We start from the raw sequence: 69,767 nt of genomic DNA on the forward strand, positions 1-69,767 counted from the left end.
AGCCCAGGAGATGGACATGGGGCGGAGGGGCGTGGGAGGGGTCGCTGGCCCCCAGGGGAAACAGAGTCTCTAAGGTGAGCCTCTCTAAGGAGAGGATGTGCCTCCCTTGGGGCTTCAGGGACACCTGTCGGGTGGTCGTGGCTAAATGATAACCATCTGTCTTTGGAAATTCGCTTTTTCTTCTCTTCCTCACTCTCTCCTGGGTAGCAAACGTGGTAGCATTCAGGGGGAGAAGGGGCACTCTGACCTTATCAGGACCCTAACACAGGCCCCCAAGAGGGCCTTAGAGATCAGCTCGCTGCCCCTTCGATGCGCAGGTGAGTGAGGAAGCCCAGGGAGACGGGCCTCCTTCCTTCTCCTCCCAGCCTGCAGCCTTTCAGGGCCCAGAAGGGGTCCTGCCCCACAGGGGAGGGCAAGGGCAGCTGCACACAGCCCCTGCCACTGCCCTCACCTCTGCCTATTACCTGCCCTGAGCAGCCCCACCCCAACTGCTGAGGCCTGCAGGGCCCCACTCCTGAACCCTGACACCCCTCCCCGCAGCCAGCCCTCCCCAGGGTCTGGTGAGGGAGCAAGTGGGCAGAACAGCAAGCCTGGGCTGCAGATCCTGCAAAAGGCCTCTTCCTGCCTGGGCATGGCCTTCAGTCCCGGCCCAGGCTGCAGGTGGTGAATGTGAGTTTCAGGGCTTGAAGCACAAGCCTGGCCTTTTGTCCCCCGTTCCTGGCCACTCCTGGTTCAGGCCAGCTGTTGGCCCAGAAGCGACAGAGAGAAGGGACTCTGTATCAGCCAAGCCTTGTGCTGATCCTGGTTCTACCCCTTCCTAGCTGTGCGACCTGGGCAGGCCACTTTACCTCTCTGTGCCTCACCTTCCCAAAGATCTCGGGCCCTGGAAAAGGCAGTAGAGCATGGGGGTTAGTGACAGTCCTTCATCTGGCTGAGGCAGGAGCTTCTGCTTCTGACCACGATGGAGTGACGGGATCTGGAGTTCCCCTCCTGCTGAAACCCAAAGCCAGACATGATATTCAAACTAACAGTTTCCAAGACACTGAGCCTGAGTCAAGGAAGGACAGCCAGCGGTCCTGATCGTGGGGAAACAGGGCGCAGCCCAGGGTGCAGGCAGGCGGGGAGCCAGGCAGGTCCGGAAGGTCTCTCCCAGTCAAAGGGACGAAACTGGGAGTCCAGAGAGGCCAAAGTGGCTAAGTTTGCAGAGCAGCGTCCCGGACAGGAGAGAGCTGCACCCAGAGAGCTCCGGGGAAACTCAGAGCGTCCCCCCACGTGCTTGGCTGAGTGCTGCCCCGTGCACCCAAGAGAGGAAACGGTCTGAGCTGGGGAGAGAACTGCGTGAGGAGGTTAGACGGAGCTGTGCCAGGTGCTCCCACGGCCAGACCGGAGCCCCTCGGGACTCGCAGAGCACCAGGTAGGACTCCCAGAGAGGGGCTCACCTCCGGGGCGAATCACTAAGCGCTACTGAAAGCAAGACTTGAAATAAGTAAACTGTTTCTGAGTAATTTAATTTCATCCTAGAACACAGGAATGCGAAAAATATCCAGTTCACAACAAGGTAAAATTCACGATGTCTGGCATCTAATCAAAACTTTCCAGGCAGCCCTGGCCGGTGCGGCTCGGTTGGATGGAGTGTCGTCCTGTAATGGAAAGGTTGTGGGTTCGATTCCCGGTTAGGGCACATATAATTCCTGGGCTGGGCAGTTATGGTCCCCCATCTGAGCATGTACGGGAGGCAGCCGATTGAGGCTTCTCTCTCACCTTAATGTCTCTCTCTCTCCCTCCCTGTCTGCCTTCCTCTCTCCCTAAAAGCAATGAAAAAGTATCCTTGGGTGAGAATTAAAAAAAAAAAAAAAAATCCAAAATTCCAGGCATGCAAACAGGCAGGAAAATATAACCCATCATAAGCAGAAAAATCAATCAATGAAAACTGACCGAGAACTGACATGAATGTTAGTATTAGCGGACAAGAACGTTCAAACAGTTATTGTAACTGCATTCCATATGTTTAAGAAGTTAAATAGAGACGTGGAAGACATCTAGAGTTGAAAACTACAGCGTGTGAGAAACGACACATCGGGAATAGTGGTAGAAGGTTAGTGAAGGGGGGCATAGCCACAGAACCTTTCCAAAAGGAAACACAAAGAGAAAAGAGATTTTGAAAGCTGCAGGACGGCTTCAGGTGGCTTACTGCATGTGCCGCGAGGGGAGTGGAGACCAGGGAGAGTACCTGAAGAGATGCTGGCCCCTGTTTCCGAACCCACCAATCGAACAATGCTTTCAGGTCATTCGTTATGTGCCAGCTGCTATCTCCAGGGCTCCTGCGTATTCACTCATCTACCTCTCGCTGCTTACAGAAGCTCTCTAGTTCTTCATTTACCCCCATTTAAAAATAAACAAACAGGCACGGAGAGTTTGTCTATGGCCCAAGTCCCACAGACAGTGAGGTGCTGAGCCAGGATGAGAGTCCCGGGACCCCACAGACTGCTCAGGTCTTGGCTCCACCCTCTGTAAACGTTTTCAACACCAGCAAATATAGCGGCCATGCATTATTTTTAATGGCTGCATAGTATTCCACGGCTAGAGTTTGCTTAACCAATTCCCTGTGGTTGAAATGCAGCTTCTAGCTTTTCACCCTGACGAAGGATGTGCCCAGGGTGTGCCCAGTGCTGAGCTGTTGAGGCTCTTGCCTGATGATATAGTCCTGTTTCTAAACGCGTAGCAACGGGGTCAAAAGCAGGCACATTCTGAGGGCTCTTGCTGCTGTTGTCAAGTTGTCCGAGGAAGTCTGGACGGGCCCCAGGGGCCTCACACGGACTCCCTGTGCTGCCCCGGGCAACTGACTTAACCTCTCTGAGCCTCTGTGTCTTTCTCTGTCCCCTTCCCACCGCTCAGGGCTGTAGTGAGGATTAACGAGACACCGGGTGCCAAGTGAGTGTCACATCGCCCTGTGTGGCATGGAGTAGGTGATCCCTTTTGTGTGATGTGAACAGCGTAGCGGGAGGGGGTCGGCACTTCCCGGAGGGCTGAGTCGTGCTGGGGCCGTGGGAGCAACCCAGAGGGGGCCTTGCAGCGCCGAGGCCGGCCCATGCGTCTCCCTGAGAGAACCGTGGGCTGCTTGAGCGTCTCCAGCTGGAACCTTCCCCCCCGCCGATCCGCCCGCTGACTCACGGTCTCGCCCAGGCTGTGGAAAAACAAACGCTCACTTGTTTCTTTGTGCTGTGAGTCCCTCCCCCTTTTCTACCAGCTGCTTGCAGGTACAGGAGGTTTACCCTTGACAGGTATACACACAATCCCCCCACTCCACACGCGCGCGCACACACACACACACACACAGTGTCTCCCCACCCTCAGCCTTGCCCTCCCCGACCCCACCCCACCCCACGGATCCATTAGGACCACAGAGCTTTTTTTATGGAGACTTCTGGAAGGCCCAGTTAATAAATATAAAGAGGGGATGCGAATGGGGGAGCCGTCGGTGTGGGGATGCTCTGGCCGCACCCACACTCTGCTGCACGGGCAGGCCCTGGGCCACCGGCTGTTCCTGCCACGCCTCTCCACAGTTCACGGCACTGGACCCCAAACAAGGATTCCCTAACCCAAACATTGTTTTCCACTCGACCAAGTTCACAAAGCAATGTCTTCGCTTCCGTTTCCCATGGACACAGCTCTTACAAATGTGGCATTTTAGTGTGGTTTTTCAAGCCTGCTCACTAATACAGAGACCAAAATCCGGCGAGGACCCGGTCCTCCTGGCGAGCTAAATGACGGGCTCCTTCGCCACCGAGAGGACGGAATGAATGTTCACTGAGCGCCTCCCGGGTGCCAGGTGCGGGGCCTGCCACGCCGCCGCCCGCTGCTCCCCTCACCCTCCCCCCAAGCAGGGGCAGCTGTGGCCATTTCCCAGGTGAGGGACCTGAGGCCCGGAGAGGCTAAGGGACTTGCCCTGGTCACACCACAAGTTGTTCATGGGCCAAGCAAGTGGGTCCGGGCCTCTCGGACGCAGACCAGGGGTAGGAGTGCCCCTGTCTCGGGGCTTTGAGGGTCGAATGAGGTCTTTGTGGACGCAGCTAGCCCAGGGAGCCAATGCCGGTCTCTCCCCACCCTCACCTCGCCCATCCGGGTCCCGCTGCTTGACCTAGCTCGGCACACACAGTAGGTCCTTCTTCCCCAAGGGTTTCTGTGCTTCGTTCATCCGTCCTTCTGTTCACTCAGCCAGCATTTGTTGAGCACCTACTACATGCTGGTCCCATGCGAGAAGCCAGCGATGTAGAAGTGAACAGGTGGCTGTGGTAGCCGTGCGTGTGAGCTCACAGGCCAGGGGAAGAGAAATGACCCAATGACCTCAGGAACAAATGCACACTTGGGCCCAGGAGAGGTGCCACAAAGGAAAAGCGGGGGGACCCGTGATCTCACAGCAAGGGGAAAGGGAAGAGGGTAGGGGCAAGGCCTCCCTGTGGTCTGAAGGATGTTCCTCGTGGGGGGAGTCCACCCACTTGCAAGACTCTTACACCCATTGAGGCCTGAGAGTCTCTGATAGGGAGGAAGGGAGCCCCTCGGGTGACACTGTCCCTGTCGCTGCTGACAGTTGGAGGGAACAAGACCCTGTCACGGCTCTGGCCAAACTGGGGAACCCCTTTCCAGGCCGGAGGCTGTCCACAGAGCGCAGAGGCCAGGGAGAGCTGGAGAGGGGGCCAGTGGTGTCTAGGCAGGTGAGGGAAGGTGGACGGCAGCCCCCGGGCTGGAGCGAGCCGGGCGACCCAGCAGGGCAGCAGCAGAGGGAACTGTGTGCAGGACGGCCTGGAGGCGGGAAGCACCCTGGAGAGGGTGGGGATCTCAGCCAAGCAGTTTGGGGGACCCCCACCACGGGTCGCCGACGGTCCTCTCTGAGCCCACGGCCTTCGTTCGGAAGACAAGGGGTACAGGTGTCATCAGTTGCACAAGGCTCCGTTGCTCACATTTCCGCGTGGCTGACGTCAGGAGGCTTTTATGCAGCCGGCACCTTCCGTGGGCCGGCCGCAGTGCGCCTCCCACGGGCCCTGGGGGGTTGGATGGGAGAGCTCGAGGAAAGCACCTAGTGTGGCATTTGACGCACAGTAGGAGCCTAGGAAATGAGAGCTCTCCCCTCTCTGAGCTGGGCAGAGAATTTGGAAGTTGGCTTGAAAATTGCCGAAAAGGCTCCCCTCCTCCCCACCATTATTCCAGGGCACTCGGTGGCACCAGTCGTGCCCTGTAATGGCCTGACTGTGTGACAACAAGCTCGGGTGAGCTGCTTGTCAGAGCCGCTGGCCTGAATGATACAGGTGTCTCGGTGGGTGGAGCGCCTGCCCTGTCACTGTGGGCTGTGATCAAAGGCCCGTGCTCTCTGCCCGGCACCCCTGCACAGGTTAATTAGGCGAAGTTTGCCCAGCCTTTCGCCGCAGGCCCTGTGAGGCTAATTTGCAGAGGAGTGGAGGGGGGCTGTGTTCAGTGCCGGATTCCCAACCCCAGACCCACTGTGGGGCTCGTGGGGCCGAGAAGGGTCCCCACAAACAGGCTGTAGGATGTTGGGCGACTCGCTTAACTTCTTTGGGTCTGTGTCTCCACTTGTAAAAGAGGAAAACTCGCAAGAGCGTTGCCGAGGGTGGTTGTGAGAAGTCATTCATTCGTTTGACAGATACACACTGAGCAGCTCCCACATAGGTGCTGACGATGCAGCGGTGAACGGGGAAGACAAGGCTCCTGTTCTCACGCTGCTGACCTTCCAGGGGGAAGGAAGACGGCAAATGAGTCATCCTACCAGTATAGTTTCAGAAGCTCTTTGAAGGAAATCAAAGGAAAAGTGGAGATAGCCCACCCCTGAGGGAGGAGGAGCAGGAAGGTTAAGCACAACTAGTCGGCGTGATCAGGATGCAGGGAGCCTCTCTGAGGGGATAACACTGGAGCTGGCGCCCGGGTGATGAGACGGAGCCACTTCGGAGACCTGGGGAAAGAACCTTCAGGGTGAACAGATGGTGCAAAGGCCCTGGGGCTAGCAGAAGGCTGGTGCGGCCGGGACCACGGGTAAGCCCTGGCCGGCCTGGCAGGAGAGGTCCATAGGAGCCAGATCAGGGAGGGCCTTAAGAGCAGGTCAGGAAGTGGGCTCTTACCCACGGCGGGGAGGGGGCACCCTGGGAGGGGTTCAGCCAGGGGCATGTCACAGAATGAGGGCTCTGGCTGCTGTGAGTGGAGTGGATACGGGAAGCCCAGCTCAGCAGCTGGTAGGTCTCACCATGATTACTGTCCCTTCCCTGGGGGGGGGGGGGGGTGGTCAGGACAACCCAGATTGCTCACACAGACCACCAGGATTGAGTCCGGGAACACCCCCCGCATCCACTGAGCCCGCCAATTTGTTCCCGTTCCCTGACACCCCAAACAGTGACTCACGTACTAAGGCGGTCCACGGCTGATGCACTCGGGTTAAAATCATGCAGGCTGCACGTGGTATTAAACCCAAGGAGCGCGTATTTCGAGCGCAGGGCAGACCAAAATGTAGCTGCTTTATTTAAAGCATTATTTGGCTGGTGCAAACGGGCGTTTAGCCGAGCTTTGGCTCCTAGTGGGAGGGAAACAGGTACACTGGGCCCAGTTACTAAAAATAGGGGGATCCTCAGTCTGTTTTCATGGATGGGTCCTGAAATATTGGCCCCCGCCTTTCCTACCCCCACCTTGGGCTGTGGGTCGGGGTAGCTTCACAGACACCCGGCTGTGGACGAGCTTTGCCTGGGGAAGGACCTGTGGCCCGGGGCCTCTGGGGTCCAAATCCGGACTTTGTTCTGGCTCTGGCTCCTGTGACATCAGGTCCCAGTGGCTGCTTGTGCCCCTTGGAGACAGGGACAGTACCGCCCATGGTGAGGGCTGCTGAGAGGCTCTGACTTGCATTGGGCTTCCCTCGGGTGGGTGTGTGGGTTGGAGTCGGGGCTAGGACCCTCCGGGCCTGGCTGCATTTGACCCAAGGCCGGAGCTGAGCTGGGCGGGGGAGAGGTGACCACTGCCTGCAGAATCCACGATGGGCCCATTTCACAGGTGGGCACATCAGCCCATGAGGTGGGGACATAGGAAGCTCAGCTGAGTCTGGCTTCTCCCCCGAGCCTTCTGTCAGAGTGGCTGGGGTGTTAGAGGGCCAGGTGAGAGTCTTCCACCTCCTTCCCCTGCAACCCCCACCTGGTGAGGACAGGGCCAGCATTGTAGGGAGACCCTGGCAATAGTGGGTACGAGAGCTGGTGGCAGATGGGTGGGCACGCGGCCTTTTCAAGGCAGCTGCCAGAATATAGGGCCTGCGTGGTTGGGTCTTTTCAAGAGCTGTGGCCACACACCGCAGGGGGGCCAGGGATGCCCTCTTTCCATGCCTTCTTCTTTTACACCTGCTCAACCACCTGTCCCTCAGAAGGCTCTCAGCCCCTTGCCTTTTCTACCTGCTCCCCCCTTGGGGTGGCTCTTCAGGGCTCCCTGTAGGCCAGACACCCACTCTCCCTCCTCCCCCACGTGCTTCCTAGGACAGCCGAGTGCTGGCCTTAGCCTCTGCTCCTCCCTGCCAGGGCCCTCCTGGCCTCTCTCCCCCTGCCCGTCTACTCACTCACAACACCTGGGAAGACAGGGCTCTGCAAATGTGGGCCTTACAGAGCCCCTAAAAGAATTTCGAAAACTACAGACGATGCACAAACATTTTTAGTTGGCATCTAAATGTTTCCATCGTAAATATAAACAGTTGCAAAGGGAGTAATTTCCAGCCATCCCTACACGTAACAAGTGCTTTAAATAAAATCTCATCATCGCGTTAGAGCTATAGAGTCTGCTCATTCATTTTCCTGAAAAAGTCCACCATGCAAACCGAATGGCAAAGCCAACCCTCCCTGCCAAACTGCAGAGCCAGGTCTGCTGGCCTTTCAGCCAGGAAACAACGTATATGGGTTTATTTTTCCAGTTGTAAACCTGCTACCTTGCCCCTCTGCATCTACGCACGCTCTCTGAATTCTATTCTAGGCCGGGGGCAGCTTGCCTGGATGCAGTAAGGCTTCGGTGCCTCTGTGTTTCTAACTGGCACCGTCTTGCTTTTCCTGCCTAAAGGTGCTCCCTGTGGTGCCCGGGAAGTGTTTTGGTTTTTTCTTTCATCTTTTCAGTGTTTTATTGTGAAAGAGAACACAGAGAGAGAAGCCCATTGTGTGTGGGTAAAGCTTGCACCAAAACTAAAATGTTCAGCTCAATAATGTATCGCAAAGCAAACATCCAGGTCAAAAATGAGAACACGGCCTTGGCTGGTGTGGCTCAGTGGATTGAGTGCGGGCCTGCGAACCAAAAGGTCGCTGGTTCGCTTCCAGATCAGGGCACAGGCCTGGGTTGCAGGCCAGGTCCCCAGTGGGGGACTCATGAGAGGCAACCACACATTGATGTTTCTCTCTTTCTCTTTCTCCTTCCCCTCCCCTCTCTCTAAAAATGAATAAAGTCTTTAAAAATTAAAAAAAAATGAGAACATGTTCTCAGGAACCCCGTCTGGGCCCCTCCCAATCGATACCCGGCCCCGGCCGGCCTGTTCAAAAGTGACCACTACCCTGCATTGTATCATGGTCATTTCTCGCTTTGCTCTGCAGTCTTACCACCGACCCCTGCTTGGTTCTGAACGTCGAGTAGGCGGAGTCCCCTGAGCTTGCGTCCTCTGGCCCCTGGGGAGTCAGCCGGTTGGTGCCAGCCGCAGTGCTCGTTACTGCTCATTCCTGAACGGTCTCCGATTGCACAAGGATGTCCCAGTTTACCCACCCATTCTGCTGGGACGCACGTTTGGCTTGTCCTCAGTTTGGGGCTCTTCTGAATACACCCGCTGTGAGCATTCACAAGCAGGACTCTAGGCTCACATAGGTGCGCCTTTCTTTGGGTGCATGTCTGGGAGGTTTTGCTGGATCGTGGAGGTAGCTCTATGTTTAACTCTAAAAGATGCTGCCCAATCATTTTCCAGCGCGGCTGGACCACTCTGTATTCCCATGGGCACGGCGGGAGGCTTCCCACTGCTCCACATCCTTGCTGATCCTTGGGATTGTCAAAATTCAAAGTTTTAGCCAATCTGGCTGGGGAGCCATTCTTATCGCATTGTGACTTTAAATTTCCACTTCCCTGACTACTGATGAGACTTGTGCTATTCTATATGTTTATCGGCCATTGGAATATTCTTGTTGTGAAGTGCCTATTTTTTGCCCGTTTTTATATGGAGCTGTTGGCCTTTTTTACATCAACTTGCCATTGTGGGAACAATTAAGTTCTTTGTTGGTTGTATATTTGCGATGTATCTTTTCCCACTCTGGAACTCGTCTTTTAATGTTCTCATCAATATCGTTAACAAAAAGGAGCGTTAAATTTTAATGAAGTTAGTTTTATCAATTTTATCTTTATGGTCGACACTTCCTGTGTCTTGTTAAAGAATCTTCCTACCACTCCGAGGCCATGAGGACATTGTCTTGCGTGACTTCCCAGAAGTTAAACTGTTTTGCCTTTCACATTTAAATCTGCAGTTTCCCTGAAATTGATGGTGCAAATGGTGCAAGGTGAGGATCGCGTTTCTTTCTCTTTTCTCTATGTAAATATCCAATTGGCCCAGCACTAGTCATCGAAAAGATCGTCCTCTGCCCCCCAGCTCGGTAGTGTCACATCTGTCCCCAGACACACTTCCATCTGGGTCTGGCATCTCTCCTCCGTCCCACTGGTCTTTGCGCTCACCTTTGTACCAAGGCCACAGCCTGACTTACTGATCTGTACAATAATAGTATTGGTGTCTAGCAGAGGAAATCCTTCCACCTTGCTCTTCTTTAAAAAACCAAAAAGTCATTTTCAAAACATGGCTATCCTTCACCTTCTGTGTTTCCACACATATTTTATAATCTGTTTTCCAAGTTACGCACGTACAGACCTGTTAGAGTTTTGGTTAGGGCTGTATGCACTGAGTCTATAAATCAGTTTGCAGAAAACTGACTTCTTTAAAATACTGAGTCTTCCGATCCATGAATATGGTATGTCTCCCATTTAGGTTTTGGATTCCTCTCAATAATGTTTTATCGTTTCCTGGGTATTTTTTAGGTTAAGCCATTTTTTGAAGTGACAGTACAGGCAACATTTGGACACAGCCAACTCACAACAACGGTAATATTCCCAGAACGTTTCTCTGGAGCCCCAGCAGGCAGCGTGGTGTCAAAGGGATTTTAAGCTCTGCCTACTCCTAGGCCCGCCCTCTATACCCACGTGCCCTGTGCACTGGAAAGCTGGTTCAGAGCTGGGACCTAATACCTATTGACCTAGCGAACACTCCTTGTCACACTGTCATGCCACACCGCGCTCAACCCCTTGCTGGAAAATTGGCGACCCTATTGATGCCCCCGTGCCCAGGACAGATCAGGCAACAAGGCAGCTCCCAAATAAAACTCTATTTCTGCAAAGTACTTTCCTGAGTTCTTTCCCATTAGAAAAATTTCATACCTGCTCATTACAGAATATTTGCAAATTGCCAGCACATAGAAAAAAGGAAAAAAAACCCCACCCCTCTTCTTCTTATTCAAAGATAACTGTTAGTCATGTCTTGACATGTTTTCTTTCATCTCATTTCCATACACATTTTGTGTTTGTTTGTTTTGTTTTGGTAAGCCTGGCATCGTTCTGAATTTACAGTTCTGCGTTCAGCCCGTCTCGCTTCACATTAAACGTAAGCCTTCTCTCCTGTTAGTCTGAAACCTTTGGCAAGAGCAGCCCGAGTTCTGTGAGGTGCTGTTGCGTGTCACCTGTTTACTGAACATCCCCCTGTTGTGGGGGGTGGTGACAGCAGGTGGGGGCCGGAAATTGTTGGTCGGGATGCGGGGGGGTGGAGAAGAGGACACTTATCTTTCTACACCTGAGACCGCATTAATGGCCCTCATTTATAGAGAGTCCAGAACCTTCTGAGTTCTGCCCCTTCCTTGGCCATGAACTTGGAAGTTCCTTCCTCTCTCTGCGTTTTGGTTTCTTCCCCTGCAGAATGGGAGTTGTGTTAATAACCAGGCCGCTAGATTGTGAGGAAGATCAGCCAAAAAGCCTGGTGCCCACCACGTGGTTGGCGCTTTGTAACCAGGAACCCAAGCATATGGCCTCGGGGGGTGAAGACCTGCAGGGTGCGGCAGTCGAAGGTTTGCTGGGCAGGGTTTGCAAAAAGAAGGGCCTTCCTGTGGCAATCGTGAGACCGAGCTTTGCGGTCCGACTGCAGTCTGGATTCGTAGTTCTCCGGTTACAGGGAGGGGTCTGAGCTCACGAGCCGGGGTTCCGGAGGAAGGGGTCTTTTCCCCCAGGTGTCCACGGTGGGCCCACCCCCGGTCAGTGTGCGCCCTCCCTCCGAGGTGCACCTGACTGCCTGCTACTGCCTGGGGCAGGGCCTGCCAGGGCACGCCCCAAGAGAGCCAGGCCAGGGAGCCCCGCCAGGGCCCTCCCTCTACCCACTGCCCTGGAGGCTGCGCCAATTCTGTGCAATCGAGAGTCAGCCCCACCCAGGGGCCCCTTCGATCCAAGCGTGAGTCGTTGTTCCGAGGAAGGGTGGCATAGTCTCTGCAGTTCTGGATGTGGTTAAGGGGAGTGGGGTGGAAGTGAATGCCAGGAGAGGTTATGGCTGGAGGCTGCTGCCCAGGCCCAGCGTGTCCCTGTCCCCTGCTTCCGTTTACACACCTCCTGTGACAGGGATCTCCCTCTCTCCCAAAGCCACCTGCCTGACTTTTGTTCTAGAGACTATACTTCTGCGAATGCATCCCTATGCTGTTGTTTTGTTTGCTTGCTTGTCCCAGCACATGTCCCCATTGATGACACTGGAGTCCAGGGCCACTATCAACACAAACTCATTCCTTTACAGCCCTTTCCTAGCCCTTTCTTCTTCCCTCTCTCCCTGCCTCCCTCCTTCTTTCCATTCTTCTCCCAGTTCAGAGCAATCCATCGCTGCGGTCACTCTGTTCAAATGTCTGTTGTGTACCGGTGTGTGCCAGTCCTGTGCTGGGCACTGGGGATTCGCCGGCAAACACGGCCTGGGTCCTGCCCTCGGAGGCTTCCAGTGGGGAGCACAGAGGGGTAACAGCCACAGCACCTGCCCCAAGGGTGCAACGGAGGAAAAGGCCACAGTGCGGTGGGCCCTCCGGGGGAAAGCAGCTCCGGTATATGCCCAGCATTAGGAAATCCCAGTAAAGGTTAAGGGCAAACCCTTAACCTTTGAGAAGATGCACAATAAGGTTGAATACTATAAGCTGTAAGGGGTGGCGATGAGTGAGACATCGGTTTGCAATACCTAATTTATTTCTTGACCAGGACATACATATTTTAAACCTTTTTTGGATAGAAAATGATTGATTTGGAAAGACTGCTTTTGTCTGGTCTCAAATTACAAGAAATGATTTGGTTCAAATTCTTTGAATGTGGCTTTGACACCAGAGTCACCACCATCCGGTGGTGGGTGGGGGAGGGGTTGTAATTTTCCAGAGCAGGTCTTATTCACAGAGACCGACATGCTAAAACACAGGCAGCTTTTATTTATGTATTTAGGAGGGGAGGAGGGAGAAAGAGAGGGAGAGAAACATGTGCAAGAGAAACGGATGGGTTGCCTCTCGCACATCCCCAACTGGGGACCTGACCCGAAACCCAGGCATGTGGCCTGACTGGGAATCGAACCTGCGACTTTTCAATCCACGGAGCCATACCAGCCAGGGCAAAACCAGAGCCCTTTTGGATCCATGTGTCAGGTGACCACTGGACACTGTGTCCCATCCCTTGCAGTCACAAAGGCCCAGTGCTTCCTGAGAGTGAACGTTCCCCCACTCCTTTTACAAGGGTGCTGTCCTCTGTGTACATCCTCAACTCAACTGGACTGAGGGCGGCTCAAACTCCCACGCCCCCCCCAAACAGAACTTTGTGTTTAAAAAGAAATTGACTGAGACAACACCCTCAACACAAGTTAGTAATACAAAGACAACCTCATGTTCAGACACATAGGATGACTCAGGGCCTGGTGGGGAATACAGAAGGCTTCCTGTAGGTGGAGGCTTTGAGCTGATCTTGAAGAATGAGAACCTCCCAGGCTAGGTCAGGCTCTCCAGGCAGAAGACAGGAGACAAACTGAGTTGAAGGAAGAAGGGTGTCTCTCCCAGATACCCCTCTTTCATTCACACAGCTCCCGGCCAGCCTTGCCCCTTCCTGGCTGGGGAATCTTGGGCATCTCTTTTCCACTCTGTGAGGCTTATCATCTATCTGTGAAGTGGGGGTGATGGCAGATTTCATAGGGTCTTAACGGATACGAGAGCGTAGAAAGGAGAGTCAGAAAAAAACTGATTTGGAATTGGGTCGCCTGTGTTCTGTTCTGCAAAATAGAGCCCAGTGAGGGTGGTGGCTAGCAGACTTCACTGCCCGCGGAGGGTGGTGTGGGCTCCTTCGCAGACAGGAAAGGTGCTCTCAGAAAGATACCTGTGGGGTCAATGAATGAATGAATGAATGAGGGATGCTTGTCACTCCCTCTGCCCCACACACTCTCCCTAGCTCTTCCCATAGCCGATTCCTTCTTGTCCATCAGATGGAGCTGACGTGCCCCCAGTTCTCCCAGAGCCCCTCAAAGTCACCCCATCACTCTTGCTTTATTTTCTTCCTGGCTTTGATCATTGTATTGCATGATCTTAATTGCTTGCTATTTCTGTCTTCACCCTGAGCATGCTTTGTCGGTATCTGTAGTGCCCAGCCTGGCACATAAGATGTGCTTAATAAATGAGTGAGTGAATTCATGAATATGGGGTCCCTCCTCCCAACCTTTGGACTTTGCCCAAGTGTATCCTAATTGTAGGTGCGTAATCCCACTCCGCAGTCACCTGGCTGGACTGTCTTCCTCAGGCCCTTCAGCATATTGCCCGTAGTGGCCTTCTGCCTGTGTTTATGTCCTGTCTAGGACCTGGGCTAAGACTTGGCCCCCTGTGGCCCAGCGCCTGGAAGAGGGACTGGCACACATAGAAGGGCTTCTCAAAATGTTGGATTAAATAAGGGAAAGGCCAGCAGGCTGACGAGCCTGGCACACAGAGGGCACCCAGCTGCCTGTCCCGGGCGCGGGAACGGCGAGGGCGGGAGTCTCCGCGGTTCTGCTCCCGCCACCGGGTGCAAACTTTCAAAAGATGCGGCGGCCGCGGCCCCGCCCCCGCCCCTCCCTGCGCGGTTGGTGGCGGAGGGAGGCGGGGGCGGAGCCGCGGGCCCAAACCGGTGGCTCCGCCTTCTCCGGCCGCCACCGCCTCCCTCCCGGCGCCCGCCCCAGCTGCCGCCCGCAGGCTCGCTTGTGCAGCCGCGATGCCCCGCGGCCGGACCCCGGCCCGGGTCGCCGGCCCACCGGGTAATTAGCATTCGTGCGTCCTAAGCGAGCTGCCGCCAACGCCGCGCCCCGAAGCAGCGATGGGCAACACCGTGCACAGGACCCTGCCAGGTACGCTGGGGAGCCCTGCCCGGGAGGCGGGCGTTGGGGTCCTCCTCTCCCTGGAGGACCCGCTGGATGGCTTCCGGAGAGCCGTCCCCCGCTTTGGAGCCCTCGGCGACCAGCGGGCTGGAGTCTACAATGCTTCTCGGACCCTGGATCCGCGTGCGCCTGGCGGCTAGGCTTTGCGCTCCGGGAGGGCGGGTACCGCGTCCTGGTTACCTTGGGGACCCCCGTTCTTATTCTCCCGGCTTTGCCAAGGTGAACGAAGGAGCTTCTTGGGCGATGCTGTGCGCCCCCTTGCCTTTGTTCCAGCCTGAGGGCGCTGATGAGGAAGCTCGGGGCGCCCTGGGTATGGGGAGGGGGGGACGGTTACTGGAGCGGTCTCCCAAGAGCTTCCGACGGCCAGAGCCGCCCTGGTGTGGAGACTGCTGCAGCTGAGAGTGGTGGGGGTGGGGTGTGCTCTCAGGGGTACCCCACTTCACAGCCGCCCCGCGCCCCCGCGGCACAAGCTGCCTCGGTTTGGCCAGGTTCCCACGCGCACCCCGGCTGCGCCCCCCTCTGGCGTCCGCTCTACTAGGGACGCTAGCCCCTCGGAGTCACCGCTCCAGAGCGCATCGCCCCCTAGTTAAAACTGCCGCAGAACTGCCGGAGCCAGGGTGAGGGGATTCAAAGGGTGGGAGCTGGGAAACCGTGGAGGTCTTACTGCAATATACCTGATAATGACGGGAACGGAGCAGCGGGCGGATGCTCTGTGTCCCTCATTCTGCATACCCCAGACACTTTCCACACCCAGCACTTTGCATATACCCCGGCGCCTTTGCAAAGGAGATATGCAAAGAAGCTTCGTGGGAAATATGTGTATTCCAGTTTTACAAATGAAGAAATTGAGGCTCAGAGGAAGAAAAATGACTCACCCAAGGTCACATCACTAAGAGGGGAAGACTCCGGGTGGGAACCCCAGTCTGTCCTTCCGACCTCTTCCCATCTCCCAAGTCTTTCGAGTGGAGCTTTATTGGGGTTGAAGGCTGGGCATTGGTAGCATCCTTTATGCAGAAGGTGACAGATGTGTGCGTGTGGAGTACAAAAGCACAGCTCAGTGGGGAAGCCAGTCAGCTGTGGGTAAATTTAGTGTGATGTGTTGGGAGGAGAGGGGCACACAGCCCCCTCTCCGCTCTAACACTCCCACAGAGCCCCACCTTTTAAGCCTTTGGGCAGCTTTAGGGCCACTCAAAACTCCAAATTCTCAGTTAGTAGCAGAGTTGGGATTTGAACCCTGGTCCGCTTCCCAGGGAGGGTGTCCTCCACCTCCTACTGATAGGGCTGTGGCCCCCTGGGGGAGAGCCCACCCACTCAGTCAGGAGGTGTCCAGGGATGTTGGCAAATATGGCAGCATTTCCCAGCCAAAAAGGCACCATGTGGAGGCACGGGCCCCTTTTTAGAATTTCTTAATTAAGAAACGCTTACACTGTTCTAGTAAAAAAGCCATTCTGCCACCTGTGGGTCGGGTTTGTGTGGGTGAAAGCACAGACACCAGGTGAGCTAAATATAGCTCGAAATTTCTGTAGTCTCCATCCCACTGGGCCTTGGCTCTGGCCTGGACCGCCCTGCGTGGGGAGCCTGGGGTTAGGTTGTGTACCTGCTGCAGGAGCTAAGGGTGGACAGTTCTAGCGCTCCACTGGGGCTGAGGAAGGGGCCAGAACTGGAATTCCTGAGCCACACTGGGTGGCAGCTGCCGAGAATATGAAGGGCCGTTTATTGTTTTCCAACCTGCCTGAGATTTGTTTCTCACACACACTATGCCGTTTTTCACACCTCTGAGCTCAGTCTGCGGTGCTCCCCACACCTGGAATATCCTTCCTTGTCTAGTCCAACTTTCCAAATCCAACTTAGTTGTCACCTCCTCCAGGAAGCCTTTCCTGACCACCCACACCTGATCCCATCTTTTGCTCTGCAACCCAGATCCCTTCTTAGGTCTCTGCTTGTTCATCTGACCGCAGCCCACTGTGGTCACCCATCTCCGCCACTTGCCGTGGGGCTGCGTGGGGACAGAGACCATGTCTTAACCATCTTGTACCATCGCTGGTTGCCCAGCCCAGAACCTGGTGCCGGGCCAAACCTGGCTGCGGAGCCCTGTTGCCGGCATCTCGGGCTAAAAGGACACTGGGCTCCATCTCGCCCTGTAGAAATCCTTGTGTTTCATTCCCAGGAAAAGGACACAGGCGTGAGGATTCTTCTACAGGATGGAAATAGAGAGCTGGCATTTGCTGAGCACCTGGATTCTGTGCCAGGCTCGCTGCATATGTGGCTTCTTTTACATGCCAAGCATGCTTCTTCTTAAGGCTCCTGCACTTGCCGAACCCTCTGCCTGCAACCTTCTTCCCCCACGTGGCTTTCCCCCTTGCTTCTTCCAGGTCTCTGCTCCAAGGCGGGTCCTGCCATTGTCCCTGTCCCCAGCACTCCCCTCTCCCTCCACCCTGCTTCTTGTTTCCCCTTTGCCTGGGTCCCTACGCTCCATGCGTGTCGTTAGCTGTTTATTGTCTAAAGAGGGAGGATTCTGTCTCTTTTTTTTCACTGCTGTATGGTCAGCACCTGGAGCGGCGGCTCATACATAGTAGGTGCTCAGTAAATATTTGTTGAGTGAATGAATGCATTTCATTCTTGCAACAGCCCTGCAAAGGAGGGATTGCCATCTCCTCTGACAGGCAAGAAACTACAGCTTGCATGGCTCATCCAGTTGACAGAACCAGATTGAAATCCAAGTTTATTTGGCTCCAAAGTTCTGCATTCCTCCTCCACCATGCGGCACCCTCCCGATCCATGGTTCAGATAACATTTATGGGCACCCCAAAGTCCACCCGGCATGCTATGGTGTATAATAAAAAGACGCCAAAGAAAGGGAATGTCCTTTATGATGGATGGTGGGGATGCCCCTTGGCAGCCCTTGCAGAGGGCGTCAGCAATTCAGGTGAATGCCCTGTGAAAAGAAGCGGGTGGGGCTCCCCGTGGAAATCAGCATGTGCTAGACTCCTGCATGATTCACTCTCTTTCTAGCTGCCATCCTGCCAAGTAAGGTGCCGGCCCCATTTTACAGATGAAGAGACTGAGGCACAGAGAGGTTAAGACACTTGCCCCAACTCACACAGCTAGGCAGTGGTGAAGCTGGGCTTGGAAGACCCAGGTCTGTCTTATTGCTAATACCACATGAGCCTTTTCTCTGGACTCCCTTAGCCTTCCTCTGGGTTTCGAAAGGAGGAAAAAAAGTGTAAACACGAGAGGCTAGGGGAGGGTGGAATTCCTGGGGGGAGAAGTTCTTCCCCTTTTTCTTTCTCTTTCGTTTCAGACCCTTCCCTCAGCGTGCCTCTGGGGTTCACTGTGGTTCTGGCTGGAGAAGAGGCTGAATTCAAACTATCCGTTGGGTTGGTTAATCATTAAGTCGGTCCATGCTCGGGCAAGACAACCACTTCTTTAGTGTTAGTTCCATCGCTGGGCAACCTGGAGATTTGCAGCGAGGCAGGTGTGTGGGCACTGCTCTGTGCCAAGCCCTGAGTGTCTGTTTTAAATCCTCATAACCGCCTTTGCGAGGGGTCTATTTATCCCCATTTTCTAAGGAGGCAAGTGGAGGCGCAGAGATGGAAAGGACAAAGGCACTCCATCTGGAGTAAGGGGGAACCGGTCTTCCTAATCTAGACGGACAGCCTGCAAATGCTGTGTCCAGAACGGAAGCACCTGCACCCACCCCGGCCCCTCGGACGCGTCCCCGCAGGGCTCCTGAAGAAGGAGAGTGTGGGTGCGGGGCTTTTGTGGGGTAGGTCTGCTGCTCCCTGGCAGGGGGGCGATACTCTGAGGGCCTGAGGACCATTTTTCGGCCTGGATCTGGGCTTTCTCGGCCCGTGGGAGAACAGAGGCCTTTGTCACTCTCTTTACAGCCATCACAGTGGCTGTGTGGCTGATCCATCCAGGGTCGTTCTTCTCTCGACACCTCTCTTCCTCCTCTACCCTGTCACAGCGTAAAGCTTAGCTAGGCTTGCCCGCCTTATCCCGCCCATCTGCCTCCCTTCCACTCAGCTGGGCAAGAGGCCTGAGCAGAGCCTCTCAAAGTGTTAGGGCCCCCTCGGGCGGCCCCGAAACCCACAACACTGTCAACACCTCGTCAGGGGCCCGGTGAGTCAAGGCCTCTGGGGGACAGCCCATGAGGATGCTGGGACTGGAGGGAAGCTATAAGGGGGAGTGGTCCTGCCCATCAGGGGAAGTGAGGAAGAAGGAATGGGCCTGTCAGTGTTTGGGACAAATGGCAAAGCTGCCCAAGGAGAGTCTGGAACTGGAAAAACTAGGGCAGTCCTCTGTCTGCATCCTCTTCCTGCTCCCCACTCTGCTCCCTTCACTCTCTCTCTCCCCTGGCAGGGAAGGAGGAAGCTCTGGGGCTATGGCAGTAGGGGAAGGCTTCCTGGAGGAGGTGACTTCTGAAGTAAAGTTCAATTGGACGTCTGCTTCGCCCCTCGAAGGTCATCTTTTTCTGTCTGCCTTTAGGGTCTTCTGTGGCTCTGTCACCCTAAGGTCACCCTGATCTCCACTTAAGTGCCACATGCTTAGGCTGGGGTGGCCCTGTATCTTCCGGAGTGTGCACACCTTCATTCCTTTAGCTGACATCTGTGGGCACCTGTCATGTGCCAGGCACAGGAGGGTCAGCCGTGAATGAGACCGCCAGCCGCAGGCGGCGCTCGTGGAACTGGCCGCCGTGCAAGGGGAAGAGAGTGCTCTAGTCCAACAGGACAGGCGGCTGACTAGGTCACCAGGGGGTACAGGTGCCGCTGCCCTGCGCCTCAGAGAGGGCGGGGTCGGTGTCCAATGCCCCAGACAAGGCCTGGCCGCCAGACCAAGTGACCTGTCTACCGTGGGTCATGCGCAACCAGCTATTTAAAAATGTGATGCCGTAGAATAGAATAAAAAATGAAATGTCGAGGGCATCCCTGTAGTGAGAGTATTTTCGCTTCACGCACTTCTGCTCCAGGCGGGTGTTGTGTGTGTGCCACAACGTGAAATGCACTCTCTCCGCGGGTCGCAGTGAGGAGGGGTTCTGATGAGGCCGCTCGCGGGCCAGCGGCAGCCGGAGGTCTGGAGTCCTGGTCTAGAACGTGGATCTCGGAGTCAGGCCGCCTGGGTTCAAATCTCAGCTCAGCCATTCGCAGTGGAGTGACTGGCCGAAGTACTTCCCGCTGTGCCTCAGTTTCCCCACTGTGAAATGGGGAGCAGGGGGCGGCTCCCCCATGGGTGGCGGTGGGGAGGATGAGCTGGAATGGAGCAGGCAGTCTTCAGCACAGTGCCCAGGGCGCTGGCTGTCGCCATGGGCAGGAGAGGCCTGCCCCCGGGGGCTTGGACAGGCCTGGCTGACAGGAGCCCTCACTTCCTGCCTTGAAAGCCCGAGTGACCAGGAACCTGCGGCCAAGGGCTGGACTGCGGGGGGTGTCCCTTCCGTGCGAGCTGACAGCAACCCTCAAGGGATCCTTGAGCTCTTTCCGAGACACCTGATGTCTGATGAGGAGAATCTCCTTGACAGGTTGAATTTTCCAGTTTTTCTTTGTCCACCAGACTTCCAGGCCTGGCTCTGTGCTGGTCCCCGAGTCACAGCCTGGGTTGAGGGACTCAAGGTCTAGTGGGAGAGGCCTCAAGGACGGGCAGAACCCAGGGTGGTTGTGAGAGCCTAGAGAATGCAGGAAGGCTTCCTGGAGGAGGTGCTGTCCAGCTGAGACCAGAAAGTAGAGAAGTTAGCCAAGAGAAGGTACCAAGAATGGCTGTTCAAGGCAGAGGTGCAAGATGCGCCTGAGGGGAGAGAGCATGCTATATATGGGGAGCTGTGGCATTCTGGGGGTCTCAGTACAAGTGGGGGTGGCGTGTGGGGTCAGAGGCCAGGTCAGGGCATGGGGCAGGCTGTCTTGCAGGCCAGTGGCCACAGTCCCTTCCTGGATGACATGCCGCATTTGCCAGCAAGGACGTAGCATTGGCACGGGGCTGGGCCATGAGGACCGCTCAGAACAGGCTGTTTAATCTTCCCCACGGACAAGAAGAGTCAGCTCTGCCCTCTTTTGGACCAAAGGCTTTCTGTACTCAGAGGTGCTCTGTGCTGGCTTAAAATAGAAGCCCAGAAGGCAGGTGTGCACTTAGAGTGGGGAGCAGAGAGGAGAAAGGGCACAGGCCTGGTGCAGCCCCACAGGCAGGCAGCGCTCACCGGGCAGGGGGCAAGTGGTCAGAGCCTCGGCACGCTTGCCCCATGCCAGACCCTGTGTCTGGTTCACCCCGTTTAAACCATCGGGACCAGCCTTCCAGAAGCAGCCACCCATTTCACGGATGAGGAGACTGAGCTCCGGGAGGTGAGGAGAGCTGCCTTGGGTCAGGTGGCCAGGAAGTGGCAGAGCAGAATTTGACCCCAGGCCTGCCAGGCTCCAGGCTCCATCATCAGGGGGCACTGCCCCTCCCTTCCTCCTGAGTCCTGCCCCCCTCAGGCAGGTGCAATCTTCTTGTCTTCCCTGTCCTGGGAAGAGGAATGACTTCCGTCCACAGCAGCCAGAGTGCAACTGCCCTGTCGAAAATGCCAGTCCCCCACCCCACCTCACCCCAGGCCTCCCCCTTAATCCATACCTCAAAAGGTGGAGGTGGCCCTGGGAATCCCGCCCTGGAGGAAGAATGATCCCTTCCTCCTGCCCAACAAGGGCTCGTCCTTCTGACCTGTCTGCCTGGTGGAAGCTGACCTGTGGCCGGCCACCCACACTCGCCATGGCTGGGTGTTGCACCCAGTGCATCCACGCCCTTTCCCCTGAGCTCGGAGGTCCTTCCACCCAGAGCTCCAGGCAGCACCCACCGGTCAGTCGGCACGGCAGCAGGCCGGGGAGAGCCACTGGCATCCCGCATACGGCTGTCCTGCAGATGAGGAGCATGCTGTCCCCCCACAACCCCCCCGCCCCTCACTGTCCTTATCAGCAGAGTCGGTGACAGCACAGGCTGAGCTCCTGGATCCCCGGATCTGAGTCTCGGCCCTGCCCCTTCGTTAGCTAGATAAGCTGCTGGACCACGCTCTCAGCTTGGATTCCCTTTTCTGCAGAAAGGGGACAATGATGTTGTCTCTGAGGCATGCGCAGCGTCTGACAGAGTGAATGCTCACACAGGGCACCTGCTAGGACTTTGCGTTCCCTGGGCAAACAAGCCCCCGATCCTGCGGAGTCCCGGGCTCCGAGGGAGACACGTGCAAGAGAAACGTGATCACTGCTAAGCTGTATCAGGCGGTCAGTCTGTGCCAGGCCCTGGTCCCAGCAGGTACCCGCGTGTAACGCTCAGGACAAGCCCTGTGAGACAGCTGAGGTCATTAGTCCCGTATGATGTTGACAGAACGGAGAGAGAGGCACAGAGAGGGAAAGTCACTTCCCAAGGGCACACAGCTCGGCAGTCCACTGGAAGGAAGGGATGTTGGTGTGGGATGGATGACGGCCAGGCGGGGGGCGGGGGTCAGACTGGGGGCATTTCGCATTTGCCCTGGAAGCCTTCATCGTATTGAGCAGGAATCTGTAAGCACTTGGAAATCCTGGAGATTTGCTGTTAGCTGCTCACCTGCTTTAGTACTTTGTCTCACACGCCGCCCGCCTCTAGGCACGAAAGGATAGGGCCAGTCTCCAGGTGGCTGTGGGGACCCCGGCGGGCATTCCCCAGGGTCTGGTGCGTAGCTCTCACACCACCTTTCCAAGCTGGCCTGTTGATGTTCTGAGGTCTTTCTGGACAGCAAAGCGAGGGCCTTGTTATCCCCAGGGGAGTGGCAAATCCCCAGCAGCATGGCCTGGGGACCCCTGGAGCCAAGAGCTCCCTGCCGATCCCACAGGCCAGCAAGCCACCTTGATGGGGAAGGGCACTGGGGATTTGTGACCAGTGTGTGGGCATTGCGTGGAGGCAAATTTCAGCTTAGTCAAAGCAAGAACTTCCTGACTGTGGGGGCCGTTGGGAGTGAAAAGAGGGCAGGGGGAGGACACACCCTTGGCTGGGGCCGGACTGGGACATTGTAGAGGCAACGAGAGCAGGGGATGGTTCTGGGATGAATTGCCCATGAAGGTGCCTTTGACCCTGAGGTTCACAAAGAGTGCCGTTCAGCGCTCACCTGCTGAACTCCTGCAGGGCCCTTCACACTCTTCCGCTCACGTAATCTTCCTGCCAGTTCTGCGTGTTGGGAGGTTTTAGCCTCGTGGTTAGAGATCAAGAGACTGAGGCACGGGAAGACGAAGCCACCTGCCCGGGCCTGTTCCCGCCCCCCAACCCCCCAGCCTCAGCGACAGGTTTTTCTGCCTGGGGTTTAGGAGAGCCATCCTTGGACGGCAGTCCCAGCTCACCCTCCTCTCTTCCCCTCCCTTCACCCTTATAACCAGCCCAGCGCGGCTCAGCCTCACCTCTGGATGTTTGGGGAGGAAAGTTCTTTAATGAGTAAGCCATTTGGGGGAAATGGTAGGGTGGGGGTGTCTGGCACTCCGAACTGGCAGAGCGCCCATCGCTATTAACAAGTGTATTTTGTTTACATCCTCAACATCGCACATTGTTTATATCACAATTATATCCCCGGGGCATGCGTTCTCTTTCCTCTTCCCCCAAGGACGATGGATTTATGGGATGGGTGGGCACAGGCATACTCTGTGTCTCCAAAGCCTGTTCGGCTGGGTAACTTTCCACTGCAGAGGAGAGCGGCCCTCCTCTCTGAGGCCCGGGTGATTCCAGGGCAGAAGGTGGGAGAACGGGGCCCCCATGTCCCTGGAGATGGCGTGGACCCTCATCCCTGCACTCAGGCCATCCGGGGCTCTGCTCCCAGGACCAGGGAGGGCGTGGACTCACCATGTCCCACCTCCCACTCCGGATGGGGACTCTGAGGACCAGAGCCGTGTGCAGGGTCACACGGTGATGACAGAGGGCATCTTTGGCTGGAATCCCAAGAGAGGTGGTTAGAAAAGGGGCCCTGGCTTTGGCGGCGGTCTCGATGTCCAATCTCAGTCCTGTGTCTATGCTGTGTGACCCTAGGCAAGTCTCTTCCCCTCTCTGAGCTTCCATCACCTCATCTCAGGACGGGGATGGTGACAGTCCCTCCCTCACGGGGGTGTGATGAGGACTAAATAGGAGGCTCCACGAGAAGTCACAGCCCAGCACGAGGCAAGGAGTCCGTACGTGGCCACTGAAGGCTAGGCACCTGCACTCCTGAAATGGGTGTGGGGAGGGGACCGCTGGGACCAAGTACTCCTGCCGAGTGGTCGCCCCTCTCCAGGCCCTGCTGGCTGGAGACCCATTCTGCATTCAGGCCCCCTCACTTCATCGCGCTTCGCTCTGTTGCAGTGGTTTGGACCGGACCTGTGGGAGGTCCAACATGTGCCTGTAAGGGTCCAGAGCCCACACAGGCGTTGGCTTCGGATCTGAGTCGAATCTGACCCAGCTGGTGACCTGCATCGTGGTCTTGGACCAGCCCCTCCCCTCGTCGGTGCCGCGGGTCCATAGGGCTACAGAGAAACACTGGTATTCCATCTCTCGGGTCATCAGAGCTTAGGAGATGCGGATGGAGATGCTTGTCGGCCTTCAGAGCTTGCATTTCCAACACATGTCCTTTCCTCCTTAGGTAAGGGGGCCGGGGTCTGCGCAGACCCCCTGCAAGCCTCCTCAGCCCACACCCACGGCCTCCCATGAACCCTTAGGCATTTGGAGGAAGGCCAGCGAGATGGGGCGGGGGGACAGAAAAGAGGAAGCTGGATCTGCAGAGAAGGAAGCACAGTGGGAGAGGCAGCCTTCAGAGTCATTTCTCAGTGGGGCTCAGGGCCAGATGTGGCAGGGGAGAAATGGACATTAGTTGAGGACCTACTGTGTGCCAGGCACTATGCCCTCCTTGTTCCCTACAGGGGTGACTTCTCCACTTTGCCTGAGACAGCCATAGCCTCTTCTTCCCCACTGTGGGAGCCGGGCTGATATGGGTTCAAATGCCAGCTCCACCACTTCTGGGCTGTGTGACCTGGGGTAGCTCTCGTAACCTCTCTGAGCCTCCCTCCCTTCCTCACCAGCAGTGGGTCTGCGGGAGGATCACAGGAGGTCTCTGCTTCGCCCCCTGGGAGGTCTGCCTCTCAGACCAGGCCCCACACCCAATTGCAGTCCTTTTTCAGACCTCAGGCACTAGGGCTCCATTCCCCCGCCCCCATAATCAGTCACCCACTTTCCTTTTTTAGATGCTTTGTTTATTGTTCATCCCAAGTTCCTCCAAACCAAGGCCTCTGAGCAGCTCCAAACAAGCTGACTGACGACATCCCCCAGCCCCTCTGCACCTCCCTGAGACCAAGCCAGGGCACAGCTCTCCCCCTCAGCCAGAAGGAGGCTGAAGCTACTTGTATGTCGTCTTGGCTTTTTCCTTGCAGGTCAGGGGGTGGGTGAAGGGCCTTGGGGAGGAGACAGGACCGGACTCAAACAGGCACCGCCTTCACGGGCTGGGAAGATTCCGCAAGGACCTCCGCCTCTCCGGGCCTCGGTTTCCTCATCTGGAAGCCACCTGGCAGGAGTGTTGATGCGTGCATGGGCTGCGTGGCGGGCGCCTGGCACACGCTGGGAGTGCCACGGGGGTGGGCTGGCTGCCCCTTGGGGCCAGCACGCACTGCCCAGCGTGGGGCCTGGGAAACACTCCTTCGGCCCCAGGAGTGAGAACTGGCATGTTCGAGGGAGCTTTCCCCTGCTCCTGTGCTGCTTCAGACCCTGGAAAGCAGGGGCGGTGGACCTAGTGTTCCAAAAAGTCAGGATGGGGGCCCTGCGGGTGCTTCCCTGGGGCTGAGGTGAGTGAGCAGCCGGGCTTCTGCTGGGCAGCACCACTGAGGGGAGTGGCTGCCCTCCCGGCAAAGAGAAGGAGAAAGCTGGCAGCCTGGGCCCTTTATCAGCAGGCAGGTGCCAGGGCTGCCTGGGGGAGAAGGGGGGCAGGGCTGGGCCAGCCGTTGGAAGCAACATTTAAAACCCTGGCTGCTTTTCTCACCCCCACTGTGCCGGGTCATTCTGATAGGCAGGGGGAGAGGAAGGGACAGTTTCTGTGGGAACACCCAGGGCCGGGATCTCAGCCTTCAAAAAGGCGGATCCTCGAGGGTCCCTCCCCTGCTCCAAACAGTGCAGGGACCCCCAGAGCCGGCCTGAGGACCCCGACCGCCTCTGCATCGCCTCCAAGGTCCTTCGTGACACATCTCCTGCTCCCCCTCCAGATCTCCCCTCTCCCTTCTGCCCTGAACCCCTTGCGGTTCCCCAAGTGCCCTCAGCTGGTCCCCACCCTGACCTGTGCTGTTCCCTCTGCCTGAAACACACCTTTGCATCGTTTACCATCTCCCAGCCCTTCGTCCTCTGTCTGCACAGTAGCTTCTCTGAGAAGCGTCCCCTTGGCTGGGGGACCACCCTGTGCCGTCATGGTGCCTGTACTGTCCCGCTGCTCCAGGTGGGGGAGGTGGGGGAGAGGAGGTGGGGACTGTGTGCAATGTATCGGGCCCCGCGTCCCTGCAGCCAGCTAGCATAGGCCCTGGCGTGGAGGGGATGTTCCCTAAACTCCAGATGAAGGAGGCAGTGATGTACTCACGAAAGAATGAGGGCACATTGCCACCCCTACCCCCCACCCTTGGTGGGGCCCCGAGCCTAGGAGCTGGCGCCTCTGAGGATGGAGTTTCCTGGACCTGTTTATCAGGAGACCTCTGCTGAGGGGCCCAGCAGGGGGTCTGGACAGGCCCGGGAATCCCGGTGCCACTGAGCACGCTTTGAGGGGGCGCTGGGATGACCTCACCCCCTGGGCACTCAGCACACCCAGCCCACTTGAGCGAAGAGGGCTGCCACTCCGGCCTGGAAGGAGCCGGCTTTTCTCCCAACAAGCAGGGCCGCGTGACCTCTGGCCTCCTGCCAGGCCTCCTTGTAGCTGGTGACAGGAGTGTCACTGGCTGCACTGAGGTGACCCGATACTGTTTGCAAAGAAACGGGGAGGGGAGCAGGGTGGCGGTTTCCAGTGCGGGCTGGCCCCTTTCCACTCCGGGTGCTGGCTGAGCAGGCCTCTGAAACAGAGAACAAAGTCCCATTAAGCTGGCGTCTGTCCCCTGGACGCATGTCGCTGTCCCACTTGGCAGAGGTGAGGGAGCGTCAGTTACTGTTTTTCTAGCCCACTTTCAAACCCACCAATGGAAGAGGTGCTCTCTGATGCCGAAGGAGACTGCAGCCTGGCCCCGCCGGGGAGGGGGGGGGCGGTGGGAAGCCTTGCCCAGTGCCAGCCTTGCCTTTTCTCCCTAATGCACACGCCACCACACGCATGCACGCACGCACACACGTGCTGTGTAGCTTCATACCGCCTACAGTGTTGGTCTGTACGGTGGACTTGGGCGCATGTGACTTGAACCTGAGACTTCTCACTCGAGGTCCACAGTCTGAGGGTGGACGTTAGGTGGGTCCAGGAGGCCCGCGTCAAATGCTGTGCGTGGAGCACGGGTACGTTTCCGGAAAAGCGAGCTTCTTTCAAGGCCCGGGCCCTGGGCCCCCAGGGGCTACCGGGCTGCCTTGGAGAAAGGGCGGGTGTGGGACAGGGGCCCAGATGGCCTCCTGCCACTGCCCAGCCTTGCTGCCTCTCAGAGCCTCAGTTCCTTCATCTGGGAAACACAGCAGAGGGTGAAGCTGACTGCGGGGCCATCCTGAAGCCTGCACCCCACACGCGAGGCCCGCGCCCGTGTGTGGTAGTAAGGGTTCTGTCGAAGGCTGGTTGTCGGAGGAGCGTGCGGAATAGACGGAGTGCCCATTGGCGACCCTCCCTCCCTCCCTGTGGAGCAGAATCTGCTGGACATCTCCGTCAGATTGCCATCTGCTAAGTGCCAGCGCACTGGCAGCTGCCACCTCGGCAGCCCCAGGAGCCGGAGCCGTTGCTTTCTGCCGTTGTTCTGGCGGTAACCACCATTTCCTTGGGCTCTTTTTAGAGCAAAGTAGAGGCTGGGCTGGGGCGATGAGCGGGCTTTATTCAGGGGCGGAGGGGGTGCACAGTGCACATTGGAGACACTCCTAGGAAGCCTTAAAAATAGGCCTCCGTCTCTGGACATCAAGGGAGAGCAACCCCAGGGTTTTCCAGGGGCCTTTCCTGGCCAAGGTCGCCGGTCCTGCCCCGGAGAAACTTTTCAGAATGCGTGCACCAAACCCACAAGCAGACATCCCTGACCTGGGAATAAACCTTTTCTCTAATGTGATTTTTAAAGGGGGCCAAGTGTTTAGTGAACACCTACTATGTGCCACGCACCGAGTGCCTGACGGGCTTGCCTCCTTCGTCTTCGACGATCTGGGAGCGTGCAGACGACTCTTATCAGTCTTCTAGGTCTAGCCGGGGGGACCCAGAGAAGGGAGGCATGCTGAAGTCCAGGCTCCCTGCTGACACCTCCAAACGAGGCTGTTCTCCGGGACCCACGTCTCTGTTCCTTCTAAAGCCGCTTCCCCCAAGCCCAGCTAAGAGCAGGTGTGCAGGTACAAGTTGGAGGTTGCTTGTTCTTTCATTTTAAGCATTTTCCATTTGTGTAAATAACCCATCTTCTTAGGGACTTTTTCACCCTGGTTTTCTTTCACTCACATCAGGGCTGTGGCCTCAGAGGTGGAGGGGAAATAGTGTTTATCCCTCATTCCCTGAAGGAAGTTGGATCGTATAATCAAGATTAAACAAATATGTAAACTTCGCTGGTTACTTGGCTGCATTTCATCCTAACATATAGTTGGTTCCGCAGGAAACTTCCCCTTAGAGTAACAAAGCAGCACTTCTCCCCACCCTGGCACCCATTTGGATCGCGAGGCCGCCCTGCAGGAACATCTGCTTAGAATCCCCCAGCCCTTCGGTGCGGAAACTCTCCGATGGAGAGATAAGGCTGGGGAAGCAACAGCCACGGCAGGGCAGTTCAAAATAATCAAATAAGGGCGGCTCGTGGTCGCTGGCACTCACGAGGGCTTTGATCTGTGGTCATATTTAATGTTTCCTGGAGAGTTTGCCAGCGCTGGGGACCTTGGAGAGACTCCGGCCTGTTGGACACCAGAGGAGGCTGCAGCCCAGAAGCTGGTGGCTTGGACAGGGCCCCGGCATGTGTGTGCATACGTGTGTGCTGTGGGCGGGCGGGCCGTCGGCTCTGCAACCCTTGGGCTGCCTTTCCTGAGCGTTTTCACCCGTTGCCCTAATGAAGTAGTTCTCCAGTGGGCCCTTGCTGTTAACCTCCTGGAGGTGGCCACAGCCCGGCTCTGTGTCCCCACTTCTTGCTGCCTCACGGACCCTCCCTGGCAGGCAGTGCTGGCCTGCCTGCTGGAAGCCCTCTGTGGCTTCCTGTCCCCTATGCTGTGCAATCTGAGCCTCTCGGGCTGGCACTCGGGGCCTTCTTGTCTGGTGCCTGTGGAGTTGATGGCAACCTGGCCCCCCACTCCTCTGGGAGGCAGTGGCTGCCCAACCTCACCTACCTTAGTGCTTACCTACCCCACAAAGTCCCACTTCCCCCTTCTGCCTCTCGTGTTCCCTCAGCCTGGGATGTTCCCTCTCCTCTCTCAAGACCTGGCTCTGTGGGCGTCACCTTCTGTCCCCAGCCCCTGGTTGAGTCTGGGGCCTCCTCTGAGTCCTGTGGTCACCCCTGGGTACGGCAGTCTGGAATGGCAGCCCCACCGAGTGGGCACCTTATCTGTCTCGGTGGCTGCTGTATTTCCCGTGGACGGACTAGGTGCTCACTAAACATTTGACAAATGGGTGAATGACTCGCATCCCTTAAGTTCCTTTTCTTATGTGAGACCTTGGCTTTATTCCTTGTGTTTTGTCCTCTGTGGGTCAGGGGCTTCTGCTTGGAGAGAGGCCCCCCAGCTTCTCAGCATGGTTCCCTCCTGCAGTGATGGGGGCCTTCCCCTCAGGCTCAGGGAGGGGAAGCCATGGAGCACTGGACTCGTCATTACCTCTCCCATCCTCACTCTCAGTAGCCTCAGTATTAATTGACAACCCCCACCCCCAAATATGCCCAGAGCAGTGACCCCCGGGCTGGGCATGGGAGGAGTGGTCCCTGCAGTGGCCTGTCCTAACCTGGGGCACATTCTTCTCCCACAGGTGACAGACCAGTGTGTGCCAGGGGTGGCCTGCAATTAACGAGCGCTTGCCCTGAAAACATTGAACAAGCAACAGAGATTCGGGCAATAATTACCCACCTGCCCCCCCCACCCCCAGGCTGTGGAGCCCCCTAGAAATTGCTCCTGGGACAGAGGAGGGAAGGTGGGAGAGATGAAGCCTTCAGCTCAGTCACAGGCAACCAGGGTTCAAGGCCAGCAGCAGCCAGACCCTTCAGAAGAGACCATCCCAAGATTCTCTAGGTCCTTTGGAGGAAATTCCTCCTAGAAATGAATCCTGAAAGTTGTATGTTCTAGCAGAGCCTCCTTGCTTGTAAAGAATGCCGCCCTAGTCTGCAGGTGGAGGGAATGGGAAGTCGCCGGATTCTAGCGCGGGTCTCAGAACCTCAGTATCAGGGTACTGTTAGTTGCCTGTTAAGCACATACTTTGTGCCAGGAAGTATTCTAGAAACTTCATCCACATGATCTTTCAGCAACTGTGAGTTCAGTCGTGGCCCCATTTCACAGGCAAGGAGACAGGCTGGGGAAGTGCCAGGGAGGACCGGAGAGCCGAGCTCCCAGGCCGCACTCGATCACCTTCCCTTCTATGGCCAGGGGGTCTGGAGGCTGCCTTTTCTGCCTTGCTTTTGAGTAAAATTCGGGCAGAGAAGAGCAGCTGCAGACCCCCTACTCCTCCCCAAAGATCCAAGGCCCCTGCGGCCTTTGGCCAGACTCAGCAACCCGTAAGTGTCCCTTGGAGGAAGATTCGGAAAGATTTCATGGGAACAGGAAGTCAGGTGACCCCAGCCTGTCTGCTGTGGGTCAGGCTTGTTGGTGCTGGTCCGTCTGGGATTGAAACAGCCCTGAACAATGCTACACGCACACAGCCTGCACTTGCTCATCTGTGAAGTGGGCACAGTGACTTTGCTGTTGGGCTGATTGGGGTGGCTGGAACCTTCTCAAGATTATCAATTACTGGTCTAATTGAGATGGAATGTTAAATGGAGATGATTATTAAAAGGCGAATTGGGGCCGCACAGTTCCGAGGGGCCCTAACTCTTCTGCCTGTCTCTTCCTACAGACTCAAGTCCCCCAGCACGCCTTCTGGCCACCCGGCCGTGCTGCGGACCCGGCCTCGAGCGGCGCCCCGTCCTGGGCGAAGCCCCGCGCTTCCACGCACAGGCCAAGGGCAAGAACGTGCGGCTAGACGGCCACTCGCGCCGGGCCATGCGGCGCAACAGCTTCTGCAACGGGGTCACGTTCACGCAGCGGCCCATCCGGTTGTACGAACAGGTGCGGCTGCGCCTGGTGGCCGTGCGCCCAGGCTGGAGCGGCGCGCTGCGCTTTGGCTTCACGGTGCACGACCCGTCGCTCATGAGCCCGCAGGACATCCCCAAGTACGCCTGCCCAGACCTCGTCACGCGGCCCGGCTACTGGGCCAAGGCACTGCCTGAGAACCTGGCACTGCGCGACACTGTGCTGGCCTACTGGGTGGACCGCCACGGCCGCGTCTTCTACAGCGTCAACGATGGCGAGCCGGTGCTCTTCCACTGCGGTGTGGCTGTGGGCGGCCCGCTCTGGGCGCTCATCGACGTTTACGGCATCACCGACGAGGTGCAGCTCCTCGGTAAGTCACGTCCCGGTCCCTGTGGAGAGGGGGCGGGGCAGCCCAGGCAATGGTTCTCAGGTTCTCCCTCCGCCTGGACGGGCATTTCTTGAAGGTAACACTGTGGGCTCACTTTGCTACGTATAGTTATAAGCAACTGACATATTTTAACATTTATTTCTCAGGACAACTCACCATCCCTGTTATACAACTGAGAAAACTTGAGGCACAGAGAGGTTAAATGACTTGCAAAGCCGAACTGGCCCAGAGTCCGTGGTCCCGCCCAGGTTCCTCTGCTTGCTCCCGCGCTCAGTTATGTGCTCGCTCACTCACTGATTCATCCATTCCCTTCCTCTTCCCTCCACTCCATTGCCCACTTGCTCCCTTATTCACTCATTCACACGTTTTTATTCATTCGCTCCTTCACTCATTCACTCACACATCCACTCACTCACTCACTCAGCAATCAGATGTACGCCCAAATCCTCGGGTATCCACAGGCAGGCAGTGAGAAATGAGCCCACGCCTACCAGGCGCAAGGTCCGTGGGGGATGGGGCGGGGTGTGGGATGTGCGCAGGGAGGAAGACCAGTGTGGGGGGAGGAGGCAGTGACTGAGGCCGCATCCTGGCGGTGAGAACTGATGCGGATAGAAGTGTGCTGCCCTTATCTAGAGGGAGACACTGAAATTTCCGCAGATGGAATGGCACGTCCGGGATTTGCTTCGGATAATGCAGGAGGGAGAGGTGGCGGAGGTGCCGGTGAAACAAGACTGGCCATGAATCGGTCGCTGTGGGACCTGCCTAATCAGCATTCATCATACTAGCTGGATAGGTCAGTTTTTCAAAAATACAGAAAAAAAAAATGATAAAACACCAGGAGGCCAACCAAACAGGTCTGTGAGCCGGGTCAGAACTCGGACTGCCGGTCTGCAGCCTCTGCCCTGTGGGGCGGGTCGGGGGGAGGTAGGAGTGTGGTATAACAAACCAGACACTCACCGGGGCTGGGGCAGGCGTTCTGAGAACGCATGTCCATTATCATGGCTTCACTTTATATTTGGAGAACTGAAGAGGAAGAAACATTTTATTCCATGATATAAACTATAGAATGGGTCATAGAACGGTAACATGTAACAAAATCTCAGCTACAGGGATTTGGTTTTAAAGTTTGAGGAACACGTTTTCTTGCCTTGTTTACTTAGGGTTAATAAGAATATTTCTGTCACTTAAAAAAACTTCAGAATACTTTAATGACTTTCTTTTCTTTCCGATTGGATGGACCTTATCCATCCAATAAACTACATGTAATGAGGGCCGTTTGCCAAGTTCGGGGCGAAGCCCTGAGCACGCGGCAGTGAGCAGGCCGGCCCAGACTCCGCCCTCCAGGGACTCCATTCCAGCTGGGGAGACAGACAGTCATTCCTCTGCCAAAGTATACGGGCCTCTGTGACCTGAAGGATAAATACTGTTAATTTGCCTTTTTACTTCACTATAGCATGTAGTATCAAGAACATTTTTTCATGTCGCTAAAATGATGCAAAAATATTTTCGTGGCTGTGACTTTTAAGAAACTCCCCCTTAGGGCCCTGGCTGCTGTGGCTCAGTGGACTGAGCGCTGGCCTGAGAACCAAAGGGTCGCTGGTTCAATTCCCAGTCAGGGCACATGCCTGGGTTGCGGGCCATGTCCCTGGTAGGGGGCGTGCCAGAGGCAACCGCACTTTGATGTTTCTCTCCTCCTCTTTCTTCCTCCCATCCCCTCTCTCTAAAAATAAATAAATAAAATCTTTTAAAAAAGAAAGAAAGAAAGAACCCCCCCCCCCCTTAGTTTCTTGTTTTTAGAAGAAGTCCACCTCTTACAGAAACCTTCTACGTTCGGCGTTTGAGCAGGACCCGGGTGCAGGGTGCTGCGCTGCCATTGTTCCGAGTCAGCCTGTGTTGGAGAGCCGGCTCTCTGGAGCCAGACAGCTGCGGCGGTTCTTGGCCTGGCTTTGCCACTCAGCTGCCACGTGACCTTGGTCATAGTCTTGAACCCCTCTGTGCCTCAACTCCCTTCTGTGCTCAGTGGCGAGAAAGAACAGTACACACCTCAGAGGCTGTGTGAAGACTAAATGAGCGAACTCCTGAAAGGAGCTTAAAATAGCACCTGTCACTTTACAAGGCCACAGATACAGAGCAAAGAAAGGGGTCCCTCTTTTTCTTGGAGCTTATGTTCCAGTTGGGGAAACAGACAATAAAGAGTTTTCAAATGCCCTTTCAACCTTTAAAAGTATGAAAACCCCTGAGGGAGGGGAGGGGGGGGAAGAAAAGGTGGAGGGGTGGAGAAAAAAAAGTGAAAGAGAAGACGGATGAAGAGAAGGGAGGGAGGGAGGGAGGACCTTATCTGCCCACTCCAAAGGTAAGAATGTGTCAAAGAAACGAAGGATTATGCTGAATCCAATTCTGTGCATCCCTGATTCTTAAATCAATTCTCAAATGCACCAGAAAATGAATGGAGTGGGGAGGGTGGAGAGGATGGAGCCTGCCGACAGGCAGCCGGGAAGGGGGCTCAGGTGGCTGGGTGCTCTGCTGGCTGGACCCACGTCCTCACCTGGCCTTCCTCTGTCCCGGCACAGAGAGCGCATTCGCCGACACACTGCCACCCGCGCGGATCAGCCAGGCCCGCTTCAGCGCCTGCCCGCCGCCGGGCAGCCTCGACGCCGCCAACTTCGACAACAACGAGCTGGAGAACAACCAGGTGGTGGCCAAGCTGGGCCACCTGGCACTGGCCCGCGCCCCGGGCCCTCCACCCGCTGACCACGTGGTCTCCGCCATCCCGTGCGGGCCCCGGGAGCGCCAGCGCCCTGCGTCGTCGCCAGCGCTGCTGGAGGCTGACCTGCGCTTCCACGTGATGCGCGGGCCCGACGTGTGCCTGTCCACCGACCGCAAGGTGGCCTGCGCGCCACGACCTGACGGCGGCCGCACGCTCGTCTTCTCCGAGCGCCCGCTGCGGCCTGGTGAGAGCCTCTTCGTGGAGGTGGGCCGTCCAGGGCTGCAGGCACCCAGCGCGCTGGCCTTCGGCATCACGTCGTGCGACCCGGGCGGGCTCCGGCCCACCGAGCTGCCTGCCGACCCTGACTCGCTGCTCGACCGCAAGGAGTACTGGGTGGTGGCGCGCGCAGGGCCGGTGCCCAGCGGCGGCGACTCGCTCAGCTTCACCCTGCGTCCTGGTGGTGACGTGCACCTGGGCGTCAACGGGCGCCCACGAGGCCGCCTGATGTGTGTGGACACCACGCAGGCGCTCTGGGCCTTCTTCGCCGTGCGCGGGGGTGCCGCCGGCCAGCTGCGCCTCCTCGGTGAGTGTCTCGACCTTGCCGCAGCTGGAGCCGCTGCCGAAGCCCAGCCGGCGGTTCCCAAACGTGATGGTGCATCAGAACCACCCACCTCCACCTAGAGTAGGGAGAGCCCGAGATGACGTCTTTCCCACTTGCCGCTCCCCGCACCGCCCTTTGTCCACACCCCCCTAAGTGCCTGCTGCTGTCAGGGCCCGGCAGCCTTTTACGCAATCGGTAAACGGCCAGTGCAATCTTTATTCCCATTGTTGTGCGGGGGATAGAGGGTTTGTTATTTTTTTACGTGTGTAATGCACATGATGTGCAGGAGGAAAAGTAAACACAACTACACTTAACAGGAAATAAGAACAATCTCGTCCACTGAAAATGGCGCGGAGGCTTGAGCCACCCTATTTTGAGGTGATTCTCGCCTTCACTCATGCCCTGGGCAGACGCGCAGCACCCGCCAGCTGCGGGCCAGGAAGGGCAGGGCTGCGGGTAAGACACAGGCTCTGCCCGGGGTGCTGTTCGCCTGGTGGACGGGGTTGGGGTCAGGCAAGGTTCCCAGAGGGCGCAGCTCCATTTTCATGGTCTGAGAAGTTTAGAGTCCGGATGATAACAGCAATGATGAGCGTTTCATGTGTAACCTCATCCAGCTCGTCCTCCTGCAGGGGGCACGAACCCATCTCGCTGTCCCATGTACAGATAAGAAGATTGAAGCATAGAGAGATTTAACCACTGTCCCAGTCCTATAGCTGGTCAGCCCCGGAGACATTGGGCCAATCAGAGCCTCTCTGAGCCTCAGTTTCCTTCTGTGTAGAAGGAAAGGGTGTAGCGGCAGTTACCTGCCTCCCAATGAGGTGCGTACAGCACTCTCAGCAGGTCCTGCTGCCCACAGTGCGTTTAATAAGTAGCGACCGTCACCACGGCGACTGTGGTCCCATGGAGATGCTGAAAAGGTGCTGTTAGGAGTCGGTCCCTCTTTCCACCTGGAAGTTCGCAGTCCCCCGTGTTGGCTTCCCTTGGGCAGGTCCTGCAGTGCCAGGCTAAGCTCCCAGCAGAGCGAGCCCTTTCCCGAGAGCTGGAGGGTGAGGTGGAATCAGGCGCAAAGCAGCGCAGAGCTGGGGACCCGCAGAGCAGCGCCCACCTGACGGGGTCTCTTTGGTCTCAGGCACCCTGCAGTCCGGCCCTGCGATCCCATCGCCGTCGGGGTCCCTCAGCGGCTCCCAGGACGACAGCGATTCCGACATGGCCTTCAGTGTCAACCAGTCCTCCTCAGCCTCCGAGTCCTCCCTGGGTAAGGAAATCCAGACCCTGGAGCGGGGGCAGGGGCTGGCCTGGCTCTTTGGGCTGTGTCGGTGCCTCCCGCCCTGCGCACAGCTGGAGGGAGGAGAAACATTTGGCACCCCAAAGGGTGACATTGGTGTTTGATGCTCGGGGGTAAGAGGATAGGAAAAGCCCGGAATTGGTGCCTCCCAAGGTTGTTCCCCCATGGGTTCCGCCATTGAAGCTTTGCCTTCATGGGGTAGCCCCAGCCGAACCTACCCGCGAGCCCCATGATTCAGGTCTGGCCTGGTTTTCCTCTCTGCAGTGACAGCCCCCAGCTCCCCGCTGAGCCCCCCGGCCTCCCCCGCGTTCCCCGCACCGGAGCCGGCCGGCAGCAAGAACGGCGAGTGCACGGTGTGCTTCGACGGCGAAGTGGACACGGTTATCTACGCATGTGGACATGTGTGCCTGTGCCACAGCTGCGGCCTGCGGCTCAGGAGGCAGGCCCGGGCCTGCTGTCCCATCTGCCGGCGGCCCATCAAAGACGTCATTAAGATCTACAGGCCGTAGCCTGGCCCGTGGATGGGCCTTGGCCGGAGCAAGTTCACCTTACTGAAGCCCCTCGGGGCCCGGCAACCACCATGGCTATAAGGGAGTCCAAGGGCAGCAGTCCTCTCGTCTGTCACTCCCCGGTGTTGGGCAAGAGGCGTGATGGTCATGGAGATGGGGCCCTGGGGGTCTGAGGCTAGGCGAGCATTGCTTCAGCTCCACAGTGCTTTGTCCCCAAAATGCCATCCCAAGAGCAAGCTCAGGAACTGTCTGGCAGACCACCCATCTCTCTGGCGACCCCTTGGCTGGGAAACAGTGTCGTCTGCGCAGTGCTTTTTGCTGGGGGTGGGCTGAGTCGTGCGTGGTGCTGTGTATGTCTGAGGAGGGGGAGGGGCGGGAGGGCGACCGAGGAGAGAGAGGGCATGTGTGTGGGAAGGAGAGAGAGGAGGCATAGGTATTTACCCAGGGGTCCTGGCTCCAGGAGCTGATGTCACACTAAGTGTGCGGTCTGGAGGCCGGACATCAGCAGGATAGAGGTTGTTCACTTTCCGGGGCTGTGACGTCAGCTGGTCTTGAACTAGGCAGCCTGGCCCCGAGCAGAACTCCCCTGGATGGTATGGAAGAGGGACACTCAGATTTTCTAAGAGGAGGAAAACATAGCTCGTTGTTTACAGCTCCAAAGCAGCAACTCCTTGGGGGTTAGGTGGGCGGAGAACATAAAAGAACAATTTGCTTCTTCGGTTTCTAACTCCGTCCTGGAAAGGCGGCTTGATGGGTGCTGCAGCTATCGGGGAGCTCTGGGCAGGGCCACCCCCAGAAGCCTTTTCGCCCCCGCACCCCCAGACAGCCTAATAATAAGCACACTGCACTTGACTCTGTCCCTAGATGCTCTGGGTCTGCACCGGCCCACCACGTCCAAGGAGAAGATAAGCAACAGGTGATCTTTTCCTGGTGGGGAGGGGGAGGGAAAGAAACCCAGAGACAGGGACTCACCTGGAGCTGCAAAGCTCCAGCTCTCCACACTTCCTGTTATAACCCTGTGCCCGTGGGCATCACCAGGGCAACCTGCTGGCAAAGTAGGAGGAACCAGGGCTTTGCAATGGTCTTGTTCTGATTCTTAGCTTATCCTCCCCTGCTGATTACTAAGATGTTCATTGATCCTTGGGATGTTAACCAATAACTGAGATACTAACTGAGAATCCTGACCTTGGGTCTGTCCCCCTACCTGGGGCTATTTGCTAGGCATTTCCTGGGACCCTGGCCCTGCCCTTGCTGCCTCCTTCCTTCTTGCTTCCAGTTCTGGGACCCATGTCTCTGCCTTGGCCTGGGCTGGGCCTTTGGGCAAGTCCCTGGGCCCCTCTGTGTCTCCGTCCCCAGTCTGACCAAGAGGAAGCCCAGCACCTGCCCACTCCGGAGCTCTTGGGAGGACTAGTACAACCTTCCGAGGGGCCTGAGACACCTTGCAAAGAGCAGGTATCGTTTTTATTACGATTCCTAACCTGTTGTTCATCTGCTGAGGGAGGCAGGGGAAGGAGAACGTTCAGAGCTCAGGCCTTTGTGTTTGCTGGGTGTCCAGCGGCAATAAGCCCAGCCGGGCCACACCCTTATCAGTCACATCAGGTCCCGTGAGACCAGTCGTCAGTGCCCTGCTGAAGCTCCAGGTCTCAGGCCGCCTGCTTCTCTGTCCGGAAGTGGTCACAGTGTTCTGATCCCCACTGCAGAAGTCCTGTTCTTGCCCCTGCAAGAACCCCTGGTTGGTCCTTTTTCCCCAGGGAATTTGGGAAACACACCCCCATTTTAATTGTGCAGCAGTCTTTGGGGGAGCTGCCAAGATAAGAAAGAGTCTGAGAATCCAGACAGCGCTTGGGGGCCTGCTGAACCCGGTCAGCTGGAGCTTTCCAGAGCCTTCCGCTGCCCCCCATTTGCTGGCTGTGGGCGCAGGCCCTGTGTGGGAGGACTTGTTGCACTCCCACCCCCCGCCCGAGCCGACTGGCCAGAGCCACAGTCACGAGCTCCGGTGGTCTCGGCAGCCTGGAGAGCCAACTCCTATCTCCTGCCACTTGCCCTTCCTGACCCCTCCCCAACTCGGGTTCCAGCCAGGGTCACATACAGACACCAGGAAACCAGTGACCAAGGGCCTGGGCCTAGGGTGGGTCAGGCTGCGCCCCTGGCAACCTGTCACCGGGGTGAAAGGAGTGAGTGGCCTGTCTGACTTGCTCTGCGGTTGCTCTAAATAGCTTCCGGCCTCTAAGAGGAATAAAGGGCGTGTTTATCTCCTAAAAAGCAGACATTTCCTGATGCTCTGAACTGATTTCTTCAGTGCCTCAGAGGAGTTGCTCGCTGTGCCCTCAGGCTTTAAGTCTTGGGACGGAGGGCAGGAGGAAGGAGGGGCACCCTCTGGTTTCTTCTGCGCCTCAGCACCGGGAGGGAGGTGCCGCGACACAGGAACCCCGTGAGCCTGGGCCCCACCGTCCGGGGTCCTGTCTACAACAGCAGCGAGTATAAAACAGCATTCTGTGTACCTGTAAGGAAGAAACGCTGCCAGTTATAACTGTGAGATGCCACAGCTGTACAGAGCATCCCAGCCAGAGCTGTTGAAATGTGGGGGGAAAGCTCTGTTACTTAGAATCAATGAAAAATGGGATTATCCCCATTTGGCAGGTACGAAAACAGGTCCTGGGAGTGAGGTGGAATCACAGAGCAGGGCACGGCAGGGCTGGGATGCAAACCCAGGGGTGGGCGGTGCTGAATCCCCGCTCCCCAATGCTTGGCCTGGCTTCCAGGAGGGTGGGGCTGCCTGAGTTTTCTTCCTGGAAACTCATCCTAGTGACCCCTGGAGAGTCTGGGCCCAGCCCCGGACTGTGGCCCCCAGGCCACCCACACTCTAGAAGGACAAGTGTCCTTCCTTTTAGGTTCGTCTGTCCATTGCTCGCCTGCTCCCCACTAAGTTGAGCTGTGCGGGAGCTTGGGTCCAATCCCGGGGCCTCTGCCTGTTCCCCTGGGGCATCCTTGTGGGGCAGCTTTACAGAGGGCTGAGGGCCTTGTCCCAACACCTTCCTGGGCCTCATGACCTCCAGGAGTGGGCCGGGGGAGACCAGAGGATGCCCCTGTGTTGTGGCCTTGGGCCGGCTCTTTCTGAATTGCCAGAGAAACTAGGCTGTTTCTAAGTCAAAAGAAGCTTCTTTTTCTGGTCCACTCCCAGAACTGGGAGTCTTCTGGGACTCAGCTCCCCGGGGGACTGCCACTTCCCCCAAACCACAGCATTGCCTTCCCAGCCATTCATCACTCACACATCAGTGTGGTCCATGTTTGGGCACAGGGCTGGGGACCAGGACTAAAGAAAAGGCCCGCAGAAAGCTCACACTGCAGAGCAGGAGGTGGACCGATGTCTCGAGTTTGATTTGATCCCTCCAGTGTCCGCTCCTGAGCTTGCACATAATAGGTACTCATTCAAGGTTTGCTGAATAAGTGAGCTGTCAGGTTATGGGTGTTCAGGGGGTTGATGAGACACATGTACATGCACACAGAGTCATTCGACAAACATCTGCTGAATGCCTACTAGGGTGGGACGCTCGGAGGACAGCTGAGAGGGCAGTGCCCTAGGTCTGAGGCCAGAGGCGGAGACGTTGAGGGGGGTTGAGACACTCGGGGCAGACTTCACTGGGCTTCCCTGTCCATTCTGTTCCGTCGGGGTCTGTCTTGGCAAGTGCCCGACAACTTCTCTCTGGACCCAGAGCCTCCTGCGAGCGGCCTCCTCCGCATTAGGAATGCCAGGCGCCTCACAGTCGGTGAGCTACTGCCAGACGGCCTGGGGCAGAACCCCCAAAGTCCCCACCCCGGGGATGACCACCCTCAGGTCCTGCCAGGGACATGTGAGGAGACGGCTGTCTGCTCCTCTCAGGCCTTGGGACTGGTTCCTGCACGTCAGTCCCCAAGTCCTTGGAGAACCCCGGGTCAGTTCCAGTTTGGAAGGGGTTGTGAGAAGTCTCGGAGACCGGGAGGCAATACCTTCCCACTGGACCCCCTCTGGGCCCCCCTTTCTGGCAGAGGGGCCGCGGCTCAGGAACGCGGGGGCCCCTGGCATCTCGGTATTTCATTTTCTCGCCGTCTTTTCCAAGTCCCTAATGCAGTGACTTGTACGACAATCTGTCTGTGCCTTATGAAAGTGTCTGTGCACTTTTTATCCTTTTTCAACGCGACTTTCAAAAGTGGGCAGGGGACTAGCGTGCGTTGTAGTGTTCTAGAAATGTGTGACAGCCGCTGAAATCCCTCTGCACCCTGTTTTTCACATTGGAGCGGTGAAGGGTCATCTTCCCCCCGCCCCCACTACCTGTGTACAGATCTTTTTAAAAATGTCTCTTGCTCTTCTTGTCCATATTTTTCTGATTCAATACTGTGACCTCTCCATACGGTCTGACCTTTGGGGAACTGTAATCAAGGTTTTAAAACTTGGGGCAAAGTGGGTCGGGAAGGGTTTGCACTGGTTCCTGTGTGTTGTGCTATTGTGTGTTGTGTTTGGAATTTTGTCTGTTTTTATCTGTTTTATATTAACAGACATTTCCTGTTTAAAAAAAAAAAATACAACCTTGGTTGTTACAAAAGAAAGCCTCTCCAGAACTCAGGTTTTTAAATCGCAGTTGTGTGCACCGTTGGGGAAGGGATGGGCGGGGCCCGAATAGCCACCAGCCTGGGGAAAACCATTTGCAAATGGTTGTAGGGCCCTGACAGTGTCTGGTCCTTGTGCCAAGTGACTCCTGCAAAAATATCGCAAGGAAATAACTCTCATCAAAGGTTATTTTGTGTGTAAAGGTGTTTGTGGCAGCATTGTTTATAAGGGTAAAAAAACTGTGAGCAAATGCTACTGTACCATGACCAGAGCTCTTGGTTACAAGAGATGGAAACCGAACTCAAATGGTTTAATGGGATTAAAAAGCTCAGGTAATGGGGAAGTCCAGTAGCAGAACTCAAGAACCTGCTTCAGGAGCAGCTGGATCCAGAATCTGAAGGGCTGCAACAGGACTTGGTTTCTGCCCCTCTTGTTCTGCCCTCCTTGGTTGCAGCCTCTTCCCAGGCAGGTTCTCAACACAGCAGGCCTTTCAGCAATCTCCACGTGGGCCAACCTGGATCACATGCCCTATCCTGAACCAATCACGAGGCCAGGGAGATAGGGTGCTCTGATTGGTCAGACCCAGGATATGGCGCTCACGTCCACCCAACAGCTGCCCTCCATGGAGAGTGGGAATCATGGGTGCCTGGGAGAAACTGGAGCAAGGAAGGAGTGCCGTGCAGGCAAGAACTACAGGCATCTCTCTAAGGAAGCCTAACTGAACCACGATTACTGATACAGGCCCGGTGAATAGCATGGGCTGTGAAGGCAGACACCTGGGCCTCCCCACGATGCTGGGCCAGACACTTCACGTCTTTGTGCCTCAGTTTCCTCATCTGCAAAGCAAGAACAAGGGCTCCTGATTTTAGGGTGGGCGTGAGCATCACTGAGGTCAAGCCGATCATTTGCCAGTCACATGGGCACTCAGCGAAGAGTTCATAACACAGGAACATCTTTATGTTAAATCCCGGTGGGAAAATCAAGATATGAAACTGTGTACACTCTAATCATGGATGGAAAAAGAAAAAATAAAGCCGGTCCAAAAACCCGACCATACATCGGAATGAGCAACAGGAAAGAAGCGAAATGTCCACAGGGGCTGGGGCTGGGGGATGATGGTGTTACCGGTGACTTTTTCCCCCTGTGTTTTCCAAATTTTCTATAATGACCAATTATTACTTTCAGATTAACTGTTACTTGAAAAAATTATCTTCCTCCTCTGGGAAACCCAAGGAGGACCACTGGCCCTTGCTGGAATCCATCAGGAATTCCCAAAATGATTGCCTGAGTCCAGGCTCCAAATTTAGTCCCGGGGCAGATAAGGGCCAGAGGGTTTCTAGCCTGGGCTCGGCCAGGCTGACCCATTTGGCGGGGCTTCCTCCAGGCAAGGCTTTAGGGCCCAGATTCCTGGTATGAAGTCTGTCGGTGCTATCAGGAGTGGGGGCGGGGGGACAGGGAGAGGCTGAAGGGTCTGCCCAGGCCTGTCCCTCCTGGCTTGCTAGAACAGCCTGGCTGGGTGACACTGTTTTAGCAGCGGTGGGGGAAGAACGGTGAACCAGCAAATGCCCAAAGAAACCCTGAGTTAGAGGCGGAGTCTTCCCAGAGCTTGGGCTCCTCGCTCCCCTCCCTGGTGTCCTTCCTGTGCTATCACCCACTTCTCCAGGGGCCAGGGGACATTTCTGTAGGTGCCATCTAAATAAGCAAGACATTCTTTTTTAAAAAAAATAATAAAGATTTGGGGGAGGGGGTGGAACCATATTAATCTAGGCTCTTCTGGTTTCTAAGAGACTAAAACCCAGTTCAAGAAAAACCTAGCTTGAGAAAGAACTCACACAACTAAACAGGTCAGGTCTGTCTTCAGGAATGGCTGGATCCAGGTGTTCACGTGATGTCATTGGGCGTGTCTCTCAGTTCTGCTTTCCTATAGGTGGACATCACTCTCAGCTACTCCCTCGGTGGTAGCCAAGATGGCCTCATGGCTCCTCACATATCATGTCAGTTTAGTAACCCTTTTAAAAAGTTTCAGGAGCTCTGACTGGCATGGGTCAGTGGCCTGGGTGTCGTCCTGCAAAGCAAAAGGTCACCGGTTCACTTCCTGGTCAGGACACATGTCTGGGTTGTGGTCCTGGTCCCTAGTTGGGGCACATGTCAGAGGCAACCAATTGATGTTTCTTTCCCTCCCTCCCCATCCCTCTAAAAATAAATAAATAAATAAAACGTTTAGAGGAGTTTCAGGAAAAGTCCCAGGGCTATCATTCCTGGGACCCCTTGGATCAAACACCCAGTCCCTGAGCCGATCTCTGTCACATGCCTGCACTTGATTTAAAAAACTAGCTATGGCATGGCTCTCTCCCTCAAGAACCATCCAGAACCATCCGGCTGGAGTGGGAGGCAGACCCATGAACAGTCACGCGCAGACCAGTGCAGTTCTAAGTCCGCTGGGACAGACCGAATTCAAGGCGTAAAGGTTCTGGATCATTTAGTGGTGCATCCTTCTTTCTCCCGGCCTCTCGGCCTCTTCCTAACGCCTGGGCTATGGCCCCGGCACCTTCTACTCCCCCCCCCCCGCCAATGCTGCAGAGCCTGTGCCCTGGCCCTCCCCACCCCTCACTCACCACCCTGCTGTCTGAAGCACAGCCTCAGCGGAGCTTTGCTGTAGTGTGCATATGGAGACTGCTCTCTGCCTCCTTCCTTGTGTTCCTGCGAGACAAATAATCACCCACAGTAGTCACCACACATCATTTAATGAGCACTTACTGTGTGCAGGGGGCATCCACTACATCACCAAGCCCGCACGACCTCTCTTTGAGGTAGGTCCTTTCGTTTTATAGGATAGAAAACCTGGACTCAGGGACATTAAGTACCTTTATCCACGTGCTATAGCCTGTCAAAGACAGAAGGATTTCTTCCCTTTTCTTTCGTAACTATTTCCCAGGACCTAGACCCTGTGGCTTTCCAGGGAGAATGGGCCTGGCGCCTGGGAGTTCATTGGCCCCACAAACAGCCCGTCAGGTAGGTGTTATTACCTCATTTTACAGAAAAGGGAAGAGGGGCTCAGAGAGGGCAGCGGCCTCTCCTGAATCACTCAGCTCCTGTGTTGTGGAGCCAGGATTTGAACCAGGTCTGACTCTTTCCTCAGCATCACCGCTTATCTGTGGGTAAATTATCACAAGGAGGAGGCCCAGGAGGAAGAGGAGGGAGAAGGAAGAGAGGAGGAGGGGGCAAGGAAAGATGTGGAGGGGCGGGAACCAGGCTAAGCACCTAGAGGGACAAGGAGAGAAAAGCCGACAGGTTGTGTCCTTGACTTTTACACAAGGTCTGTGATTCCAGTTCCAGGGAGGGGACTCTGCCTCTCCCTACAGGCTCATCTCTCTTGGCTCTTGGAAGCTGGTCTTGGCTCCCACGCAGGGGCATGGAAAACATGAATATTCCAGGCATCCACTATGGGAACATAGCCTCAACCTTGGCTGTTAAATGCACCCAGGGGAAGCTTCCAGAAGCCTGGGGGCAGCTGCGTCAACACAGTGCCTCGGGCCGTCCGGCCCCCTGTCCTCAGCCCTTCTCCCCCTCCCTCTCCCCAGCTACAGCCTGCGAGGTCTAATCTTTTCTGTCTGAATCAAGGGCCTCAGGCTCTCCGTCCCACCTCTCTTCAGCAGCCGGGGAAGACATCGACCTTCAGAGGGGTCCCAAGAGCCTGAGCAGGAGTCCATGTCCACACCCTGTCCCCAGCAAGAGAGGGCACTTGGCCTTTCCAAGGGGCCTAGCTTTGGTGTGGCTGTCCCCCTGGAGTTGTGTAATGTGGAGGCCCCCCTCTGCATCTCATCCCCTTGCCCCTGGGTGGGGCCTGTAGGTACCTCAGAGGCTGCGTCCTGCGTCTTAGCTCAGCTCTGTGCCAGCGTCTCTGATGTGATGGAGCCCGGCCCCTGCCGTGGGACTGTGGGCAATGGCCTGACCCCCTCCGAGTGTCGGTTCTGGATCTCCGAGGTAGGAGGGGTGTCAGCCCCCTCGAGGACTGTGTCAGGAGCAAGTAGAGGGGGGCTGGCACTAGGAGATGCTCCATGCTAGTGTACCTGGTTTTACTGGCATCCTGGGTCCTGCCCAACCTCCCCTGTCCCCGTCCCAGTGGGGCCCGAGCTGCCCCTCTGCTCCCCCATATCCCCCTGGGCCTCCCTTCAGGCCCTGGGCTGCCTCAGTGAGTCAGCCCCGTGACACAGTTCGCAGTGAGCATTCTAACATCATGACTCGTGACCTTTCTGCGACCTGGTCTCCGATCCTGCTCGAGCGCCTAGGCCGTTTGGGTTTACACTGCACTCGGTCCACCTGACCAACTACATCCTTTGCGTTCCCCTTTCACTAGGAAAGTTGTGCTGGTTTATTCCGGAGACTCCAAGAGACTGAGGCTTTGGCCTCTGCCCTGTGAGCGCCCCCCTCTTTGCTGGCCAATCGGAACTACCCATTGCTCTTATCACACAGCCCCACTGCTGACCCCTGAAAATCCAGGTGCCCCCACCCATCAGAAAATGAATGATGGCCGTTTACAGTCTGGTTTCCCTAGCAACCTGCCTTTTGACCACCTGGCAACTGTCACCTTTAAAATCCTTGCCTTATCCTTCCCACCTTAACGAGTCTGCGGTTTACGACAAAGGCCACACCCTCTGATTGGGTCAGAATGAAACTCCCTTTCACCCCTCAGAAGTGACCTGTGCCACTTCCGCTCACAGCTGCATGCACAGGTGACCCGCACAGCGTCTCCCAAAGGGCGGAGCTTTGGCATTTATATCCTCTCCCCCAGCGTGGAATTTCTGGCATTAGACACCTTCTTCCCAAAAGGAACGAAAGCGAGGGGCCGTCAGATGGCGGGGGTTCGGGGGCCCCTGAGCTGGCCCTGGCCCCTCGCCCCCTGCTTGTATTGGCTCCTGGTCAGGAATGCTGGCCCAGGCCTGGGAGGCTGGCTGACCTCAGACTCCAGAGGGAAAGTCACACTTTTTGCTCAACTCCCAGGAGCAGCCCCGCATTCCAGGAGGGGCGTGGGAAGGGCCAGACCTTCCCCAGGCTGAGCTGAGAACTGTCTGCAGCCTGGCTGTCCCCACACTCTCGCAGCCTCTGGCTGCCTCAGTGTCCCCAGGGAGATGCGCCCCACCACTGGTCTGGGAGAAGGCTCTCCTGCTGCCACGCACGACAGGAAGTAGGTTCTGGCCTTCCCCCCTGCCCCCCAACCCAGGGCCAGCAGATCTGCCTCTGCCTTCCCTGGTGGCATCCCCCACCTCTATGAAAAAGAACTCTGTTCGTTATTCTGAGCAATCTGCGGCTGCCTTAGGCCTCTGTCCCCCGACAGGAGGTCCCAGGCCGTCTAGATCCACTCCAGAGGCCCTCTGCTGCCCGGCCTTTCTGTGTGTCCACCCTGGCATTGCTGTAGCCCCAGGCACTGGGGAGGCTTCCCCAGGAGGTCACGCAGAGCTGGGCCCTGGAGGGTGGGCAGTAGCAGACCGCAGAGAGGGGGCCCAGCACCCAGGTTGCAGGGTTGCGTGCTGGGGGAGCTGCCCAGGGTGAGGGCAAAGGTCCCAGAGACGCTTCCCTTCTGCTATAACCAGCCCCTCTTCCTCCAAGAGGTTCCCATCACCCCTCCAGCTGGTGCAGGCCGCATTCAGGTGGGCAAAGGGCAATGGCAGAGCCTGGGAGACAAGTGGGGGGCTGGGGAGCAGGTGGAGTCTGGAGGCAGGATGGCCAGGTGATACGGGCTGAGGGTCCTATCCTCCCAGCCCCACCTCCTTCCCCATTCTCCGGGCTCAGGAGCAGTGAATCTGAACCTGAAAGACCTGAGGTCCAGAGAAGGGAGCTTTCTGGGGTCTCCTAGGGAGGGCGCAGCAGTTCTTCTAGAACATGGGGCGCTGCCGCCCTCTAGTGGTCCTCATGAGATACAGCAAAGACCTGAGCAGAATGAAACGGACTGATGGCCACAGTCCAGGTACTGAGTGACCCACTGCCCACCTCACCTCCAGCAGAAACTCAATGTCGCCAGGTGGGCTAGGGAGGCAGAATGGCCTCGGGGATCTGGGTAAGCTTGAGGAGGCCATGTAAGGGTGACACTGGGCCTGGGCTGAGGGGGCGGGAAGGACTGGGACCAGGTCAGGTCTTCCCCCGGACCCTGCAATGCCAGGAAGATGGTACCGGGCCCCCATCTGACCGGCTCAGTGTAACCCCCACGCATGGAACCCTGTGCCAGGCACATTGAAAAAAAACAAGCAGCCCTGGCCGGAGTGGCTCAGTGGGTTGGGTGTCATCCTGCAAATTAAAAAGTCACAGGTTTGATTCCTGGTCGGGGCACAGGCCTAGGTGTGGCAGGTTCAGTCCCCCATCAGGATGCAAAGGAGAAGCAACCGATCGACGATCGACGTGTCTCTCCCTTTCCTTCTCCCTCCCTTCCCCGCTCTCTAAAATCAACAAGCATGTCCTCAGCTGAGTATGAAAAAATAAGCAGGGAGGGAGCAATGCAATAAAAAGGAACTCTGGACATTATGCTGAGTGACACAGCCGCACGGGAAAGACAGATGCTGTTTGTTTCCGCCCACACGAGGTCCCCCGGAGAGGAGCCAGGTTCACAGAGGCGGAAAGGAGAGTGGTGGGCCCCAGGAGCCGGCGGGGGCAGAGTTTCTGTTGGAGATGCTGAAGACATTCTGGAAACGGGGGATGGTGTCGGCTGCAAGAACAGGCCACTGAGCCGTTCCCTGAAAGTGGTGAGGACAGCGAGTTTTGTGTTCTGTGTGTTTAACCGGAACGTTCTTCATTGGAAAGAGAAAGAAACCCTCAAATACAGGGTTGCTTGGCCCGAGTCGGTTGACAGTTGTTCGGCTGGAAAGTAATACGGTCATTAATCAATAATAACGAGAATAAACCGTGTTTTTGCGTACTCACAACTGCAGATCTACTTTCGCCCGCCTGCATGGACAAGGATTGGCGGTACTGCTGAAACCGTCTCTGTGGCCACCGTGGGGACCCCGACACTGTCCCAGTCCCCTGGGGCTGCCCTACAGGACACCACAGGCTGGGGCTTATACAGCAGACGTTTCTTTTCTCACCGTTCTGGAGGCTGGAAGTCCAAGATCAGGGGGCCCTCAGGGGTGGCGTCTGGTGACCTGGAATGACCTTTCCTGTGTGCCCGCGCAAACCCAGACAGCTCTGCTGCCTCACCAGCCCTAGCGGACCCCACACGAATGACCTCACTTAACCTTCATCACCTCCTGAGAGGCCCCGCCTCCAAATGCAGTCACGCTGGGCTTAGGGCTGCAACCTCTGAATCTTGGAACTATTATTATCATTGTTTCCCACGAGAAGGGTCTAGAGATTGGGTGTGAAGAGAACTGACGAGAGATGACCTTCTAAAGGGAGTGGGCTGAGTGGAGCCCAGCGAGTTCGAAAACCAGCCTGACCCCACACTCTCTGCCCGCAGCAATCCCCCCAGTAGGGAGTGGGGACAGAAATGGAAGCAAAGGCTACAATGGAGGGGCTGCAGTAAGCCCAAGAGAGCGTGGGGGCTCTGATCTAGGCTGAGGGAATCAGGGGAGGCTTCCAGGAGGAGGGAACCCTTGAGGAACAGACAGGCTCCATTCGGAGAAGAGGAAAAAGGGTTTGCCAGGCAGATGGAACAGAAGGTGCAAAGTCTTCAAGACATCTCCGCTCTAGCCTGGGTAACTAACCAAGCCAATAACAAAGAAAAGAAGAGAAAATAAAAGAAAGAAAAAAGAAAAGAAAAAAAGAGAAGAGAAGAGAAAAGAAAAAAGAAAGAAAAGGAAAGGAAAACCCAGATGTAGGAATGGTGAAGTCCACCTTGGGGATAGCTTTTGAATATTTCTTTGTAAATAACTCCTTTTAGTTTCCCTTCCTCCTCCTCGGAAAACAGAAAACACTTAAGTGCGGATTCACCGGTGGAGCCTCTCCCCAGGGCCCTGGTTTTCCTGATACGGTGCAAGGTTGCCCAGCTACTGCGAGGACAACGAGGCAGATTAAAAGAGACGAGTGTGTCTCCAAGGGCTGATGGCCTTTGCCTACTTGCTGCCAGGGAAGGGGCTGTGCCTGCGTGGGGGGTTAAATGTGGGCTCTGTCACCTCTGGGACCCCCAGCAAAGTCATTTGCCACCCTCGGTTTCTGTAGTAACAGAACAGGCTTGTCATGGCCCCCAGACCACCTGGAAGACCTCTGGCTGCACGATCCGGGTAGAGTGAAAGTGTGAGCCCCCCCAGGTGGCCTTGAAGGACCCACTCACTCACTCACTTTGTGGAGAGAGCAGTGACACCGGTCTGGCTCAGGCCACACTCCCTTCGTCATAGATAGAGGAAGAGGGACAGGGTTGCTGGGTTTCCTTCCTCTCCCCCAGGGTTCCCAGCACCTTGCCGTGAGCCAGCCAGAGTGAACTTTACCCGTGTGGGCCCCTAGTCATTTTTAAAATGCTAACTGAGCCTCCCTGACCCCCTGCACTTCCCTCCTTACCTGGGATCTCTCTCCCTCCTCCCCCAAAGGAGAGATGCCACGGGGCGGAAAGTGAGTAAGATGCAAGGGCCAAGAGCATGATGGGTGCTCTGGGACCGACCGGAGTCACTAAGTGGACAGATGCTCTGTGGTCTGCGCCTGCCCCTCCTCAACATCTCAGCACAGTTCAAGCCCCTGGAACTTGGCCATGGCCTTGGGGGGAAGGGATGAACCCCGCGTGGAATGGGGTCTCCAGATGAACATGAAGCAGTGGGGGAAGTGAGCTCACTCACACACGGGCTTATGGACTGAGATCCATTCGCACTGTGCACATCCCCCACCACACCCCCAGTGCACACACACACACTCACACGTGCCTACTGTTCACTCGAACCTCGCAGTCCCCTGTGACTCCTCCCAAAACCTTCCCCAGCAGACCCCAGCCCTGACTCCCGGAGCCACCACACTGGCTTGATCTGCCACGGTTCGCTTACTTCCCCGTCTCCTTCAGGAAACTGTCATCTCCTGGGGGCAGGGCCTCTTGGATGCCCGGTGGTCAGAGCAGTGCCTGCCTGTTCGTAGTCCCCCACGGAGCATTCTTCAGGTAAACCAGTGACTACTGGGTTGGGAAGGAGGACAGGTGAGGGGGAGGCGTCCGAGAGGGAGCTACTCCTGCAGGAATCAGGCCATGCCCACCCGTGGGACAATTACTCCCCAGTGAACGTGTTGTGAGCCTTCCTTGCCTCCCACCTCTGCCTTTGCTGCATGCTGCCCCTCTCCACTGCTGGGGAGAGTTCCCAGAGAAAAGGCAGGCGGCATGGGAAGCACACGAGATCCGCAGGCCGGGCTGGGGGAGGAAGGAGGTTGTGGAATTTGGAAAAGAGGCTCCGAGCACCTATGGGTGGGGCAGGGAGGGAGGACATCAGTCCTCTTCCTGGTGACTGACAAGTACCCGTGGGGGAATTGGGCTGCGCTGACCCCTTCCCCTCCCCCCACTGCTGGACTGTGGTCTTGATCCCGCAGGATTTTCCCTCGACTGGACCTCGTGGGCCACGGCTTTATGAGCCTTACATCCTTGAGAAACCACAACAGACAGTTCCTGCCTCTTCCCTGCACATCTCCTGCGTGAGCAGGAGAAAAGCGAGAGCTCTCGCTCCCAGCACGCCTTCCCCACTTCAGGCCACGTTAGCTCCTCGTTCAGTAAACGTTCACTGAGCCCCCGAGTGTCCCAGGGTGGAAGGTCCTGTCCTTCCTCGTGTTCTTCGTCCCCCAAACATTTCCTTTCATACACCCCACCTCGCTCCCTGATGTGGAGAGCTACTGTTTTTTTCTTCCCAGCCTTCACTTTCCTTCTTTTGGGAACAGCACCTTGGTTTTCCTCGGGGTAGCCACCCACCCCTCCCTGCCCCACTCCTGAGGGTCAGGAGGGAGGCTGATCTCATCCTTCTGGCTGAGAGCCGTGCCCGTGGCCTGGCTGACCCGTGCCTTCCAGCTCCCCTTGACCTCACCGCACCCCCATCCATTGTCCACACAGCAGCTGGAGGATGTTCTTCGAACTCAGGCCAGATTATATAATTCCTCTGCTTGAAATCCTTCAAAGAGTCTCCCATCAGGCCCAAAGCTCCTGACCAGGGCCCGCCAGGCCTCGCCAGCCGCCAAAGGCCCAGCCCGAATGTCGGTTACTTGGAAAGACCCTTCCTGTCCACGGCTTGCAGACCTTCGCCTACGTCAGCTCGTTTTTGTCACAGCGCTGATCACATTTTGTCCATTTACTTTCTCTCTCACTCGGTTAGAAGGTGAGTGGAGGCAGGGACAGGTCTACCTTATTTACCTTTTAGCCACAGCACCGGGCACGTGGTAGGTGCTCAGTTCAGTCTTTGAAGAAGGCTGTGGGCGATGACCGTGAGCAGGGGAGAGGCGGAGCAGGGAGACATGTGGGGCTCCCGCAGTGGTCCAGGGCACGGTGGGGGATGGGGGTCCACAATCAGGGTGTGTGCCGGTAGACACAGTGTACAGGGGGAGGGTGTGTCCTGGGGGTGGAGAAAACACAATGTGCTGATGGGTCAGATCGCCTCCAGGGGGCAGGTTTTAGGGGACATGTTGTCCTGTCTGTGGAACCCTCGGGAGGAGGTGTTGCTTAGGCAGCTGGAGCCAGAGGGGGACGGTCTGGATATATGGCAGTCAGCAGCGTAGGGACGGTGTGCATCGGGAGGAGAAGGGAGCTCGGATCCCCAGGGCCCGAGGTCAGAAAGAGGAGGAGCTGCTGGCGGAGACGCAGGCCAGTGCGGTATCCCGAGCAGAAAAGTGTGTCTCCGGGACAGAGAGGTCAGCTGGCCAGCTGTGCAGATGCTGCCGGAGCATGCGGTGTGAGGACAGCACAGAAGCGGCCATTAGATTAGGGAGGCCCTGGGGAGCTTGACAAGAGTGACTGCAAAGGAATGGTGGACGCAGGTGTCTGACTAAGGTGTTTAAATGGGGGGGGGGGGTGTCCTTTAGGACCAAAAGTCAACAGTGGCACTGACAGCCTGCTTTTGGACTTCGAGACTCTGGAACTGCGGGAGAATAAATTTCTGTAGTTGTAAGCCATCCGGTTTGTGGCATTAATTGTGGCACCTCAAGGAAACTGGTGTAAAGGAGAGAGAAAGAAAGAAAAAAATGAAAAGAAAGAAAGAATGGAAAGAAAAAAGGAACACAGACTAGGATAGAACGGGTAGGAGAAATATAAAACACAAAGTAATGTGGTAAATGTAAACCCAAGATATATATAAGTAATTTGAAGTAAAAATAGGCTATTACAATTTAACAAAGAATATGAGACTGCATTTCTTAAATCCACCACTTGAATATATGGATAAGAAAGGTAGACAGTAAAGAGATGGAAAGAGATCCATCAAGCAAACAGTAATCAAAAAAGTAGACTCGAAGTAGACTAAAAAAGTAGACTCGAAGACAAGCATCGCTAGAGATAAAAATGTCTTAATAATACAAGGTTGAGTCCACCGGGAAGCGATGACAACCCCAAGTTCTTCCGTTCTTCACGATGCCCGAAGTGGAAACGTCAAACACGCAGTCATGGGAGGGGGGAGGCGGTGCCATTGGACTGGCCTCCGAGAGGCCGGCGGAGCCCCTAAAGAGGGCAGAGCTTGGGCCGAGCGGGAAGACGGCGGGTGTGAGCCGGGAGCGGATGGGATGCGAGTCAATGAAACAGCTGCTGGGCGGAGCGGGTGGGCTGAACGCCCCAGACCTCAAAGGAGTGGGGTGTTTTTTGCAAGAAGGTGGAAGGTGCAGAAGAGGTTCACAGGGTCAAGGAAGCCACCACCCCACCAACTTGCCGCGGGATCCGTGAGTGCTGAAAACTCAAACCACCCCCATCTGAGGGACCTCAGGGAAGAGGTCTCCTCGGGGCGCGGAAGCCACGGGAGGCGTGGGCAGGGTCTGCGCGCTGGGGCCTTTGGTGGTCCCAGGTCCTGGAGCCGGGCTCCGTGCCTTCGCCTCCTTCGCAAGCTGACCACCAGAGGGCGCCTCAACCTGAGAAATCGCCCTGCACACTTGAGATTTGGGGGAACACGGGCGGGGTGCCCACGCAGGGGACTGAGCTGGACGCTGGGGTCGCTGTGACCTCCTTGACAACCTCGACGGGACCCTAAAGACTAAGACCTGGTTTGCCTCTCGCGTTGGTTCCCCAGCTGTGTGAGCCTCTGTGCCCCCATCTGTTAAATGGGGCTGTTGAACCAGCCGCACCTGCCGGGCAGAGCTGGTGCTTCCCCGCCCACAGAGCTGGCGTTGATGACGAACGTCCTCGCTGCCCAGGCCCAGTGGGAACCGGAGCCCAGGAGCCCCAGAGAAACTAGATGCATTTGCTGGGGAGCATTCATGGAAAGCAAGAGCCAGAAAAAGGACTTCTGGGTGGGGAAGAAAAACAAACACCGGCCCCTTATTCTCAAGTGCCCCTCAAACCTCACAGCAGCCCTAAGAGGTGGGTATTGTTGTCCTCGTGTTTGATGAGAAAACTGAGTCACAGCTCTTCCTGGTAGAGCTGGTGACCCCCTGGCCACGCCCTGCCTGGTGCCCCCAACCCTGGCATCTGGCCCCTCCGCACCCCTGGTTCCCCAAGTGTGGTCCCCCCAGCAGCAGCTTGGCTGGGACTCTCCCACCCACAGGCAGGTGGGCTCCCAGAACCATCCATCTATCCAAACGATCTCCCTTAGTGGTGCCCGCGGCGATGGCAGGTGAGCGTGCAGCCCCTCTGAGACACGGCGGGGCACCGAGGGAGACTCTGAAACTAAACCTGGGAGTCCTGTGTGGAGGTTCATCTTGCCTGACCCAGAATTGACCGTTTTGTACCATCGGCGATACCACTAGGGATAAACACCCTTCCGCTGGGGGGCAGCGTGGGTCCCTTTGCTTCCCGTGAGAAACGCTGGACGTGCGTGCAGCACCAAGATTTGGAGAAAGAAGCGATGCTGAAAATTCTAGGGGAGACCCAGAAATATGACCTCGGTGCAGCTGGTGGCTAGTCGGTGCTAACAGTGTTCAGTACGACAAACTTAAAGTCCTCGTTTAAGAATTCGGAGAATGTGTGCTTTCAGTGGAAGGAATTATAGGGATCTCAGATGGAGAGAGAGAGAGAGAGAGGAAAGAAATGCATGCTCTGAGGTCCCACCCTAACCTCCAAATCAGAGACTGGTGGGGGGCAGGGGGACTGGGCCATTCTCAAGCACAGTCAAGTGTGACCCCACCCCCGTCTGCTGCACCAGCCCTTCTTCAAGTGTGGGAGCACCTGCCCTGGGAAGATGAGGACAGTGAGGAAGGAGGCAAAGAGGAGCCACTTTGGGAGCCCAAGAGAGAGGAATGAGAAGTCCGGGCTGCTACACGGGGAGGTGGCCCCTGGCTGACATGAGCCGGGAAAGGCAGGAGCCACCATCTGGAAAAGCCCCAAAGGACGGAAATCTTATAGCTTCTGTGAGAACTGGAACCCCAAATACAGCCTCGGGGCTGCAGAAGACTGGGGAGACTGCTCAGACTCACGGGGGAGATAGCTAAGAATGCAGGCTCCCAGGCCCCTGCCCCTTTCTCTGAACCATCACATTGGGGAACCTTGGGCACAGAGGCTTCAGACCAGCCAGGCCCAGTGGGAGTTCCAACTCTGTCCCTCATCGGGCTGTGACCTGATGCAAATTCTGCCCCCTCTTTGGCCCTTGGATTCCTCCTCCATGAAGGTGGTCATAACGAAGCAAAGAGATCAGTTTCCAGAATCAGAAATGGCTCGGCACTTTTCAAACAGGAAAGCAGGCTGGGGAGGCTGGGCAGCAGGAGATAAAGGTCACAGAATGCCACCCCCACAGCACGGATTTTTGTCCCTGGGAGGGCTTAGCGCAGGAGAGATGGGATCAGATTTGCCACGAGCAGGGCTGAGAAGGCCCTTGCCTGGTGGGACTCCGAGTGCCAGCTCCGGGCCAGACACTCCGGGTCCAAATCGCTGCCCACTAGGCACAGCTGCGGGGCTTTGGGCCACTGATTTAACCTGCCTCAGCCACCTCATCCGGTACAGGAAGACAGGAGGATTGTGGATGAGAATCCAGTGAGAGAACCTTGTAGTGCTCATGGCTGGAGTAAGGGCTCAGCCTCTGGTAGCCACTATTGTTAATCAGAGAGATCATCTTAACTGATGAGGGAGTGCCACAGTTTGTGAAGACCAATAGGGATGACAACCTCAAGGCTCTTTGTAAGTGCCTTAGGGACAGCGTGCCCCTGGGGGGGGGGGACATTAAAAGGGACCCCTGGCCCTTCCTGGGTGCCAGAGCCAGGTAGGCACGGGCTGGGAACGGATGCTGGATTGTTAGACTCCCACCCCCTGGCCGGACCCACCCACTTGACCCAGCTTCCTGTTTGTGATGCCAGCACTGGAGGGAGGAAATCAGTGCCCCCGCCCTGGGGCTCGGGGGCAGGAATGTGGACGTGTTGACGTCAAAGCGTGTCCTAGTTCAGGGAAGTCGGGATGGGAAGGGCTTCCTGCTGCTGCACAGCCTTTGATCCCAGGCCTGAGCTGGGGGTGGAAGCCGGTCCCCGGGGGGAGCACAGCCCCTGAGCTTTCTCTGACCGACATGGCTGGGGGCGAGGCAGGGTCCTACCCCAGTACAGCGGTGTGACCCCATGCAAATCAGGTCGCCTTACGAGCCTCAGTCCCCTCCAGTGTAGAGCGGGGATCAATGTGCACCTCGAGCATCATCTAGTCCTCAGATACATATACTACAGGACTGAGCCCAACCGGGCCACAGTGGGCTCCTTCCCTCCACATCCCCCGGCTGGGGGCCTAGGGAGGGAGAGGGGGCCCTGAGGCCAGCAGAGGCACTAAGCATTTCTGGACGTGGCTGCAAGGAGGTTTCCCAGCATTAGGCCGGTGACTCAGGCACTTGCTGGCCCAGTGACTGTTTCCCCGACTCTGCATTGCCACCACACCTGTACCTGCTTCTCAGCTTTGAAGAGGCCTTGAGGTATGCCTGGTATATGTTTGTGGGGGTCCTTGATACCATTTACCGAGGGCGTACTCAGGGCTATACGTGTGTTTTTACCAGATTCCCGACCGAGTCCAAAGAGGTGGAGACTATGAGCAGCTCCATTTTACAGAAGGGTAAGCTGAGGCTCAGAGAGCTGGAGGAAGTTGCCCGAGATCCCCAAGCTAGAAAGTGGCAGAGCTGGGAAGAGAGAGCTGCTCTTTCTGACATCAGCCACATGCTTCCCATCAGCGAGACCACCTAACGTGGCAGAGAGCGACCTTGTCCACAGCAAGGTCATCATTTCAGTGTGCATGTCCAGAAATCTAGCCCGCCCACTCGGCCCCACCTGACCCTCAGGCCCCCAGCATGTGAGCAGTTAACACAAACCACGGAAACCTGTGTGCAGACCCGCCCTCCCTTCTCCAAGTGGCACACCTGGGCACCAGAGCACCCGGCCCGAGGCCCGGGATCTCTTCCGCCCCTCACTCCCTGGACCTCCATGGTCTGTGCTCTCCACTCCTGTGTGCCTCGGTTTCCCCAGCTGTGATGTTGGGTGAGGGCGTGCACACCGAGCACAGCTGGGAAGATGTCCCGGGCAAGGCTCAGAGCAAGGTCCAGGGACTGCACGGGTGAGCAGAAAGGTGAGTAATTGTGAGGGAAACTTCCTGGGACGGGCACCAGGCGGAGTTGCCAAAAGACCTTGGACGGCCCCCTGCCCCGCTCGCCGCCTTGCCTGTCTGACACAGAGTAATCATTTAAGAAATCATGGCTGTTGTTATTGCTGTTGCTGGCGTTTATTTATAAATGCCCAGAAAACGGGCTGGCTTCTTGGGTGACTGTAAGAGCTTTTCCCTCACATGCCCAGTAGGTGGCGGCAGAGGCCTCTTGTAGCGGCTTCGTGAGTGCTCGCTTCTTCAATGAAACCTTCCCAGCCCAGGTGAGAAACCAGACTTAAAAGTTAAGGTGCCTGGGAGTTCCCAGGCCTGTTAATCCAATGAGCAAATGGTCCCTGAGCACCCCCACAATGTGCCCAGGTCCAGGAGCACTGGGGCTGGGGGAAGGACAGTAACTGCTGGCCATTGGACACCTGGGAAGGAGACTGTTTTGAAAGAAAGCTTGGTTTCAATTCTTGTGGATAATACCCAGAAGTGTAATTGCTGGATCCTGTGGTAGTTCAAGTTTAACTTTTTGAGGAACCTGCTTACTGTTTCCCATAATTTGGCTGCACCATTTTGCATTCCCACCAACAGTGCACGAGGGTTCTGGGTTTTGCCCATCCTCACCAGTATTCACTGTCTTTTTTTATATATAATAATTATCCTAACAGGTGTAAGGCGTTGATTTGCATTTCCCTGATAACTAGTGATGTTGGGCACCTTTTCATGTACCTGTTGGCCATTTGTGGGTCTTCTTTGGAGCGATGTCTGTGAAATGTCCTGTCTGTGGCCCTGTTTTAATTGCATTATTAGTTTTCTTGCTGTTGAGTTGTGGGAGTTCCGTATGTATTTTCGAGATCCAGCTCTTACAGGTACATGGTTTGCAAATACTTTCTCCCCGCTGTCGGCTGTCTTTCGGGTCTGTTCATTGTTTTCTTCGCTGTGTGAAACCTTATAGTTTGATGTTCCCGTCACTATGTGCAGCAGCCCAGTGTGGAGGCAACCCAAACGGTCACAGGCAGGTGGATGGGTAAAGGAAATGGGGTCTCTTCACACAATGGAATGTTATTCGGCCATAAAAAGAAAAAAGGAATGAAATCTTGCAATATGCAACCACAGGGATGAACTTGAAGGCCCCTGTGCCAAGTGAAGTAAGTCAGGCCCAGAAGGGCAAATACCGATGGTTCCACTTTTATGGGGTCCATACGACAGGCAAATTCAAAAAAGCAAAGAGTAGGATGGTGGGGGCCGGGGTGCAGGAGGAGAGGGGAGGGAAGTTGCTATCAATGGTTACAAAGTTTCAGTGATGCGACCTGCGTCCACTCCGGAGGCCTGCTGGACAACACGGTCCATAGTTAACGACGCTATCCTGGTACCTGAGAGTCCGCAGAGAGGGCACACCGCACATCATGTTCTTACCACAGTAAAAGTACCCGTACAGAAAGGGAGAGAAAGAAAGCTCAAAGTCGGCAGAGAAATCTGGAAAAGGATTGTGGGGAGAAGCAGAGCAGGAGGAGGCTGGGGTTCCCATCTCTTCGACTTCCTCCCTCCTTCCCTCTCTTTTTTCCTTCCTTCTTGCAACACTGTGCACCTACCATGTGCTGGGCTCTGTACCAAGAGCTGGCACACAGGAGGGAGCAAGACAAAAGCTGTGCCCTCTGGAACCTCCAAACAAATGGGGACAGATAATACACAGATAAATAGGAGGAATGAGAAAGGTCCTTCCAGATTTTGGCACAAATCAGGAGAAAATAAAAACGGAGGGATGTGTTTGGAGTGCCTGAGATGAAAGGGTGAGGAGGGTGAGGAGGGCGAGGGGAGTCGGCCAGAGGGAGGGTGAGCCAGGCAGCGGGAGCAGACTGAGCAAAGGCCCTGAGGCTACAAAGCCGGGATAGCATCACTACCACAGGGAGGAGGTGAGAGGTGGCCATGGGGTCAGGGGCAGACGCTGGACATGAAACGCAGTGGTGGCCCGACTGGGAAGGGCGTCCACAAGGCACAGACCAAAGGGTCACTGGAAGGCGGCAGCAACCACAGCAGCCACTCACAGTGACACAGCACTAAGTACGTGCCGTGCTGGGTACTGTCACCCCTGTTTCCCAGTCGGGGAAGCTGGGGGAGGAGCCACAGCCTAAGCAGGGTCCTCAGGGTTCCTGGAACCTCTGGGGCCACGGAGGAGGAGAAGGAAGAGAGACATGACAGCAAAATGAACAGTTATTGGGCACCTCCTGGGGGCCAGGCCCCCTGCTGGGCTGTTGGGTGTCATTTTTAAATACATTGTCATCATCACACAAAAGGACAGTGCTATTGTGATCCCCATTCTAGAGATAATGAACCTGAGGGTCCAGAGAGGAGGTGATTTGGCCAAAGTCACGCAGTCAGCGACGGCAGACCCGAGACTTGAGCCCAGGCCTTCCCGCCTGGGTGCCCCATGCCCCGAAGTGTTGGAGCCGTCTGAGGTCCATCCTTCCTCAGGCCCTACGAGCTCTCTGGGTGCAGCTTCTTGGGGTCCCCAGAGACCACCCACCAGCAAGTCCAGCCCACACTCCACCTCCAGCATTGCAACAAACTCTATTATTTCTTCCTGAGTGGCCCTGTTCCTTCCATCCTAATACTGTGATCCTCTAAAAGGGTCTTGTTTACCTGTGTACGGTCGTCTTCCCCATCGGACTAATCCTGAGGACCTCTCCAGTCCCGTGCCTCAACCCCCCAGGCCCTGGGCCCTGAGCGCCGCCCCCCGACGTGCTCCATTTTCCTGAACAGACACGCTGTGTGGGAGAGGAGGGGCTCGGTGAAGATGGGCAGATGGATGGAAGACTGTTTGTCCTGAGCCTGTGTTGTCCCTGTGACTCACAGGAAGGAGGTCAGCACACAGATGGCACCAGTGATCCAAGTAAGAGGGTCCTCCAGTGTGGGGCCATCCAGGGTGGGGCAGGTGCCAGTGCTGGGGACAGGCCGTCAGTAGGCGGTGGCCACCTCCTGTGCACGCAGAGCGATGACCAGTGAATCCCACGAGGTGACCGAGGGCGTCTTCTGGAAAGGGCAGGAGAGGCGGAGGCCCTGGAGGTGGGAGCGAGGCAGTGAAGCACTTCCAGGCTCTGACTCAGCCAGGTGCTGCGGGAGTTTGAGACCCTGCGTGCAAACACCCACCCCACGCGTGGGCCCCGGCCCTGCACCCGGCAGGAAGGACTCTCACTGGGCGCCCACATCGGAGCCCCCCTGTGTCCTCAGAGCCGGTGGGATTCTGCCCATGGTACGGAAGACATAACTGAGGCTTTTAAGACCGGCCGGCCAGGGAACAGCAGACCCGGGTTAGGGGACCGGTGGGGTGACCCAGACTTCGCCCAGCGTGCCTGCCCTCTGTCGGGGACGGCTCCACACACTCTCGCCACAGTGTCTTTGCTGTAGACAGGTTTGCCACAGACGTTTTTATCATATAACGAATGGGCCGTAAGGCAGCTTTGCCCTAGAAAAAGCTACAGTGACTGGTTGACAGTCTGGATTCTTGCATGTTGGTTGGGGTTCATTTCTCCATGGACGAAGTTCTCACAGTTACTCCCATTTTTGTATTGTCTCTGAGTCTCAGTCCTCCTAACGGCCTGCACAGTGACGGGTAGATATGATGGTGATGACGGCCTCAAAATAGTTAGGGCTGCCCTGGCTGGGGTGGCTCAGTGGGTCGAGCACCGGCTTACAAACTGAAAGGTCACCGGTTCGATTCCCAGTCAGGGCACACGCCTGGGTTGTGGGCCAGGTCTCTGGATGGGGGCGTGCGAGAGGCAGCCGATCAACGTTTCTCTCACACATCGATGTTTCTCCCTCTTTCTTCTTCCGTTCCCCTCTCTCTAAAAAGAAAGAAATAAAATCTTAAACAAACATAGTTAGGATTTCTTCCAGGTGACGATGATCTGCCCCAAGAGTCTATTTCTGATTTTGAAACCCCACCGCACTGGGAGGAAAAAGGGGGTCGAGGACCCTGTTTGAGGGTGCAGAGTTGAGCCCACTCTCCAGTGAACAAAGACAAGCGCTTAGGTACAGTCTGCAAAAACGACATCAGTTACTCGCGCAGCATCGCCGTGAATCTGTACATTTTCAATGTGTTCATATATTTTGCACTTCACAGTAAAGCTCTTTTTAAATTTTGTGTCCCTGTTTGAAAAAAGCTTTTATTTATTTATCTTTAGAGAGAAGGGAAGGGAGGGAGAAACATCGATCGGTTGCCTCTCACATGGGCCCCGACCAGGAACCAAACCTGTAACTCAGGCGTGGGCCCTGACTGGGAATGGAACCCGTGACCTTTTGCTTTGCAGGATGACGCCCAACCAACTGAGCCACACTGGTCAGGGCCATCCCTCTTTTATATTTTGCGATTTTACCTTCTTGTTGGCACAGTTGCCTCACCTCCAATTGGTTACACGGTGAAAATATGTGCAGCAAAAATGCTCACGGCAAAGGTGTCCACAGCCAAGAGGGTACTGCGAAAACGCAGGACACTATCGGGAAGTCTGCTCCCACCTTCTTCACCCCAGCAGTTGCTACGTGGCCTTCGAGACGCAGCTCTGGCCTCGGGAACAGCGTGTGACCTACCCACCGGCGCCTTGGCTGCCCTGCGAGGCCACCCCTGTCCCCTCTGCTCCAGTTACATGCTGAGCGATGACTCAGGGTAGTAATTATCTGCTTCCTCATCTGCCTCCCCAACTGGACTGTGAATTCCAGGAGGAGAGCTTTGTGGCTTATTCACCTCCGGAGCTGCAGCACCCGGCACAGCACTGAGCCGGGATCTCTGTTATCGGTGGAAGGGAGGGAGGGAGGGAAGCAGCGTATAACTTCAGAGTGTTCTTTCCTCTACATCATTTCATTGAAATGCTGGGGCAGCCAGGGAGCCTGTGGGGGAAGGGCCCACACCCCACCCCACAGCACTTTGATCATTTTTGCTAAGTCTGCAGAACCCTGGTTTTTACACCGAATCTTTGTTTCTCGTTGGCTCGGAAACATGGCCTCAGTGTCCTGAAGGGAAAACTTGATCACTTTCCATCAACAGAAGGTTGTCACAGAAACAGATGTAACTGGTGCTGATGATGCGCCCGGCACTGCACGCGCCTGTTACTAATGACAGTTCGTCCATCCTGTGGTGGGGTGCCATTATGGCTCATGTATATAGAGGGGGGAACGGAGGCACAGAGGCCCTCCGTAACTTGCCCAAGGTCACAGCTGGAAAGCAGCAGGATTACCATCGGAACCGAGGCAGGCTGGCTCTGAGAAACACGTAGATAAGTAAAACAGTGCTGTGTCTTCTGTCCAAATATTGTTGCCCCCTGCAGGCTGTATGCCTGAAGCCTCTTTGTCGTCTTACAAAGGGAGACCGGCAAGAGCCTTTAAAGCCACAGTAACACAACCCTAGGCTTCCTCCTCCAAGTACTCAGAGGACAGAAGGGGGATGAGAAAAAGAATGGATGTCTTACGCGTGGCTTGCTGTTCTTTCGTACCATGGCGGTATAAATTCGTCTCTGCTGGAGTCGGTGGTGTGCAGCCCCACTTCAGGGACCCTGAGGCAGAAGTGGCTTCCAGCATCAGCTGGTGTTTTTAGCTCTGGATATTGTCTGACATCGCAGGGGGCAGAGCCAGAGAGGAATTGAGCCAGGCGTTAAGTCGACAAGAATAGGAAAAGCCCAAAATGAAATACAAACAGAAGCAAATTAATCTAGCTGTATGTGAAGTTGATACACTGTCCTGGCTGGTGTGGCTCAGTGGGTTGAGCACGGGCCTGCAAGCTGAAAGGTCGCCAGTTTGATTCCCAGTCAGGGCACATGCCTGGGTTGTGGGCCAGGTTCCCCAGTAGGGGGTGCTCAAGAGGCAACCACACATTGATGTTTCTCTCCCTCTCTTTCTCCCTCCCTTCCTCTTTCTAAAAAGAAATACATAAAATCTCTTTAAAAAAATAAAAATACTTTTACATAAAAAATAAAGAGAAATTTAATATCCTCCCAGTGTGATATCATGATTCCACAGAGAGGGGCAAAGACTAGATTCAAGCCACCTCCTAACACGGCCGAAAACTCTGTCCCCCTCGATCTAAAGGCAATGGAGCTGCAAAGAAAGCCTGAACTTTATTTGGTGGGTTCCCTGTCGTTCTCCAGGTCTGACGCTGTGCTGGAGCACCGGGCCCGCGAGCACATACAGTCCTGCTGGTGGGGGCCGCGGACATGCAGGCCTGGGGACCTGGGAGGGGGGCGAGGAGAAGGCACCGTGGCTTTGGACCGGAAATGCTGTAAACAGATTTAAACACAGACGAACACCGATGTCTCACTCTGTGTGCCTAAAGGGCCCGGGACCAATGACACCCCAATAACACTAAGCACCCCTAGGTTTCTAAACGTCATTCCCCAGTGAGAGGAACCAGGGCAATTTGGGGAGAATGGATGATTCCAAAGCTGAAACAGAAAAATACAAGACAAGCCTGGAACATCAAGTTTGGGCAGAAAATAAGGAAGTGATTGAGGAAAGATGGGGACCCCTCGGGAGGATCCAGGAGCAGCTCGAAGAGGCCACTGTTGCCAACTATGGAACAATTTGAGTATGGACTTACAGGCGACAATTGAGTGCTGAATAATGATGGCAATGGATTAGGACAGATCGAATAAAAAGGAATCCATGCATTCACCCGGATAAACACACACACACACAAGAGACAAGAAGGGAAGGAAAACGAACGAAAGGAGGGAGAAAGGAAGAGAAGACGTGATGAGGGGGAAAGCTCTTCCTTCCCGAAGAACGCCAACTAAGACATGAAGAGGAAGTGATGAACTTCTGAAATCATTTGACAGCCACCAGAGGAAAAACGAATTCATTTGTCATCGATGGGTGCTGGGGAGTCATCACATCAGAATCATCCATGCATGGTGGAGTTAGAAAATCATTGGGCTCCAAAGCGTACAAATTGATTTAGCTAAGAATCCCGGGGCGGGGGTTGGGGGGACAGTTAGCTGCGGGAGGGCAGGATCCGTATGCAATCTCAAAGCATCAGCCTCCAGGTTCCCTATTGATCCTACAAGGGAGGAGTGTCTGTTACGGTGGAGAGACCTGGCCAACACCAGCTGAGCTGAGAGATCATTTGGGATCATCGATGACACACGCCTCCTGTAGGATGCACTGAGGACTCTCAGTGCAGCTGGGGAATCCTGCCCAAAACCCAGCACCTGGATCCGATCGGAGGCACCAACCTGACAACCTGACAACCCACGAGGAAGGAGGAGGGCGTCTCCCAAATAATGAGCCCGTGTTCTGCAGAAACGTCAAGGTCACGAAGGACGAAGAGGGCTGAGGAACTAACTAACTGTTCCAGGTTAAAGGAGAGAAAAGAGACGGGACAACTGAATTCGGGCCTCCTCCTGGGTTGGATTCCACATGGGGAGAAAGTGGTCTCAAGGGTAATATTGGAACAAGGGCTTCATCTGAATGTATCCACTCATGTACAGGGAACGGCGCTGTAGCAATACAGAATGTAAGAGAATCGTATAAACAGGACGTAAGATAGTTGAATGATGTCATACGTGTGTCGTGATTATGCAGGAGGGTTACTGAAGTATTTGGGGGCAAGGAGTCATAATGTCTACAAGGTACTCTCAAAGGGTTAAGCAAAAGAAAGAGAAGAAAGAGAGGGAGGGAAGAGGGGAGGAAAGGAGGGAGGGAGAAAGCCAGCGTGGTGGGGTGGCGCTGGGCATTGGGGTAGAGCAAGGGAGAAGGATGTCATTGGATTCTAGGTGGATTTGAAGGTGGAGCCAACGGGGAGACTGGGTTTCGGGGAGCCAGGTGTTGGGGGGAAGGGACACACCTGAGGTGTTGACCTGAGCCCCTGGAAGGACAGGAAGGCTGCTGTGCGGAGGCCCAGCTGTGGCTGTGGTTTCCCTTGAATGGCATTGGCTGTGGCAACCAGGGAGAACCAGCCTGTTTCCTGTAGTGTCTCGGGGACGGATCGGCACCTGTGGGTGCCCGGTACAGACACTCCCTCCACCCCGTCCTGCTGAGGGGCCGTCACCATGGAGAGACACCAACAGGCCTCCGCAGTGTTTGGGCAACACAGGCTGGAAGGGCCCCTCCGCCTTCCTGGCCCTGGCCCAGGCATGTAGTCGCTGTGTGGGTGGGGGGTGGGGCCTGGGGAATTCTGGGGTGCACTGACACCCCAATGAGAGCAGAGCCAAGAACCAGGGCTGCTCCTCCTGAGTGCCCAGCGCCCTTCCTCTCGGCGCTTCCTCCTCCACCCCAGCCAGTGAACAGCTGCTGATCTCAATTTGTAGCCTGGGAAACCAAGGCTGAGAGAGGCAAGGCCACTGGGCTGGAGCGAAACAGCCCAGAAGTGGTAGAATGGGCTTGACTGTCACGGCCTGTCACTGAGCCCAGCTCGAGCACCGTTCGTTTCTGAAAATGGAAGGTTTCCCATAGATTTGGTCCCAAAACTCACTGGGCAAGTCCCAGCCCACCACTCAGCTGCGAGGCCCTAGGCAGGTCATTGTCCTGAGCCTCTGCGCTCTGTCCCAGGTTCAGCCAAATGGGAGAGTGACCTCGCCTTCCCCACCCACCGCCCGGAGCCCAGAGCAGTGGTGAGTGGGCCCTTCGATGGCTCCCCACCACCTTCTGGAAAATTCCAAGAGCCTCAGCGTGACCTGAACTAATGGGAAGCTCTTTACGAATAGTCTTTATTATTTGTACTTTGCATATGTATACGTTTTGATGCAGCACTCTCCCCCATGGCACACGTTAGGTCATAAACGGTGTATTTCCTTTTTAAAATCTTTCAGATTCTCAGACTTCTGAAAGCTCCAGCCCCAAGGGGTTGGGACGAGGAATCGAGGACCCAGAGCACCTGCCAGGCGCCGGGCTGAGCTCCTTGTGCGGGTGGCCGTACTGAACCCCTGCAGTGACCTAAGTGGAGAGTCTCACTGTGCCCATTTGGTAGATGAGGACACTGAGGCTCGAACCAGCTCAGGCAGCAATAGAGCGAGGGCCAGTACCTGAGCTGCAGGCTGCCCCAGGAGCCACACGCAGTCGCCGCAGGTCACCACCGAGTTCTCCTGCCCTCTCCTCTGTCTGCCAGCGGCTGGAGCCAAGGGCATGGGACAAAGCACAAGGCACAGCACTGCCCTCCAGCAGCCTGTCATGTGACTGGGCGGCAGGCTGGGCACTGCCCCACACTCGGGGCCATCGGGACAGGGCTTGGAACATGGTTGGAGCCCTTGGACTTTTCTAGAAGGCCATGGGGAGCCCAGGGAAGGTTCTAGAGCAGGAAGGTGACAGGGTCAGGTTGAAGCCCTTAGGGAATGGTGTCCAGACATGGGCACCATGTGCTTGTTCAACATGGACCCCTGGGCCACCCCACTGCCCCTGACTTAGCAGGTCAGGGGTGGGTGCGGCCCGGGAATTTTAGTTTCTAGCAGATTCCCCAGGCTGGTGGCGTGGGGACCCCACTTTGAGAACTCCTTTAGAGTGGCACAGTGGTGTGGAGGGTGGAAGGAGCACCCCAGTATAGAGGGGAATAAGGGCTGTTGTGTATGGGGTACCAGGAGCGTGCCCCATGGGGTCCCTTAACCGTTGCAGCTCACAGATGACGAAGCACTGAGACTCCGGAAGGAGAAACTACCAGCCCGGGGCCACACAGCTTGTCCCTGGTGGGGCAGGGACTCCGCCCTGGCAACCTGGGGCTTTATAGGGACCCCCGCTGCCCCGCCTCTGAGGTGGAATGGGAGATGGGCCCTTGGGAGACAGGGTGGGTTCTGAGTAAGCTTCTCTGAACAGTCACTAAGAGTCCGAGGGTCAGGAGAACAGACAGGGAGGGAGTGCTGTGTTCTCAAGCCCCGGACCCCCACACTCTCCACCTGGGCCCCCAGCTGCCCCACGACGGCCCAAACTTCCTGCCCCTACATCCGGGCAACCAGCAGTCTTCTAGGCCAGGCTCCACCAGGCTGCTGTAGAGAGAGAGAAAGGGTCATCTTGGGGATCCCAGAGCCCCCCATTCCTGGAAAACACCCTGCCTCAAGTCCTCCAAATGACTGTATCAGGTGACTTCACTCACAGTCCCTGTTCGCCAGCAGGTTCTTGCCCTCAGCACCGCTCGGAGGGGCCTAGCCTGGGATGGCCATTCCCCCTGCACCGCTGGGAAGGGGTGGCCCTGGGGGACCAGTGGCTGTCCTCTCTCTGCTCCCAACACGGCTCATGGTCCTGGTCCCTTTCCTGGACGAGTGGCCTCAAGCCCAGGCCTGGCCTTCTCTGTCCTCGTTTGCAGACTGCCTGCAGGCTGCGGGTGGGATGGGGATGCAACCTACTGTGTGCCAGGCTCTTGTCGGGCACCTGCCAGCAGCCCGTCAGCAGCATGGCCGCTGCAGCGAGCCCTGACATGGGCCACGTTCCTCCCTCGGGGTTCTCTGTCCAACTCCGCTGGTCTGCTTGTCTCCCTGCACAGGCCAGGGACACCCCGGCCCCCACCACCTGCCATGCGGTGCTCACACAGGTCTTGGACACCCGCCTTGCCCTTTGGAGAGGAAGCGGAGGTTCAGAAGTCAATAAAGCAAATCAGCTTAAATAGGAGTGAGGGGTGTTTGTCCGCAGTGTGATTTTCTGAACTTGTCCGTATGTCTGAGACGTTTTGGTACAGTCCCGCTGGCCCTGTGAGCGGGAGGCTGGCCTGGAAGGAGGGAGGCGGGACTGAGGAGCTGGGTCTGGGGTGGCTGAGCTCCGGCCGTCCAGATGTAACGGTGGAGCAGTCCAGAGGTGGTGACTCACGGAGAAAGGCTGGGATCATAGGAATGTCCCTGAAACTCTGATGGCCCTGGTGAGCCCATCACCAGGCAGGTGAACCAGGAGGCCCCAGGTGGCCGAGCTTGGGGACACCTGTCAGCAGTCCCTTGTCAGGCTCCCTGCAGACAGCACAGTGGGGGCGGGGGGCGGACTGCAGCTATTCCTGGGAGAACCTTGTGGTCCCACGTTCAGCACAAGATCCAGTGGGGCATGCTGATGACCCGTGAGGTGTCCCTGGGCCCTGCAAGGCCGCCAGGCAGCCAAGCCAGCTCCTGGCTCCCAAGCCCCGGGCTGGCGGAAAGCACCGCAGCTGCAGAAGTGGTTGGCGACCGTCTGTTGTGCTGTTGTTGCTAAGTTCTGAGCGGCCCAGTGTGGACCTCACGGGTTTTCCCTCTGGTTTCGTGCTCTGACGGGAACCGAGTGGGTCTGGAGTGAGTTAACGGCAGGCAGCCGCAGCATTCCAGAGCGGGTGACGCCTGGGTTCCTCCCGCCCCACCCCCATCCGCAGTCCATACCCTCCCTGACTCCCAGCAGGGTGGTGGGGGAGAGGTGACCCACAGGGACTCGACTCTCACTGTCCTTTCTAGAAGCCAGCTTGCCTTCCAGTGAGAAGGAAGAGGTTGTAGGGTCCCTTCTGAATTCTGCTTCTTGGTTTCACAGTTCCCTTTTCTGGTATTTAAAGTTCTGTATATTTTGTTCCAAAAATCATCCCCAGCGCCATAGGCCACAACGCCCTGCGCCGTCTCTGCAAGTCAGACCTGCCAGCCCCACCATCTGCTCACACCTGGGCTCACCTGTCCCTCCTTCCCGTCTCCACCCTTAATCCTTCCCTCCCTCCTCCTTCCCTCCTTCCTTCCCTCCCTCTTTTCTTCAGGCAATAAACCTGTTCTCCTGGTGCTCACACTTTAGAGAGAGAATACTGCAGAAATTTAGAATTATTTATACGTTTCATAAGTAAAATGCGATGTCAGGGAGAAATAAGCACTTTGAAACAATAAGGCGGGAAAGGGGTGAGGAGGAGACAGGGCTGCCTGTGTGTGACAGAGGGCTGGGGCACCACCACTGGTGGCCAAGGGAGGCTCCAAGGGAGGGGGTGACATCTGGGCCCAGACCTGGAAGGGAGATCGGCCACCATGGAGACTTCTGGAGAAGGGCATACAGGGGAGGGGAGGGCAGGTGCACAGGCTCTGAGGGGAACAACAAGGAGGCCTGTGTGAGGAGGGGAGGGCACCTGGGTCCCGAGGGTCGGGGGTTGAGGAGCTGTAAGAATTTGAGGGTTTCTTGCAAACAGGTGGGGAGGCTACCGGGGACGGCAATGCCGAGAGGCACGCTTATCAGAGTTGCATTTTGAAAGGCTCTCTGGGGCAGCCTGTGGGCCGAGCATGTCCCACCACAGAGACCCCGGGCAGGCCTGGGAGAGTGCTGGGGGAGGCCAGGAGAGGTGGCGGGCCTAAGGAGACCTTATGTGTGTGTGGGAGGGGGGGTCGTCGTGGGACACAGACTGTGATGATGAGAGAATCGAGAACAGCCCCCTGCGTGTGGGGATGAGCCTCTGTGGGGGGTCGGGACAGTGAGGCCATGGCGGGGAGGACGTGAGCAGAGCACGTCCGTATGGACAAAATCGAGTGGGTAGTTTGAGTCCCAGACGCCGTGGAGCCTTGCGAGCCATGGAAACAATAAACAAACCTGCCCTGGCTGGTCCTGAGCACAGGAGAGGGGCCCCACTGGCCATCCCAGGCAGGAGCAGTCCAGACGGCACCCCCTCTGGGGAGCCTCCTGAGGCCAGCAGTCTCCCCTTGTCACAGAGTCACTTCACCTTCCAGTCCTGACTCGGTTTCCCCGATACCGTGCATCAGTCTACAACCTTAGGCTAGGTATGGGGCCCTGTGAGGGCCCCTGTGTCTGTTAGGAGGTAGAGGAGGAAACTGGAACAGAGAGGGGTGGTAACTTGGCCAAGGTCACACAGCTGAGAAGCTGGAATTCAGACCCAGGCAGTCTGGCTCTAGTGTCTTGGTGACAAGCCACTGCACCCCCTATCTGACGCTTCTTTGGACCCTCCACCCTGACCACTACCACCAACCTCTGTGCCCCCCCCCAACAGGGCTCGTGCAGCTGCGCAGGGACAGACAGACCTCCAGGAGTACCTGCCCTGGCTGCGGCTGCTCCAGCCCAATTTCATCTGCTGGCCTCCTCTCCGTGTTTATTCATTCCCTCGATAAATATTTATATGTGAGAGACAGGGCTGGGGGCTGCTGGGACGCTGTGTTTCTGCGGGCGCAGTGATAGAGGGAGGAGGGGAGGGGAGGTGGGGGCTGGGACTTGGGGTCATTTATCCTGCAGGATGCTCAGGGCCTGGGCCAGCTGGGAGAACAGGAGAGCAGAGCAGTGCACAGCATCTGTCCTGCAGTCAACCCAACCCTGTGTGACTGGAGACAAGTCACCTATCTGCCTGGCTGTACGGGGGACAGAGGTACCATGACCTAGAGCTATCA

General features: G+C 56.3%; 1 protein-coding gene across 1 annotated transcript; it reads left to right on the top strand.

Moving 5' to 3' along the window:
* Window positions 1–14,252: 14,252 nt before the first annotated feature.
* Window positions 14,253–41,901, top strand: NEURL1B (neuralized E3 ubiquitin protein ligase 1B). The gene is made up of 5 exons (XM_053926904.1): window positions 14,253–14,455; window positions 30,621–31,166; window positions 33,755–34,474; window positions 35,622–35,747; window positions 36,042–41,901. The coding sequence occupies exons 1-5, from the start codon at window positions 14,425–14,427 to the stop codon at window positions 36,284–36,286; spliced, it is 1,668 nt and encodes a 555-aa protein (XP_053782879.1). The 5' UTR covers window positions 14,253–14,424; the 3' UTR covers window positions 36,287–41,901.
* The last annotated feature ends 27,866 nt before the right edge of the window (window positions 41,902–69,767 follow it).

Source organism: Desmodus rotundus, chromosome 6, assembly GCF_022682495.2.
Source record: "Desmodus rotundus isolate HL8 chromosome 6, HLdesRot8A.1, whole genome shotgun sequence".
Classification (NCBI taxonomy): Eukaryota; Metazoa; Chordata; class Mammalia; order Chiroptera; family Phyllostomidae; genus Desmodus; species Desmodus rotundus.

Excerpts from the sequence above, each read along its gene's own strand:
- NEURL1B (XM_053926904.1), top strand. The coding sequence starts at position 14,425 with ATGGGCAACACCGTGCACAGGACCCTGCCAG. Across the intron at positions 31,167-33,754 it reads CGACGAGGTGCAGCTCCTCG|AGAGCGCATTCGCCGACACA; the intron begins GTAAGTCACGTC and ends GTCCCGGCACAG. Across the intron at positions 35,748-36,041 it reads AGCCTCCGAGTCCTCCCTGG|TGACAGCCCCCAGCTCCCCG; the intron begins GTAAGGAAATCC and ends TCCTCTCTGCAG.